This window comes from Vicia villosa, linkage group LG1 (genome assembly GCF_029867415.1).
Source record: "Vicia villosa cultivar HV-30 ecotype Madison, WI linkage group LG1, Vvil1.0, whole genome shotgun sequence".
NCBI classification, from domain to species: Eukaryota; Viridiplantae; Streptophyta; class Magnoliopsida; order Fabales; family Fabaceae; genus Vicia; species Vicia villosa.
Window position 1 is genome coordinate 233,383,612 of NC_081180.1, and position 72,089 is coordinate 233,455,700.

Sequence of the window (72,089 nt, forward strand, 5' to 3'; positions counted from 1 at the left end):
GCTTGACTTCGAAGGAATTGTGTTACAACCAAGCGATGTTGTGGTAAGAGCCTTTGACGGGTCAACCAGAACAGTATACGGAAAAGTGAATCTCCCAATCAGAGTGGGTTCTCAAATCTTTGATTCTATCTTTTACGTAATGGAAATTCACCCAGCCTACTCCTGTTTACTTGGACGCCCTTGGATACATGGGGCAAACGCTGTAACTTCTACCCTGCATCAGAAGTTAAAATATCCAGTAAAAGGAAAGATTGTCACAGTCTATGGCGAAGAGGAATATGTGGTTAGTCACCTAAGCAATTCCAAATATGTTGAGTTGGAGGACGAATTCATCGAAACTCCATACCAATCATTTGAGGTGGTCTCTCCAGATGTCTCTACCACCAAGCATATTCCTGCTACTCCAACTACAACTATGGCTTCTCTCAAAGATGCCAAAGCCATGATTGAACAGGGTGATTGCACAGTATGGGGACAGCTTCCCGATATACCCTACAAGTCTGACAAACTAGGTCTGGGCTATAATAGTGAAGATCAAAAGAATGATCAAAGTCCTCGTTCTGGAGGATTAATGTCACACTTCGTCAGCCAAGAAGTAAACGCTATTGAAGATGAAGGAGTGTTCTTGAACCATATCATTCAGCCATATCCAGGTGAGATTCCACCTATTTCCATGGGAATGTGGGATGCTGTGGGAGAACCAAACGGCGGGTATAATTATCAGTATGCCGAACCTCAGAATTCTTATATTGCTATGGAGGACCTTACCCCGACTGGATGGGGTGATGAAGTTGGAAATGATCAAATTTTCACAAATCCCGTCACTGAGCAATATCAAAATCCACCCAAAGAAGTATGGGACACGCTAGGAGAACCCAGCGGCAAATATGACTATATGGTGAAATATTCCGCTCCTCCGAGCTCACAAATTGCCATGGAGGACATTGTCCCAACTGGATGGGATGAACATTACGATGACAATTTCGCTCTTGAAAAAGCCAGGGAAATACCAAATAACGAGGGTTGCTTTCTGTCAGCATACACTCCTCACCAAGATGCACAAGTCTCTATTCAAGACATCATCCCGACTTCATGGGACGGCCTTATCGAGCATCTCGCTCAGCCGACAGAGATATCTCAGCCTGGGCTCTCGTATCCAGCAGAGTATATCCCTTATCCCGAAGGATCACCGGCTCATTTTCCCACTAATGAAATCAATGCTGTGGAAGATGAAAAAGACAACTGCAACTGGAACAGCTGGGTACCCCCTGCTCACAACAGTGGATTGAACAACTGGAAAGCTGAGGATGTGATCTCCTTTGACCAGGAGTAAATGCCATTTCCTGTTTTCTTTGTGTATAATGTGCAAAGATAAAAGTGGTTCCTGAACAATCGAACCATGAGCTTGAAAGCCGTGTGCCTTAGCACACTGGTCCTTCTATAAGGGCTTATCATATCATGATCATGTGCATTCAATAAAATCATGGGACGCTTGCATATTTAAATTTTGTGATCCTTTTTCCTTCTTTCTTCGCCTTCTAATAGCTATGTTTTTTCTTCACACACACTCACATAATTAACTTGCAGATTCACATACACTCTGGATCCAGTCAACAACGATTCTGCTATTGCCCGTCATGACTTTGAAAATCCGATCTACCAAACTGAGGACGAAAGTGAGGAAGATTGTGAAGTGCCAAGAGAACTTGCAAGGCTGCTAGAACAAGAAGACAAGGCCATACAGCCTCACGAGGAGCCAATTGAGGTCATCAACTTGGGCAGCAACGAAGAAAAGAAAGAAGTCAAAATAGGGGCTGATTTAGAACACAGCGTCAAGCAAAGACTGATTCAAATGCTGCGAGACTACGTCGAGATATTCGCCTGGTCCTATGAGGATATGCCAGGCCTTGACACGGACATCGTAGTTCATCGCCTACCAATCAAAGAAGGTAGCACTCCGGTCAAACAGAAACTACGAAGGAGTAGGCCTGATATGTCAAAAAAGATCAAAGACGAGGTTGAAAAACAGTTCAATGCCGGATTCCTAAAAGTTGTAAGTTATCCTCCTTGGATAGCTAACATCGTCCCTGTACCTAAAAAAGACGGGAAAGTCAGAATGTGCGTGGACTACAGAGATCTGAACCGGGCAAGTCCCAAAGATGATTTCCCTTTACCACACATCGATGTACTGGTTGACAATACCGCACAATGCAAGGTATTCTCCTTTATGGACGGATTCTCAGGGTACAATCAAATCAAGATGGCACCCGAAGACATGGAAAAAACAACCTTCACAACACCCTGGGGAACCTTTTGTTACAAAGTAATGCCCTTTGGTCTGAAAAACGCGGGAGCAACCTACCAACGTGCAATGGTAGCGCTATTTCATGATATGATTCATCAAGAAATAGAGGTGTATGTCGATGACATGATTGCAAAATCCAACACCGAGGAAGAACATTTGGGTCATTTACACAAGTTGTTTGACAGACTCAAGAAATACAAGTTGCGACTGAACCCAAATAAGTGTACCTTTGGAGTAAGATCCGGCAAACTCTTAGGTTTCATCGTCAGCAGCAAAGGTATTGAGGTTGATCCCGCCAAGGTTAAAGCCGTTCAAGAAATGCCTATACCTCGTACTGAGAAACAAGTCAGAGGATTCTTGGGACGTCTGAATTACATCGCCCGATTTATTGCCCACATGACTACTACTTGTGTGCCGATCTTCAAACTGTTGAAGAAAGATCAAGTGGAAAGGTGGAATGACAAATGCCAGTTAGCCTTTGACAAAATCAAAGAATATCTCCAAAAACCTCCAATCTTGTTGCCACCTGGGGAAGGCAGACCTCTGATAATGTACCTAACTGTGTTAGAAGACTCAATGGGGTGTGTGCTAGGACAACATGACGAATCCGGCCGAAAGGAGCACGCAATCTACTATCTTAGCAAAAAGTTTACCGATTGTGAAACAAGATACTCACTACTCGAAAAAACTTGTTGTGCCTTAGCTTGGGCAGCTCGCCGACTAAGACAGTACATGCTAAATCACACCACTTTCCTAATCTCCAAGATGGATCCCATCAAATACGTGTTCGAAAAACCTGCTCTCTCTGGAAGAATAGCGAGATGGCAAATGATCTTAACAGAATATGACATTCAATACACTTCACAAAAAGCAATCAAAGGAAGTGTGGTGGCTGATCATCTGGCTCATCAAGCAGTAGATGATTATCAAGCATTGAACTTTGACTTCCCGGACGAAGACATTATGCTAGTCAATGACTACAAACAACCAGGACCAGAAGAAGGACCCGGGCCAGGATCCCGGTGGACTATGGTTTTTGACGGAGCTTCTAATGCACTTGGAAATGGCATCGGAGCTGTGATCATTTCCCCCGCAGGAAGTTACACACCGTTCACTGCCAGGTTATGCTTCAATTGCACTAACAATATAGCCGAATACGAAGCATGTATTCTGGGTCTCAAAGCTGCAATCGATCTAAGAATCAAATTCCTGGAAGTCTACGGAGACTCGGCCTTGGTAATCTACCAAGTCAAAGGGGAATGGGACACGAAGCACCCGAATCTAATTCCTTACAAAGAATATGTGTTGAGTTTGATTCTTTACTTCGAAGAAATCACTTTCGAACACATCCCACGCGAGGAAAATCAACTAGCTGACGCTTTAGCTACCATGTCATCCATGTTCAAAGTCAGGTGGGACAACGAGGCGCCTATGATCACCATCTACAGGCAAGATGAACCATCCTATTGCAATGAGATCAATACCGAAGGAACCGAGGAAAAACCATGGTTCCAGGAGGTAAAAAGATATCTCGAAGCTCAGGAGTACCCTGAAGGGGCATCCATTAACGACAGAAAGTTTCTAAGGAGATTTGCTGCCAAATTCTTTCTAAGCAATGGAACCCTATACAAACGCAACCATGACTCGACTTTACTTCGCTGTGTAAACAAGAAGGAAGCAGAACAGATCATGGAAGAAATACACAATGGTACCTTCGGTACTCATTCCAGTGGACATACAATGGCTAAAAAGATCCTTAGAGCAGGTTATTACTGGTCTACCATGGAAACAGACTGCCATCATCACTCCCGAACATGTCACAAATGCCAGATATACGCTGACAAAGTACATGTACCTCCAGTTCCATTAAGCGTCCTGACGGCTCCTTGGCCTTTTGCAATGTGGGGTATTGATATGATTGGAGAAATCAAACCTACTGCCTCCAACGGACATCGCTTTATCTTGGTCGCTATTGACTACTTCACAAAGTGGGTAGAAGCAGCTTCATTTGCTTCTGTCACCAAAAATGTGGTAGCCCGGTTCATCAAATACAATCTCATTTGTCGGTATGGCATCCCTGAACGGATTATCACGGACAATGGCACAAATCTGAACAACAGAATGATTACTGAACTTTGCACACAGTTCAAGATCAAACATCATAATTCCTCTCCATATCGACCAAAGATGAACGGCGCGGTGGAAGCTGCCAACAAGAACATCAAGAAAATCATACAAAAAATGACAGTAACCTACAAAGACTTGCATGAGATGTTACCTTTTGCTCTTCATGGTTATCGCACATCTGCGCGTACTTCAACAGGGGCAACTCCATTCTCCTTAGTCTATGGTATGGAGGCAGTTCTTCCAATTGAAATTCAGATTCCTTCCCTAAGGATTATGAAAGAAGCCAATCTAGACGAAGACGATTGGATTCAAACACGGTTGGACCAGATAAACTTGATTGATGAGAAAAGGCTCGCAGCTATTTGTCATGGTCAGCTATACCAAAAACGCATGATCAAAGCCTTCAACAAAAAAGTCAAAAGTCAAGCATACCAAACTGGTGGCTTGGTTGTCAAACGCATCATCTTACCACAAGGTGATCCCAGAGGCAAATGGACTCCCACCTACGAGGGACCATTCATAATCAAGAAAATATTCTCCGGCGGCGCCATGTTGCTTACCACCATGGATGGCGAGGATTTCCCACACCCTGTGAATGCTGACATAGTCAAAAAATACTTCTCTTAAAAAGAAAAAAAAACAGCTCGCTAAGTTGAAAACCTGAAAGGGCAACTTAGGCAAAAATGAGCGTCTCGGTGGATTGAAAACCCGAAAGGGCGGTCCAGGCAAAAATTAGAGACTAAACAAATACTATCCCGGTAGGCTGAAAACCTGAAAGGGCGGCCTAGGCAAAAGTTAGGGAATGAAGCATACAACTGTGTTCCGTTCAGCTGCCTACTCACCATCAAGATTCAACACCTCAAAGACACCGATCAGTCTAATCACTTTCTTCCAATAAGTGAGGGATGAGATGCTCGAAGACAGATTGGCAATAGCAGAGTTGAAACTTGACTGGATCATTTTCACATAGCTATTTATCTTCATAAATATCTTTCAAAACTTTCTGACAGTTTCCTACTTCTAGGATTGTTGTCTCCCTGTGCTAACCCGCCTATCATGGCTCTTTTCAATGCAGCTCTTTCAAAAATCACTATTTTCATTTCTTCTGTTTAAATACGTAAGCATCCCAATGATAATTTTGAATGAACATATGCATTTGAATATGATTGATGTTTACCAGGAAAAACAGGAATGGCATTCAGGAAATGTCCCGATCATCTGGACATCATTCCATCAGAAGGAAATCACCAAGAGAAACGCATTTCTCAGCAAATTCCTCAAAAAGATTTTCTCTTCAAAAGAAGTCTTATTCCCCAGCAGGGTTGTTCCAGATTACTATCTTCAGAAGATGTGATCCCCGCACTCGGACTTGGTCAGATAGTGCATCGGAGGATTATGCATCTTCCTCATTCCCATTTGAAAGGGCATCAGAACTTCCAGTTACCTTTGGTTCCCCAAGCAGTAGTCAAAGATCCTTCAACGGGATACCCGGGTTCTCAAAGAATTTCCCCAGACGAGGGTACTCAAGCAAGACAAAAGATCATCAACGATCACAATACATTCATGTCCAGCTGACTAGTGGGAATTTATTTTTCCAATTAGAAGCTTGACATCACATTCATACATCATACATCATACATCATACATCATGCATCTTGCGCATATTCATACACAGCATAACATGCATATTTCTCCGGGAATATCTCACATTTACATGCATCATAAACATTGCATATCACTAACTTGATTTTTCAGGTAGGCAGATATCTTCAACAAAGATGTTCTCAATCACATGCCGTGTTCACCTGAATTCCATGAACGGTTCTCTCAGATATAATCAAGCCGAAGATTCATTCTGATCACTTACCAACTCAAAAACAAGCATCACAGATCAAAGTTGATACCTCAGACGGTTCCAGAACGATCTAGCATCACAGATCAAAGTTGATACCTCAGACGGTTCCAGAACGATCTAGCATCACAGATCAAAGTTGATACCTCAGACGGTTCCAGAACGATCTAACGTTGCAGATCTAAAGCGATACCTCAGGCGGTTCCAGAACGATCTAGCATCACAGATCAAAGTTGATACCTCAGACGGTTCCAGAACGATCTAGCATCACAGATCAAAGTTGATACCTCAGACGGTTCCAGAACGATCTAGCATCACAGATCAAAGTTGATACCTCAGGCGGTTCCAGAACGATCTAACGTTGCAGATCTAAAGCGATACCTCAGGCGGTTCCAGAACGATCTAACGTTGCAGATCTAAAGCGATACCTCAGACGGTTCCAAAACGATCTAACGTTGCAGATCTAAAGCGATACCTCAGGCGGTTCCAGAACGATCTAACGTTGCAGATCTAAAGCGATACCTCAGACGGTTCCAAAACGATCTAACATTGCAGATCTAAAGTGATACCTCAGACGGTTCCACAATGATCAACTTCCAAAATCTAAATCGGAAAAAAATTTGGACAAGTTCCGTAACGATTATCTTCCAAGACTTAAAGCGGTAACCTTGGACGGTTCCGAAATAGTCAACACAAAGACTTTCAAATCCTTCATCAAGATATAATCAATGAATTCATTCTGATGAACAAACCATCAACACATTCACCAGGTGGCATATGAAAGCCCATCTCAGGTAATGTTTCAATCTGCCAACAACATTTCGCAGACGACATTCAAATGCCACTTCCAACATCTCTTCTGATCAAGGTAAGTGCAAATTTTCAGGGCATCTAAATATTCAATCATCTTCTACCTTCAGATTTCATACAATCTCTTCAGGTTTAAGAAGATTGAATAGGGGCAACTGTTATACCCCAAAATTTGCCCACATATTTTTCAAGAAAACTCCAATCTGAAAATTAAGGGTCTCATATAATCATGGATTTTTATTTCAACAAATATCCTGACATATGAAATACTTAGTTTTTAGAATTTTTCTTATACAGTAATTTGGCTTGCAGTTGAATTTATTCTTACGCAAACACCAAATACTGTTTATTACTTCACACATGCTATTTATTTATTTACAGATAAATAGTACTGACACAATTGGTACATAGTTAAATCTTTTTGCAGGCGCAGAATCAGGAAACTCAGACTGTACTGGTAACAAGTAGATTATTATTATCTTTTGTTTCCCACTAATTTTTGTACTATATTCCATTATTTGCAAAATCTTTTCAAATCTCTTTTTCAAAAATCAAATCTCTCCTTTTTTCCAACACTATCATACACTTTCTTTCAAATCTTACTTCCACTCAAATTTTCCTTTTGTACGGAATCACATCATTCCCCAACGTCTCTATCCTTCTTTCCATTCTATAAATACCTCTCATTTTTTCCATAAAATCTCACATCAAATTCCAACTCATCTTTCAAATTCCTATCTCATATCTATTTTCTCTTCTTCCCTGACAAGAATGGCAAAGTGGATAGAGACACTGTCTCTTGCAGTCATCACCATTGCTACGGTGATCATGACTTTTTTCTGCCTGCATAGTCCTGAGGATTGTGGACCTGCAATGGTTATGCTCCCAATCATCTACATGTTATTGTTCATAGCATGGGTTATCAATCGTCATTCTTAAAATTTGCCGTATTTCTTATTTCTTAAATGTACCGTTTATTCGTCGTACTGTTCAATATAGTATGTAATATTTGTACTGTCAGTATTAAATATTGTACTATTTGTCATAATATTGCTTAATTACTAAGATAATATTTTGTGTGTTTTCTGCCAGTCAAATATTCCTATTTCTGTGCATTAAATGATTTTCAGGGTTATTATCGGTAATTTTGCCCGCATACAGTAAATATTAGTTATTTATTATGTCTATGTTTTTAACAAGTCATGTAAATAACTTTCATTTTTCACATAAAACAAAAACAACAAAAAAGAAAATTAACTTTGACTGTTGATTTTTCACTCTAACTGCTACGTCAATACCTGAACAGTCAGTTGATAGCCAAACTGCTGGCAGTACAATTCTCAGTGTTTTGTACCATCAATCAAATCAATCTTTCACAATTCAAAATTCCAAGATTTTTGTTCTAGAAGTCTTCTGAATATCACGCGATTAGCAGAGACTCAACACTGCACAAAAATCAGGTACGCTTAACTGTCTCCTACACAAACAGTCCCTAATCAGGGTTTTTCTTGTTTTTACAGGAGCAACAAGTTTTGAGAGCTCAAATGGATTTCATGCACATCCATATATCTCAAAGTACCATCATACAAATTTTCAAACTTCAATTCACTCAGGCGCACCGTCAGCAGCTCAAACAGTCAACAGACGACCCGTTTGACCAAAAAAGTCAACAGACAGTCAAAAATGAAATTTTTTGTCAAAGTCCATATTTTGTCAAAGGATTCATCATTTGATCATTGGATGATCATAATTCATCAAGGAAAGATCAAAAATCAACAAAACCCTAAGATTCAAAATTAGGGTTTTTGTCTGAAAAGTCAACTCAACTTTGACTGATCATAACTCTCTCATCCTTCATCCAAAAAATTCAAACCAAAGCTTGTTTTGAATGAAATTCAATTATCTTTCAAATGCCATTGATCCCATGGTCATTGGATTCACCATTTGAAAAATATGATCAAAGACATTACAGGTCATTTTCAAAGTCAACAAAAAGACACTTTTTTCAAAAGGACACACAAGGAGCTTCAAAAATCATTTTGACATGAGACCAAAGGCATTGGTTAGAGGACTCTTTGAGGTTTCCAAAAAGTGCAAGATCTCCTTCATATGACAAAAATTGAAGGATTTACACCTTGTTGAAGTTGGCTAAATTTTGGGAAAAGGCATGAAACCAACATTGCTCAAAAATGTATTTTTTCCAAATGGGGCCAAGTTTTCAGCATTCAAACATCATTTCCATGATGATATGGGCCTCCCACGACCAAGACTAAGCCCATACCTTTTTTATCCATTTTTTGCATGATTTTATCTTACTTTAAGATTAAAATTAAAAGGAAAATGCATGGATAAATGGTAGCTTACAATCTAAGCATGACTCACCCAAGGAACCTTCAATTTTCTGCAGAGGATTGGTGCACAAGGCAAGAGCATTGAATGGAGTCAAGACTTGGTCAAAAATTCAAGGTTTTTAATATTTAAAAACCAAGTTTTCAACAAAGGCAACTAGCTGCAAGTTAGCTTCAATTCTAAGCACACATAGCTTATAAATAAGCTATCTTAGTTCAGTAACAAATGGGACACGAATCAGAAACAAAGCCTTGCTCATATACACTTGTAATCACTTAAAAAAAATTCAAAGAAAATTCAAATTCGAGTTTTTAATTTCAGTCCATTTCAATACAAACTAAGCATTCAAACATCATCTCTGAGCTTCACTGAAACTATTCCAATCAATTGCAAGTCCTAAACATCACTGAATCGAGCTATATAGGCCACGGTTTGTTCAAACTAAAACCAACTTATATCTCATAACACACGCATATTTAACAAGATGTAGATGCATAATTGTGTTTGGTTTGAAGCTCTGGTCGTTTCTGGAGCTTCAATTGGATTTTAATGGATGTTTGTAGCATATACCATTTTAGGGTTTACTTAGCTCAAAATTAGGGTTCTTCATTAGGGCCAAAATTAAAACAAATTAAGGGCAGGGTTACATTCAGTGGAACAAGACGAATCCAATGGTACCATCGCGCCTGATTTCTATGCTTGTTTGACCCTATTCGTTATTTTGCAGATTTAGGGTTCACTTACAATAGCGCTTTTTTACAAAAGCGCTGTAAAAGGCCTTGTCTGAAGGTTGAAGACGATGAGGTGTCTCCCCCTCATTGGTCCAGAAGCGCGCGCGTGTTTTTAAATTTACCTCTGATTCTGTGCTTTGCAGGTGTACTGATCACCACGTGCCTCAATTTCTGGACCATCTGATCTCATTTAATGAATGATCCAACGCGCCAGATCACTCTTCCCCACCATGCTCCCTCACTGATTACCACACAGGATCAGTATCCTTTTATTTCTATTTTATTTTCTATTTTATTTTGATTTCTTTGTTAAATTAATTAAAAATAGTTTTAAAAATCCAAAAAATACACAAAAAATATTTTTAGACTTCTAAAATAATATATTATTTTCTGAAATAAAAATATTTTATTTTCTTCAAAATTTTAATATTTTGCATAATTAATTAGTATATATTTATATATTTACTTTTTTATTATTCTAACCAATCAAAAAATCCTAAAAAAATTGTTCTTTGTGATAAATATTGTTTATATATTATAAACTAATTTTGTACATATTTTGAATAATTTTCTTTTTTAAGTTTTAATTATTTGTATAATTATTTACATAATTATGTTTTAATTAACTTAAATCAATTTCAAAAATTCAAAAAAAATTAGTTTTGTTTTAAAATTAATTAACAAATATTTTGTACATATTTTAAACTTAATTTCTAGGTTTAAATCAATTTTCATCTTTTTTCTTCATTTTAATTTAATTAATCATGCATTAATTATAATTAAAACCAACCATAAAAAATCCAAAAACATGCCCTTTTATGTTTCTTGCAATTTAAAATTCCTAGATAAATGTATAGGATGTCAAATTCATGTAAATAGGCTAGTTTACATTTCATGCACAATTGATGTAATAGCGTAGATTTACTTTCCGCACTTTACATTTCCGCACTTTAAATTCCCGCACATATAAACTGCGTGTATGTCAAAGATAAAATTGAACCGTTAGATCACTAACTTCAAAGATAAAATATCTGAATCCAATCACAATCACACTTGCACCTCTTCAGGTAAATCCCTTATCATTCTTTTCAAAATCAAAGTCAAAATTCTACTATTTTGAGTACAAAATCGAACCTTGCTTTTATATCCGGTGAAAGGATAGATTTTTAAAGGAAATAGGATAAAGACCTTACAACTCAGGGTAGACCTCCTAGTTTGCTTGCTCAAATCAAAACAAACAAAATTCTCATACACTGTTGATTTTTCAAAACTTTCAAAAAAGACAATACTTTGTATACATCCAAACACGGGTTATTACAAAGTTAACGTTTTTTTCCAAAACATCTTTCGAAAGATAAACAAGCATTTTGTATACATCCACACACGGATCATTACAAAATTCAATTTACAAAGGTATTTGAAACCACATATGAGCAATTTCAGAGCAATTGAAAAGTGATCGAAAAACAAGTGAGCTAAGCAAACTTAAGAGCCCATGGATAACCATGGATACAAAGGGTGCTAACACCTTCCCTTTGTATAACCTACCCCCTTACCCAGAATTTCTTAAAGGTCTTTTTTCTGTTTCTTTTATAAACCTTTCTTTAATTGGATAAAATAAAAGGTCGGTGGCGACTCTGTGAATTTTCAAAAAAATGCGAAAGCATTAAGCGACAAAAAAGAGTCAGTTCACGTATCTCTACAGATCAGAGGTATGGCCCGGTATTATTAAAAAAAATCGGAGGTCCACAATAAGGAACAGGTCCAGGTAGACAAATGATCAAAGGAGCAATAGGAACCTTTGGCTTGTTGTAAGTAACTTCTATGCGCTCGGGCATGTTGAAATGAGGAACGATGACGTTAACTTTAGGCATTTCCGAGTTGATATCTGAGACTAAAAGCTCATGCGGATAACATCCTATCATGTTAACTTCATTTTCATCCCTATTTCTGTAGATCTGAATAGTACCATTATCCAACAGAACTTGGAGATCTCTTCTCACAATCGAACATCCATGAGGATCTACACAACATATGCTACAGGAACCATAGTGATGCTGGCGAAAACTCGGCCCTCGACAGAGAGTGGCGTGCATTTGTACCAAATCTGCTCTTGAGTAATTGATATTATAGACTCGGTATGGACCAGGACATCCATATACCATGTTTACAACATGCCCTCCATGATTGGGTAGCGGATTTGCTTGCACATTTGGATTCAAATTTCTGAAAGAGAGAAGATTAGATCTAACCAACCTCTGAACTTCATATTTCAAAGCTATGCAATGCTCAAGATCATGGCCAGGTGCTCCTTGATGATAAGGGCATGAGACCTCAGCTTTGTACCACCATGGAAGTTTCTCAGGTACTGGTGGTGGTGCTCTAGTTTGAACAAGACCTTTTTCAATCAAAGCAGGGTACAATTCTGTATAGGTCATTAGAATCGGATCGAACTGTGGAGCTCTTTGCACACGATTTTGATTGTTGTTAAACTGCTGAGCCTGTTGTCGAGGCTGTTGTTGTTGAAACTGCGGGGTAAATCCCGGATTTGGTGCTGTGTTAACGACTGGCGCGACAGCAGCAATCTGTTGTTGACGATTAACATTTCCTCTTGACTTTCCTTGGGACACCATGTCAACACTTTGTTCTTTCTTCTTTTGGAAACCACCTCCGAACTTTTTGGTTCCGCTTGAAGATCCACCTTCTTTAGTCAGACGTCCGGTTCGGACTCCTTCTTCTAGACGCATCCCCATGTTTACCATTTCGGTGAAATCACTTGGAGCACTAGCAATCATACGTTCATAATAAAAGGGACTGGGAGTATTCAAGAAGATCTTTGTCATCTCTTTCTCTTTTAACGGTGGATTAATCTGAGCAGCAGTTTCTCTCCATCGTTGGGCATATTCTTTGAAAGCTTCATGATCTTTCTGAGCCATGGATCGGAGTTGATCTCTGTCTGGAGCCATATCCGAGTTGTATTTGTATTGTCGGACAAAGGCCTCGCCTAGGTCGTTGAAAGTCCGAATATTGGTGCTATCCAAACCTGTATACCACTTCAGTGCGGCACCAGTCAAACTGTCTTGAAAGTAATGGATAAGCAACTGATGATTATCTGCATAAGTAGACATCTTTCTGGCATACATTACAAGATGGCTTTGTGGACAAGAACTACCTTTGTACTTCTCAAAGTCAGGGACCTTGAATTTGGCAGGTATCTGTACACTGGGAACCAAACATAGCTCCTGGGCATTCTTTCCAAACAAATCTTTGCCACGAATAGCTTTGACTTCCAGTTGAATCTTGTTGAACTGTTCTTGGAGATCTTCCACAAGATTACGCTGATTTGTGCTATCACCTTGATCATGATAAATCTCATTGCCATCATAAGGAACAGTGTGAACCGTAGGGGTCGGAACTGTCATAGTGGGTTGAGAAAGTGCCATAGTGATTTGGGAAAAAGTTACCCCTGAATGTGGAATAAATGCCGAACCTTGCGCAGCAGGCGCTTCAGTTGTAGCTGTTTGAACCCCAGAGAAATTATGGCGGAAACCTGTACCAAAGCTAAAAGGCGTGCCCCAACCTTCTGGCATGGAGAAAGATGGAATAGTGAATGCAACTGTAGAAACTGGAGTAGTGGTCTCAGATGTTACTGTTGCTTGACTGTTGGGTGGCGGCGGCTGATTCTGTGCGGCCATTAAGGAGTCAACCAGAGTAGTGAGACTTTCCAACTTTTCCTGAAGGGTGGTCACTGTACCACGGAGCTCAATATTCTCTTGTTCAGAGTGTTCCATTACTCTTCTTCTATTTGAACGAGTATTGTATCTGTGATCTGATTGCGAGCGCGGTCGAGAAACTTTGAGACGCGACAGCTTGACGATCTATTGGAGAAAGATCCAAAAGATGAGACTCGATACAACAGACTCGATATGCAAAATGATGTATGCAAAAAGAAATTTATGATTTTTCCAAACATTTTAAAGATTATTTCCTTGCAAACATTTGAACACAAACAATTCTTTTATTGAAATAATGGGAAATGTTACAACATTGGAGCGTAGCTCCTTACAGAATCAAATGATACATGAAAATCTAAACAAATCCTAAACATCTTCATCAGACGAAGAACCAAATGCATTGTGCAGCTTGAGCTTCATGATTTCTTTTCCATAGTAAGCTTTCAACTCGGCCTTTTCAGCTCTCAGCTTGTCAACCACATTCTTCCAATTGTCAGGTATCGGAGCGTTGCTTGTTGAGCCTTCAAGCTTTTTCTTGCTTTCTTTGATGTATCTTCTGATTGCGGCATCTTTCCGACGGATCTTCTCATCTTTGTTCATGAGCCATCCATCCTGATAATAGAGAGTTTCTTCGTGATCTTTCACCCTTTTCTTCAACTTTCTATTTTCCTCATCAGTTTTACGAAACTTTTCTTCCCAAGAGTCCTTTTCTAACCTTATCTTGGCTAAAATCTCCTGGTACTCTTCCACAGTGTTAATGGGAACATTGGGTAGTTGAGACATTACTGGGAACATGGGTTTTTCATAATCATAAGGCATTTGAAACTCCTTTGCTCTTTTCTTCACCCAGCAGGTGTAGGCGTCCGTAGCAATGCAGTTTCTTATCCCACCTTTTCCTTTCCATCGGACGTCGTACCAAGCTCTCACCATTCTTATTTTCAACCCTTGAGGATCCTCTCCTTCTTGGTAGAAGTAACTTTCCACTGCGAGACCAATTGGTTTAACCGAATTTGCATACCCGAGTTGTCGTCGGGCTAGGACTGGATTATAGTTAATTCCTCCATGTGTACCAATGAGGGGTACGTTGGCGAACTCTCCACAGCTATCAATGGTTTCTGTGCCGCAGCGAGCCAGAGTATACCAATGGATATCATTATTAGTAAGGGACATAAGTCTTCGAGGCCAATGCAAACCTTCTCGGTTTTCTGTGAAAATAGGAGACTTAGGTAAGTGTGAAACAATCCATTTGTACAAAAGAGGTGCACAACATACGATGATTCCACCACCTTGGCGATTTTTGTGATGAATAGAGAAATACATGTCACCAAGCAAAGTCGGAACAGGATTTCCAATCAGAAAGATCTTTATGGCGTTGATATCAACAAAGTCGTTGATGTTGGGAAACAGAACCAACCCATAGATGAGCAAGGCTAATACAGCTTCAAATGCTATCATGCTACCAGTTTCAATGAAATCAAAGGCTTTCTTTATTAGAAACTGTGAAGTCAAACCCGGAAGGTTTCCTTTGCTAGTCCAATTACTTTCTATTTCAGATTTCTTCAAGTGGATACCCGCTGCAATGGCTGGTGACTTAGGAATGGCTTCCAAACCATTGAAAGGTATTTTGTCAGACACAGGAATACCCAAAAGATTGGCATATTCTTCCAAGGTTGGTACCAACTGATAGTCTGGAAAGGTGAAACACCGATAGACGGGATCATAGAACTGAACCAGAGTTTTGAGAAGTCCTTCATCAACATGAGTGTTCAAAATAGGCAAAAGCTTTCCATGGCTTTTCCTAAAATCGGAAGGATCTTGTACAAAAGATGCTAATTCTTTCAGTCTTTCCACATTAGGCGCTTTCAAACCGTACTTCTTGGTATGTCTTTTTACCCACTCCATAATTTAATCCTATAATGTTTGCAAGGAAAATTTCTCTAATTTTTTTTTGGAAAAATCATGTTTTTATGGAAAAAGATGGATTTTTTAATGAATGTATGAATGCGTGGATGCATGGATGCCACATATTCAAACATGGTAAAGCAAACATGGTGCGACAAACATGGTAGCGCAAACATGGTAATTCAAACATAACTCTACAAACATGGTAACACAAACATGGTACACACAAGTTCAACGGTCCAGCGTCACGAGCATGAGGTCAGAGAACCAAACATGGGATAGTACTAGGGTTTATCACCTGCAAAACATGTTCTACTGATACGTCAGAGTCCACATTTTTCTTTCGGATATTACCGGCTTGCACAACTGAACTTGTGAGCCAGCAATATTCTCAAGAAAAACTCGTCTGAGTGTGGTTCTCCGCATGACAACTAATCCAAGTCTACACCCGAATAGTTTCTGCACCACAACCTAATAAGGCCAGAATGGGTTGGGGTTCTACAGCCAACTCAGCTTCTACAGTTCAATGAAAGCAATAATGTCTTCGCAACTGAACTTGCTAAACATATATTACCAACAAGGAACCTCCACTGAGCGAAAGGATTCTCATGCTGACTTTTTAAGGACTGAACTCCTTGTATGCCATACATGACTATACCCTCCACCTAATTCTTATGTGTACTTAATCCGGGTTAGGATTTGTCCATAATGTATCACTTGTAACAGAATCACACAAGTAACAGAACCAAGGAACCACACATGTAACAAGAATAAAAAGAACAAAATAAATAGAAATAACCCTTTCTTTGGAAACAATAAAAAGTTTCGTCCCCAGTGGAGTCGCCATTTTTCTGTCGCGGGGAAAAATCGTATCTTTTTTCGGGATGAGACACCTGATGCCTTCTTTGGGCTCGAGTGCTCAAAAAAATGATTTTTCTTTTGTACCGACCAAACTTTTTATTGTTTCCAAAGGAGGAAAAGGAAAAAAGCTGCAATAACCTAAAAACAGATGCAAAGCCCGAAACTTAAAGCAATGCATAAGTGGGGGAGAGATTCCAGGTAAGAGGGTTGGTTATACGAAGGGAAGGTATTAGCACCCAACGTATCTATAGTACTCTATAGGTTTCTTTATTTTGTTTTTCATCCTTTGTGGTGGAGGTTCTTGTGAAATAGGAGGGACCTAAGGTGTTTGTTTGATTATGCTCGCAAAGATCATCGCGATCCTCTGCATACATATCCCTTAGAGGGAATCAGAGCATCTGTAGCTCGGGGTCTACGGGTGCTAAGGTTTGAATGGTTTTTTTTTGTTTTGTTTTGCTCGCCAAGGATACGACCTTGTGCCTACGTATTCTCAAAGGGATGTTGAGAAAGTCAGAGCAATCGTAGTTCCCACTTATGCTAGTGGAAGCAAAGGAAAAGAGACAAATGTCATCTAAATGTTCGATGTATCTAATCTATATCATCACATACATCTGTTTGATTTGTTTGAAAATCTTTTCATTATAAGCCCTGGGCCATGCCACTTATGGCGCTTAGAATGATAAAGATGTTTTTGTTTGTTTAACCAGCCTTGTGGCAAAAACTTTCAATGAAGTCAGCCTTGTGACAAAAAGTTTTGATTAATCAGCCAGCCTTGTGGCAAAAGTTTCAATGAAGTCAGCCTTGTGACAAAAACTTTGATTAATCAGCCAGTATGGTGGCAAAACGGTTTGATTGATTAGCCAGCCTTGTGGCAAAAAGAAGTTTGATTGATTAGCCAGACTTGTGGCAAAAAAGTTTGATTGATTGATTGTTTGTGATGATATAGAAGAGATACTCCTATCATAGAGATGAAAAATGTCTAATCTCCTAGGGTATTTGTTTTGGATATTGGGGATGCTTATAAGAAGCCCGTGGGTCCTTGTACGAAGCCCAAGAGGAGGCTATCCGAGGGTCCTTGCATTTTAAGCCCAAGAGGAGGCTATGGGAGGGACAATCGAGGGTCCTTGCATTGTAAGCCCAAGAGGAGGCTATGGGAGGGACACTCGTTTGTACAAAGCCCAAGAGGAGGCGTGGTATAGTTGGTTTGAGCTCTTAGAGCGATTTCACCGGGAAACCATACTCTATGTCCTAACCTAAACTAGGGAGATTCTTTGCACGAAGCCCAATAGGAGGCTATGGGGAACCTAGTGTTGTACTAAGTTGAATGAGCATATATAACACAATCACAAGTATGAACAAGTACGAACAAGTATGAACAAGTACATGAACAGATATAAACAGTTATACATATATGACAAAATGTGTGTATATAATGGAGTTTATGAAGGAAATATACCTGTAAGCATGACCCATTTGTATACACGGGGCTCGGGACTCATACTCGGGGAGAGGCCCATTGAGTTTATTCAAAGCTATGTAAATAGGTATTTACAAGAGGCTCGGGACTTATACCTACATGGAGGCCCATGGTATTTTTGGGAAGATTTAAAGAAAACCTTCATTTTTGATTAGTTATTCAAAGTTAAAAAACAAACTGATCGAAGTATGTACAAAAAAGTGTATGTACAAAAAGGTGTACAATGAAGTACCTAACTTCATGTACGGGAATGGGACTTATACCTATGTGGAGGCCCATGTTTTATTTTATAAAACATGGTTGATTGTTTTGTAAAAAGATGCGTTGTTTGAAAAAAACTGTTGTTTGAAAGTTTATTTTGAAAGAAGTTTTATGTACAAAGAAAAACTGTATAAAGAAAAGGAAAGGGACTTATACTCTCTAATATTCGAGAGGCCCCACATCGTTTTGAAAATCAATTGATCAATTAAAAAGATTTAATCAATAGTTTCAAAAAGAAATGGTTTATTGTCTTTGAAAAGAATCGCGATCGCTTGTTTAAAACAATTTGAATCTGACAAAAGTCAACTTAATTAAGTTTAAATCAAATTTTAATGCTTAATTAAGACCTAAGTGATTTAGGGTTTGATCACAAAAATATTTACAAGTGATTAGGTTTGAAATTTAAATGAAAAATAATATTTTTGAAATATTAGAACACTTAAAAATACATCATTTTAAACCTAATTAAAAACATATTAAATAAATCTTTTTTTGTGATTTTTTTGATATTGTCAAAATATATATATTGAATAAGAGGTGTGTAAAAAAAAATGAAATTAAAATGAGTTAAATTGAATGGTTAATTAATTAGATGAAGTTTGTTAAAAAATGAAAGAAAATAGGTTGCAAAAAAAATGGTTTTGTCTCCACTAGGGCTTGAACCCACGCCCTCTCTCTCACAACTCAAAAACTTAACCAACTGGACCACGAGCGTGGTCGGATTATTATTTGCAACGAATCAGTTATATTTTGAATCAAGTTTCTAATTTCAGTTTCAAAATTTGGCGCCAAGAACACAACCCCCAAATTAAATTTGAAAATTCTGTAAACTGAATTGTTTGGATCAAGTGGATAGCCTAACTTGCTCGATTTTTCATAAGGAACACGATGGTACCATTTAATTCCATTTATTTTCACTCTAGGGCCATTGATTCTCTGATGAGCACGAAGAACCCTAATTCTATGATTCATTCTGAAATTGTGTATAGCTGATGAATTATGAAATTGATTGAGGGCTATTGATCAGTGATAGTGCAGAAACAAAATGGTAAACCAGTTTTTCATTTATGATGCATGTATGTATGAGTTTGAAGTTGATAGCACTTACCTTCAAAAACGGCACACCTGAGAATCGAATTCTTGCTTGGAGGTGTTACAGAAGTTGTTTGATGATCTGGATAGCTTCAATGGACCTTATGGAAGGTGTCTAGATGCTTGGAACCATCTGAATTCATCTGGGCATGGCCATGGTACCCGATCTGCATAAGCTTCAAGAGTGAATCGAATTTGATGATCCTGAGGTTATTGGCTATATGTGATGGATTGGATAGTTCATATGTGATATATGGATGATGTTAGAAGTGATAGTTTGGACAGAATTGAGCCTGAATGAAAATTGGCATGATAAGTCTCATGTTATTCATATTTGGAAAGTGAGGTAGTGATTTTGAGTTTTAGGTGTTTTTGGGGTGTATGGATGGATCAAACACACCATATATGATGTTTAGAAGTTGTGAGAAGCATCATTTTGCTCAGAACTTGCAAGGGATGGAACTTGCACTTTCTCCTCTTTGAAACTCATGAAACTTGCAATTCAAGAAAGAAGAGAGAAAACCTATAATTGTGAGGTTTTGGTGTGAATTGAAGAGTGGAAATGACCTCTATTTATAGGCCATAAGTTCTGAATGCAGAGCTTTGCAACTTGCTTCTTCTTTGGTGATTTGGCATTTGGAGATAAAGTGGAATCTTTACATTTAATGCAAATGGTTAAAGTAACTAAACCATGGTTATTTTTGCCAAGCTTCTTATCCTCTTCCATTCTGATCTCAAATCAGAAAATATCTACCAATTATTGCATCTATGCATCATTACTTGGATCATTTAGTAGAATAGTGCATAACTTTGGTAAAAATGGCTTATAATTTCATGCATAAGGACCTCTAATGACAAAATTCAAAACCATAGCTATGCTCCATGTTTTTTCATGCTCTTGGACATTTTGGAAAGCTCATATTACACACTTCAAAACCCTAGTTGAAAGTTTCTTCAAGACCTTTAAGGAAGTGGGTGAAAAAGATCCATGAACTTTGAAGAAAATGAGATTTTAAGTGAAATTTTCATAAAGTTCCAACTTTGAAGCTCCACATCTCTTAAATGGTTGATCTTATGGAAAAAAATTATATGTGTCAAAGTTGTTTATCGGATCAAAATCTACAACTTTCATGTTGGAAGTTTTTTTCAGTTTGTAGGTGAAATTTTGAGTTATTCCCTTCCAAAGTTTGGAAAAAACCATTGAAAAACACTTAGAAAATTTTTCTAAGTATAAAAGTCAAACTTTGACTTTTTGATTCTTGATTGATTTTCTTGATTTTTCTTGATCAAATGACTTCATATATCATATATTGATGATTCAAAACTTCAAAAGTCATGGTTGACCAAAATTCCCCAAAAGTCAATGGTGATCTTGTACAGTTGACTTTTTCAGACGAATCGCGTTTCTGGAGATTTCAAATGAAACAGGCTATCCTCACCAAATGAATGGTATGAATGGATCACATTGAAGCATCAGAGGATATTGAGCCATGGTTTGAGTTGTGGCACCATATCCTAATTAAAAAGTCAGTGGTTCAGTGAATTAGGTCAAAAACCCTAACTGTCGACCAGATGAAATTGATGACTGTAGGTCTTGAATTGAGATACAATTTCCATTGTATGTTGTCATAGGGATTATTTGAAGATGATTGAAACCTTTGATTGACTTCCTGGGGATTTTTAGGGTTTCCCAAATGTGATCCCTGATTTCAGTCCCTAATAGTTCAAAACCCTAATCTGATGATTTGAAATTTCATTGTTGATCAATCCTTGTGTAGGAGATGTCTTGAGCCAATGGATTAGGTCAAAATGATGTACTTGGGATCTTGATATCATCTCCCAAATCATTAGGTCAAATCCTGAGCAAAAGTCAGGAGTATGCTATCTTTAGTCAAAACCCTAATCTGGTTGATTCAAAGTCTTTGAGCTTGTTGAAATGAATCTCTGAGGACCAAATGTTGATTGTTGATGAAGATGATTCATTTGAAATGAAGGGGGAACAAAACCCTAATTGATTGTTGCTTGTACTGATGAGTGATTTCTTGATCAAATCCTGCTGAGTCACAAGTAGCAAACACAAGCTATGCAATTTGTTAGAGATACAAATGATGCATATGCAAATGATATGAGGTGGTATCTTAGGTCAAAAATTGGGGTATGACATCTTGAACGGTTACCAGCCGCTACCTTCTGCATATTCCCTAATCTAAGGGATTTCCATCAGCGTGTCGTAACATATATCTCGCAAGAATTTCAATAGGGTCTAATGTCGCCTCTAAGGCTATCCCTAGGATTACATGTCACCCGTTTGCATTGCATACAAGGAGTTATGATACGAGGAGTCTTTCGCATTTTCATGCATTCATTCATACATTTACGTTTGCGTCTTCGCCCGCATCCATACTTTCCGTGCTAGCCGATTTCCCGAGACTAATGGAGAAAAATCAAAGGATCATAAACTACAGAGAAAGGAGGACAAAATATCAAGAATGACATGGGTCTTACTAAAAAAAAGGATGCATGTCGCCATGCCAATCGCATGTCCATGCCTTGTCGTAACGGGATTGTAAATACAACTGAGGTCATCGCCGAGCAAGGATTAGTTCAACAAAAGAGTTCCCTCATAGATACACACAAGGGGTGTCTAGTCATAAGGGGGTTCATCTATGAACATAGCAAAACTTACGTGGACGCTTTACGATAACCTGGGGGCAAGGTTCAGTCCAACTGAGGCAATACCCTGAATAAAGATGCCTATTTACAATGGAGGGAAGACGACATGTGTTAACTCCACACCAAGGGGCAAAAGGGTCATAGGCTATCTTTATCAATCTACAAACCCTGAAGGTTGCAATGGTGTGATACTATCCTTAGGAAAAGCAAAAGAGGTTTAGTCAAAGGAAACTCATGAAGTTCCGATACGAAGAAAACCCACCGCTAGCAATTTATTCCCGACAGGTTTGACGTGAAAATTCAAGGTTACCCTTACTTCTACAAGTCCATGAACTAAGGAGTAAAACAAGGTCAACGGATTTACAAAGGATATTACCCCTAGGATCAATAGGTTTTGCCATGCTCAGAATTTCAATCCCTACAATCGCTAAGTGTTACTCAAGATAAAAGTGGTACCTTCAGATTAGAAATTCTAATGGGATGACTACACAGGTTTTGGAATCGATTCACTCACACGCTTCTATTCTATTCTATTTCAAATTTAGGGCTATTAACAAACTTAAGGGAGAATGACGAATACAAATAACTAAGTCTCGCTAAACATATGCTTTCAAGGTAAGACCGAATCGACGATGTACAAGCATTGTTTCAATTCCCAAACAGTGGAGATATAAGGATGTTAATCCCAGGTCACCCCCTCGAGCCAGGAGTTGGAGTTTGTTTCTACTTTTTCCAATAAACCTTGATTTCAACCAGGGGCAGGGTAGATTTCGACTTAATTCAATGGTGTATTTTGGTTGTCAAGAGAATCAGTCAATCCAAGCAAGGATTCAAGCATAAGGATCAAGCAAAGGTTCAAGCATATCTTCTTCCTCGCGTTCATCCAAGATTGAGGAAGCAAACGAGATAACACTCACAACATCTTCTTCCCCAATACATCATCAAGATCGAGGAAGTATCAAAGTCGAAGCTTACAAATCAAAATTAGCATGGCAGTCACAACATTCAATATCCAAAGATCAAAATCTCAAAAGGAGCATTCAAAAGAAAAAAAAGGAAAGCGCCCACTAAGTCAAAACAGAAGATTCCATAAAAGAAAACAAAAACGACTTAGGCAAAAATCAGGGCATCCCGATGAACCAAATTCTAAGGGATTGGTTCATGCAAAAATAAGGGATAAAAACAAAACAAAGGCGAAATACAAAGGATAATCTTGTGACTGCTAAACCATCAAAGCTTCACATCAATGCTTGGATCTTCATAACATTTTTGTTATTAGTGCATGGATCTATACTAAGGCTTATGCTCAATATCAAAACTGAAATGATTCTCTTGCAAACAAAGCACAATCATTGGATTAGGCGAATTCTTAGGATTTGGAGAACATCAAGGAGAAAGGGGTTGGGTTAAATAAATTTTGAGCCTTATATCCATTGTTTCTTAAAACATGAACCAGGCCAAGTTACAACATTCAAAAGTCCTAATTGAGGCAAGGTTAACTACGAAAGCATATTAAGCAGGATTCTGTTATTACTGACTCCTAAAGTTTGTTAAAACTATTTCTGACCACTACGTTTCTTCAAACGTTCATTTCTAAATCATCCAGTCCTAATTCATAACGGACTTCAACTTCAAAACTTGCATACGCATCGTATTGGAGTTACTTCTCAAAGGGTACAACATTACCTACGAATATATACTTAGCATCAAGGAGATCTCGAAATTGGTTAATCAAGGGAGATCACTTCTGATAAAGACTCTGGAATGGGGGAACCACTGAAGGATAGAAAAACACTTAGAAAGGGGGGATTGAATAAGTGTGACTTTAAATCTTGGACGATAAAAATAAATGCACAAACATTTTTATCCTGGTTCGCTGTTAACGAAGCTACTCCAGTCCACCCCCGCAGTGATGATTTACCTCAACTGAGGATTTAATCCACTAATCGCACGGATTACAATGGTTTTCCACTTAGCCGCAACTAAGTCTTCCAGAGTCTTCTGATCACAACCTGATCACTCCAGGAACAACTGCTTAGTTCACTCCTAAGACTTTTTCTAGAGTCTACTGATCAACACGATCACTCTAGGCTTAGTTCACTCCTAAGACTTTTTCTAGAGTCTACTGATCAACACGATCACTCTAGGCTTAGTTCACTCCTAAGACTTTCTGCTCAGCCAACTGCCAAGACTTCCTGCTCAGCCAACTGCTAAGACTTCCTAGAGTATACTGATCAACTGATCACTCTAGTTCCTTACAACTTAATGTAATCTATTCAAGAGTTTACAAATGCTTCTTAAAAGCGATAATCACAACTGTGATATTTCTCTTACAGTTTAAGCTTAATCTCACTAAGATATTACAACAGCAATGTAGTGAGCTTTGATGAAGATGAAGATTCTGAGTTTAGATTTGAACAGCGTTTCAGCAAGTTTGATATAAGTTGATTTTGTGCAGAATCGTTAACCTTGCTTCTCATCAGAACTTCATATTTATAGGCGTTGAGAAGATGACCGTTGAATGCATTTAATGCTTTGCGTGTTCCGTACAGCTTTGCATTTAATGTTATACGCTTTTGTCAACTACCTCGAGCCTTGTTCACGCTGTGTCTACTGACGTAGCCTTTAGTAGCTTTAACGTTCCTTTTGTCAGTCAGCGTAGTCTGCCACGTGTACTTCCTTCTGATCTGATGTTTGTGAATACGACGTTTGAATATCATCAGAGTCAAACAGCTTGGTGCACAGCATCTTCTGATCTTCTGACCTTGAAGTGCTTCTGAGCGTGATACCATCTTCTGATTTTCAGTGCTTCTGATCTCATGTTCTTCTGATGCTTCCATAGACCCATGTTCTGATTCTGCTTCGACCATCTTCTGATGTCTTGCCAGACCATGTTCTGATGTTGCATGCTGAACCATTCGAGACACATCTTCTGAGCGCTGAATTATGCGTACTCTTTATATATTTCCTGAAAGGGAAATTGCATTGGATTAGAGTACCATATTATCTTAAGCAAAATTCATATTATTGTTATCATCAAAACTAAGATAATTGATAAGAACAAATCTTGTTCTAACAATCTCCCCCTTTTTGATGATGACAAAAACATATATAAATGATATGAATTTGCGATCAGAAAGAGTAGACGGCAAAAGACAAATTACACAGCTATAGCATAAGCATATGAATATGTCTCCCCCTGAGATTAACAATCTCCCCCTGAGATAAATAATCTCCCCCTGAAATAAATACTCGAAGAACTTTGATAAAAGACTTCCCTGATTATTTCGGTAGAGACGATCATATAAGCTTCTGCCTTCAGAGAATTCATAGCTTCTGACTTCTGCTTCCATTGGACAGCTTCAGAACTTGAATTTCTTTGATCTTCAGAACATTCACAGCTTCTGACTTATGCTTCCATTCAGGACAGCTTCAGAACTTGAATTACTGGATCTTTTAGAACATTCACATCTTCTGATTTCTGCTTCCCTCGGATAGCTTCAGAACTTTGAATGTCTACCAACATCACTTCATGCTAGATTTGTATCAGAACATTGTTGAATGTACCAGAGCATCATCTGAGCATCTCTACATCCTGAAATGTTACAGAACAAAAACTAAACGACAAAAGTCAGCATGAACGAGTTAGAACATAAAATGTATATTCAAATACATGATATGTATCAGAGCCAAATGTATCAGAGCATTTAGGCTAAAAACATGTATCAGAGCAAATAATGTATCAGAGCCATAACATTATATGTATCAGGGCAAATAGAATTTTGTCATAACAGGATAGACAATGATATTCAAATTCTATTATCAGTGCTTCTGATTCATTCTTCTTTCTTGCTTCTGATCTCTGAAGCTTGACAGCACTCAGCTTGCTTCAGTTTCCATGGTTTTGCTTCTAGTGTTTGCTTTGAAGATTCACTTCACTTCTCTGTACCTGCAAAACACTTAAACCATATAGAACTTGCAGTTCTTGTTAGTGAATGTGTGGGAGCCTTTACCCAGCAACTGATGGATTTAATCAAATCATTTATCATTTATCTTTCTCCCCCTTTTTGTCATAACATCAAAAAGAATATAAAAAAAAAGATTCAGATGTATAAAACGACAAAAGAAAACATTTACTGGAATGTAAAACACAAAGAAACTTTTTCATTGATCATCAAAAGATATTACAAGAAGTTCCTATGTTTAACAAGATGAAAAACATTCCTAGCAAATACAAAAAAGGATTTCCAAAAAGGAAATCACTACAAAAAAAATAAAAACAGAACCCTAGCTAGACACGCTCTGTGTCAACCCATCAAGAATCCCGGAGGACTTCTTGTCTTCCAGACTGAAACCTCCACTGTAGGAGAGATCCCAGAACCAAGGAGGAAGTGAGGGACAGTTCACAGACAGAGAGCTAATGTTGCAAACGGGGCTTTCCCTTAACATAGAAGTTAAGAATATCATTCTTAACCTCCTCCCATAACTCAAGAAAGTCTTCTGTCTTTGGGTGAAAGTTGATAACAACATCAAAGAAGAGTCTGACTTGAGCGGTATTAGAAGAGCCATCCCGAGATGCACAGAGATCTGTCGCCTTTGAGTCATGGAGCTTCAACAGGCTTAGGGTGAACGCTAGGTTTTGAGAGAAGAAATGAAAACCGAGAGAGAGAGAGAGAGAGAGAGAAAACTTTAAGAGGAAAACAAAAAGATAGGAAACCAAAAAAAACCATTTTGAAGGGTATTTAAAAGAAAATAAAGTGAAACGAATGATGACTAGCATTTAATGTTACGTGACGAGAGGAGAGATAATAAAGACAAATGAAGTGACTGGCACAGTTACCTATGGTCGGCGTCCCTTCAACTGCACGCGCGCTTATCCATGAATAGTAACGACAGGTTTACCATCCCGAGATAAAACGTAACAGCTGTTTTGCTTTAAAAGAGGTTCTGAATCAACTTAGACAATGAAACGTTAGTAATAACCGAATCATAATTTCTAAAAGATTTCAATCAGAACTTCTGAAAAAAAAAAAAATTGTTCCACATTCATTTCAGAAGATACTCATACATGAGAACTTCTCATCTTCTCATTCTGGGCATAAATCCATACTGATGTTCTTCAGAATGAACTTAAACCTATCTTCAGCCAGGGGTTTTGTAAAGATATCAGCCCATTGATGGTCTGTATCAACAAAGTTTAAAGAAATAACACCCTTCTGAACATAGTCCCTTATGAAATGATGTTTTATCTCAATATGTTTAGCTTTTGAATGAAGAATAGGATTCTTAGATAAACATATAGCAGAAGTATTATCACAGAATATAGGAATGTTACTCTCAAATATCTGATAATCTTCTAACTGACTCTTCATCCAGAGCATCTGTGTACTACAACCAGCAGCTGCGACATATTCTGCTTCTGTGGTTGATAGAGCAATGGTTGCTTGCTTCTTGCTGTACCAGGAGATTAAGTGACTTCCAAGAAATTGGCAACTTCCTGAAGTACTTTTTCTTTCAATTCTGTCTCCAGCATAATCAGCATCGCAGAATCCTACTAAGTTGTATTCTTTAGATTTTCTGTAAACTAAACCAACATTAGTAGTACCTTTCAGATATCTTAGAATTCTCTTAACAGCAGTTAAATGAGATTCTCTAGGATCTGATTGGAATCTAGCACACAAACAAACACTGAACAGAATGTCAGGTCTAGAAGCAGTCAGATATAGAAGAGATCCAATCATACCTCTGTATAACTTCTGATCTACCTTCTTACTTACCTCATCCTTACCTAGGATGCATGTTGGATGCATAGGAGTTTTGGCTTCTTTGCAGTCTAGAAGATTAAACTTCTTCAGAAGTTCCTTCACATACTTGGTTTGGTGAACATACGTTCCTTCTGATGTTTGATTTATTTGTATTCCAAGGAAATACTTGAGTTCTCCCATCATGCTCATTTCAAACTCAGCCTGCATAGACTTAGCAAACTCCTTTCCAAGTGTAGCATTAGATGTTCCAAAAATAATATCATCTACATATATTTGACAAATTAAAATATCCTTTTCAAAGGTTTTACAAAAGAGAGTAGTGTCCACTTTTCCTCTAGTGAAACCATTATCCAGAAGGAAAGAACTTAAGCGTTCGTACCAAGCTCTGGGAGCCTGTTTCAATCCATACAATGATTTCTTAAGTTTAAAAACATGATTAGGAGACATAGAGTCTTCAAAACCAGGAGGTTGATGGACATAAACTTCTTTATCTATATAACCATTTAAGAAGGCACTCTTAACATCCATCTGATAGAGAGTGATGTTATGTTGAGTGGCAAAAGAAATTAATAGACGAATAGATTCTAACCTGGCCACTGGTGCAAAGGTTTCTGTGTAGTCAATCCCTTCTTGCTGACTATAACCCTGAGCCACCAGTCTGGCTTTGTTCCTTACCACTTCGCCTTTCTCACTGAGCTTGTTTCTGAAGACCCATTTTGTACCGATTATATTGAATCCATCTGGTCTAGGAACAAGATCCCAAACATCATTCCTTGTAAACTGATTTAGTTCTTCTTGCATAGCAATTATCCAGTCTGGATCTTCTAGAGCATGATCAACAGAAGTTGGCTCGATCAAAGATACAAGACCTAATTGACAGTCTGCATTGTTTCTAAGGAATGCTCTTGTTCTGATTGGATCATCCTTCTTTCCAAGAATGACATCTTCTGAATGACCAGAGATGAGTCTGGATGATCTTCTGACAGATGGTTCTTCAGAAATACTTAGATCCTCCAGAGAAGCTGATACTTGATCTTCAGACTCTTTGCTTCTGAGAAGCTCTGCTTCTGATGCGTTGCTTCTTGGCTCAACAACTTCTGATATGTCAATATCACAACCTGCAAAATTATCAACTTGCTTTGGTTTTTCAGAACCAAGCTTATCATCAAACCTGATATTGATTGATTCTTCTACAACCAATGTTTCAGTATTGTATACTCTGTAGCCTTTTGAGCGTTCAGAATATCCAAGAAGGAAACACTTTTGAGCTTTGGAATCAAACTTACCAAGATGATCTTTAGTGTTCAGAATAAAGCACACACATCCAAAAGGATGGAAATATGAAATGTTGGGCTTTTTATTCTTCCACAATTCATAGGGAGTCTTATTAAGAATAGGTCTGATAGAGATTCTATTCTGAATATAACATGCAGTGTTTATTGCTTCTGCCCAGAAATGCTTAGCCATATTGGTTTCATTGATCATGGTTCTGGCCATTTCTTGCAGAGTCCTATTCTTTCGTTCTACAACCCCATTTTGCTGTGGAGTTCTAGGACAAGAGAAATCATGGGCAATACCATTTTCTTTGAAGAATTCTTCAAAGGATCTGTTCTCAAATTCACCACCATGATCACTTCTGACCTTTATGATTTTACACTCTTTTTCAGATTGAATCTGAATGCAGAAATCAAAGAACACTGAATGAGTCTCATCCTTGTGTTTCAAGAATTTTACCCATGTCCAGCGGCTATAATCATCTACAATGACTAATCCATATTTCTTTCCTCTGACAGATGCTGTTTTGACTGGGCCAAACAGATCAATGTGCAAGAGTTCTAATGGCCTTGAGGTAGAGACAACATTCTTAGACTTGAATGCAGGTTTGGAGAACTTGCCCTTCTGACATGCTTCACAAAGAGCATCTGATTGGAATTTCAAATTAGGGAGTCCTCTGACAAGATTCAGTTTGTTAATTTGAGAGATCTTTCTCAAACTAGCATGACCTAATCTCCTGTGCCAGACCCACTGCTCTTCAGAAACAGACATAAGACAAGTCACCTTCTGACTCATAAGATCTTGCAGATCTGTCTTATAAATGTTGTTCTTCCTCTTGCCTGTAAATAGGATTGAGCCATCCTTCTGATTTACAGCCTTGCAAGACTCTTGATTAAAGATTATATCATAACCATTGTCACTTAATTGACTGATAGATAAAAGGTTATGTGTTAATCCTTCTACAAGAAGTACATTAGAAATGGAAGGAGAGTTACCAGACTTTATAGTTCCAGAGCCAATTATCTTGCCCTTCTGATCTCCTCCGAACTTGACTTCTCCTCCAGACTTAAGCACCAGGTCTTGGAACATAGACCTTCTTCCTGTCATGTGTCGCGAGCATCCAGAGTCCAGGTACCATGACATGTTGTGCTTTGTCCTTCTTGCAGCCAAGGATATCTGCAATAGGAATAATCTTATCCTTAGGTACCCACATCTTTTTGGGTCCTTTCTTGTTAGATTTTCTCAAGTTCTGATTGAACTTGGGTTTAACATTGTAAGCAATAGGAGGAACAGCATGATAATTCTTAATGTGAGTTTCATGATATTTCCTAGGTTGTGTCACATGCTTCTTAGTGTGTGTTATGTGAAAACTTTGTGCATGTGAGGTGTGCCTAATATCATGAGAGTGGCCATACTTGAACTGATCATACAATGGTTTGTATGTAATTTTCATTTCATCAACAGGTTCAAGTTTGTATGGGGTTTCACCCTCATAACCAATGCCAACTCTTTTGTTTCCAGACACAGCATATATCATAGAAGCTAGCTGACTTCTGCCAATACTTCTAGATAAGAACTTTCTGAAACTTAAATCATATTCTTTCAGAATATGGTTCAGACTAGGAGTGGATTTTTCTGAATCAGAAGGAGATCCAACATTATTGGATAATTTTAAAAGTTTTTCTTTTAATTCAGAATTCTCCAACTCAAGCTTCTTTGTTTCAAATTCAAATTGCTTTTTCAGCTTTTTGAATTTGAGACTAATCTGAGACTTGAGTTCCAGAAGTTCAGTTAGACCGGAAACTAACTCATCTCTAGTATGTTCAGAAAATACCTCTTCAGAATCTGATTCTGATGTAGATTCTGATCCGTCATCTTCTGTCGCCATCAGCGCACAGTTGGCCTGCTCATCTTCTGAATCATCTTCTGACTCATCCCAGGTTGCCATAAGACCTTTCTTCTTATGAAACTTTTTCTTGGGACTTTCCTTTTGAAGATTTGGACATTCATTCTTGTAGTGTCCAGGCTCATTGCATTCATAGCACATGACCTTCTTCTTGTCAAATCTTCTTTCATCAGAAGATTCTCCACGTTCAAATTTCCTTGAACTTCTGAAGCCTCTGAACTTCCTTTGCTTGGTCTTCCAGAGTTGATTTAGCCTTCTGGAAATCATGGACAGTTCATCTTCTTCTTCAGATTCTGATTCTTCAGGATCTTCTTCTCTGGCCTGAAAAGCGTTAGTGCATTTCTTGATATTTGATTTTAATGCAATAGACTTACCTTTCTTTTGAGGCTCATTTGCGTCCAGCTCTATTTCATGACTTCTCAAGGCGCTGATAAGCTCTTCCAGAGAAACTTCATTCAGATTCTTTGCAATCTTGAATGCAGTCACCATAGGACCCCATCTTCTGGGTAAGCTTCTGATGATTTTCTTCACATGATCAGCCTTGGTGTATCCTTTGTCAAGAACTCTCAATCCAGCAGTAAGAGTTTGAAATCTCGAAAACATCTTTTCAATGTCTTCATCATCCTCCATCTTGAAGGCTTCATACTTCTGGATTAAGGCAAGAGCTTTTGTCTCCTTGACTTGAGCATTTCCTTCATGAGTCATTTTCAAGGACTCATATATGTCATAGGCCGTTTCCCTGTTAGATATCTTCTCATACTCAGCATGAGAGATAGCATTCAGCAAAACAGTTCTACATTTATGATGATTCCTGAAAAGCTTTTTTTGATCATCATTCATTTCTTGCCTTGACAGCTTTACGCCTCTGGCATTTACAGGATGTTTGTAACCATCCATCAGAAGATCCCATAGATCACCATCTAGACCCAGAAAGTAACTTTCCAGTTTATCTTTCCAGTATTCAAAGTTTTCACCATCAAATACCGGCGGTCTAGTATAACCATTGTTACCGTTGTATTGCTCAGCAGAGCCAGATGTAGATGCAGGTGTAGGTATAGTCCTTTCACTTTCATCAACCATCTTTTAAATGAAGCGTTTTTCTCTTCCTGAATCTTTTCTAAACACGGTTAAGTGCTTGCACCTTAGAACCGGCGCTCTGATGCCAATTGAAGGATAGAAAAACACTTAGAAAGGGGGGATTGAATAAGTGTGACTTTAAATCTTGGACGATAAAAATAAATGCACAAACATTTTTATCCTGGTTCGCTGTTAACGAAGCTACTCCAGTCCACCCCCGCAGAGATGATTTACCTCAACTGAGGATTTAATCCACTAATCGCACGGATTACAATGGTTTTCCACTTAGCCGCAACTAAGTCTTCCAGAGTCTTCTGATCACAACCTGATCACTCCAGGAACAACTGCTTAGTTCACTCCTAAGACTTTTTCTAGAGTCTACTGATCAACACGATCACTCTAGGCTTAGTTCACTCCTAAGACTTTTTCTAGAGTCTACTGATCAACACGATCACTCTAGGCTTAGTTCACTCCTAAGACTTTCTGCTCAGCCAACTGCCAAGACTTCCTGCTCAGCCAACTGCTAAGACTTCCTAGAGTATACTGATCAACTGATCACTCTAGTTCCTTACAACTTAATGTAATCTATTCAAGAGTTTACAAATGCTTCTTAAAAGCGATAATCACAACTGTGATATTTCTCTTACAGTTTAAGCTTAATCTCACTAAGATATTACAACAGCAATGTAGTGAGCTTTGATGAAGATGAAGATTCTGAGTTTAGATTTGAACAGCGTTTCAGCAAGTTTGATATAAGTTGATTTTGTGCAGAATCGTTAACCTTGCTTCTCATCAGAACTTCATATTTATAGGCGTTGAGAAGATGACCGTTGAATGCATTTAATGCTTTGCGTGTTCCGTACAGCTTTGCATTTAATGTTATACGCTTTTGTCAACTACCTCGAGCCTTGTTCACGCTGTGTCTACTGACGTAGCCTTTAGTAGCTTTAACGTTCCTTTTGTCAGTCAGCGTAGTCTGCCACGTGTACTTCCTTCTGATCTGATGTTTGTGAATACGACGTTTGAATATCATCAGAGTCAAACAGCTTGGTGCACAGCATCTTCTGATCTTCTGACCTTGAAGTGCTTCTGAGCGTGATACCATCTTCTGATTTTCAGTGCTTCTGATCTCATGTTCTTCTGATGCTTCCATAGACCCATGTTCTGATTCTGCTTCGACCATCTTCTGATGTCTTGCCAGACCATGTTCTGATGTTGCATGCTGAACCATTCGAGACACATCTTCTGAGCGCTGAATTATGCGTACTCTTTATATATTTCCTGAAAGGGAAATTGCATTGGATTAGAGTACCATATTATCTTAAGCAAAATTCATATTATTGTTATCATCAAAACTAAGATAATTGATAAGAACAAATCTTGTTCTAACAACCACATCTAGGGGGTTCTCCTAAACAGGGGGAAAATTTCAAGGATCACATGGGCATGCAATCAAACATCCTATTAACTAGGGGCATTCATCCTAAGGTTCAATCGACTCGGGTCACACCTCGAAGCAACAGGGGCATGTCAAACATGGGAGGAATTCAAATTCAAAAGGATAGAACACTATAGATAGTCCTCCATATCCTGGAGATCAAGGGAACACCCTTTAATCTAAACGTCGAAGCATCTAACAAGGATATTTCTCGGGGTACACCCTTCATGGCTCGGAGATCATAGGCATCCTTTTTCACTAAACAGTAGGGCATTGGATAGCAAATCCATAAGATGCAGACAAAAGGAAGAGACATCTTCATACTTTACAACCTTGAACAAATATTTCTCCTAACTACGATCTTCAAAATTCAAAACAAACGGGTATTGGGAAGTCGCGCTAGCATTACACCCCACCTTATCAAACAAACCTACAACTCCAGCGAACTATATACGCTTTGGTTACCAACAATCTATCGTTGGAGCATCATGCAAATCATGCATTATATACATTGGTTGATACATTACACCACACCTTTTTAAGTAGTCTTCTTTAAGACAAATTTCTATCCATTCTAGGAACCTTTTTAGGTAGTCTTCTTTAAGACAAATCTTACGATCCTTTTCAAGAACCTTTTCAGGTAATCTTCTTTAAGACAAATCTTACGATCCTTTTCAAGAACATTTTCAGGTATTCTTCTTTAAGATAAATCTCACGATCTTTTCTAGGAACCTCTTCAGGTAGTCTTCTTCAAGACGTTCTCTTTCTAAGAACCTTTCTAGGTAGTCTTCTTTAAGAAAATCATCATCATTTCCAAGAACCTTTTTAGGTAGTCTTCTGTAAGACATTCTTTTGCCAACAACCTTTTCAGGTGGTCTTCTTTTAAGACATTCTAAGAACGTTTTTAGGTAGTCTTTTTTAAGACAAATCATCGTCCTTCTCAAGAACCTTTTTAGGTAGCCTTTTTTAAGACATCTTTCAGCCTTTGTAGGTAGTCTTTTTAAGACATCTTTCAGCCTCTCCAGGTGGTCTTCTTTAAGACAAATTTCTATCCTTTCTAAGAACCTTTTTAGGTAGTCTTTTTCAAGACATTCTTTTCTACGAACCTTTTCTAAGTAGTCTTCTCTAAGACAATCATCGTTATTTCCAAGAACCTTTTTAGGTAGTCTTCTTTAGGACATTATTTTTCTAAGTACCTTTTTAGGTAGCCTTCTTTAAAACAATTTGTCATCCTTTTTAGGAACCTCTTCAGGTGGTCTTCTTTAAGACATTCTACGAACCTTTCTGGATGGTCTTTTCTAAGACATTCACTGTCCTCTCCAAGAACCTTTTTAGGTAGTCTCTGTAAGACATTTTCTAAGAGCCTTTCCAAGTGGTCTTCTTTAAGACAAATTTATACCCTTTCTAAGAAACTTTTCTGGTAGTCTTCTTCAAGACAAACATTCACATCCGATCCAGAAACCTTCTCAGGTAGTCTTATAGAAGACATTACTTTGTTCCACTCGTTACATCAGCCATCATATACATGAGCATAAGCATTATCCATATACATAAATATTACCAAGCCGGCATAAGCATAGTCATGGTATAGGTGCAAGCATGGAGTAAACAAATTCAATGGGTTTAAGGGGATAAAATCTTGGGATCAACATCAACATCAGCATACATACGCATTAGCACATACATATCATCAAGTGCATTCACATACTACAAAAGTCCAGTTTCCGACCCACGTATCGTGAGTTTCCAACCCTCGTGTTGTAATAGGTGTATTTTCCGACCCACGTGTCGTGAGTTTCCAACCCTCGTGTTGTGATAGGTGTATGTTCCGACCCTCGAGTCGTGAGTTTCTAAACATATCGTTTCCTTTCTGACCCTCGAGTCGTGAGTCTCCAAACAGGTGAATCTTTTTCATGCAGGTAAGTTTGCTAGAACTATAGCAAATGATTACTCTTATGCAGGTACGCTTGTCAGAACCATGGCAGGTAATTCCTTTGGTGCAGGTGAAATTTGTCCGAACCAGGGCAAATGATCCAAATGGTGTAGGTGAAATTTGTCCGAACCAGGGCAAATAATCTAAATGGTGTAGGTGAAATTTGTCCGAACCAGGGCAAATGATCCAAATGGTGTAGGTGAAATTTGTCCGAACCAGGGCAAATGATCCTATTGGTGCAGGTGAGTTTGCTATAACCCTAGCAAAGGATCCTATTGGTGCAGGTGAGTTTGCTATAACCCTAGCAAATAATCCTAATGGTGCAGGTAAATTTGAGATAACCCTCGCAAATGAGCCTATCGGTGTAGGTGAGTTTGCGATAACCCTCGCAAATGATCCTAATGGTGCAGGTGAGTTTGCTATAACCCTAGCAAATTATCCTAATGATGCAGGTGAGTTTGCTATAACCATAGCAAATGATCCTATTGGTGTAGGTGAGTTTGCAATAACCATCGCAAATGATCCTATTGGTGCAGGTGAGTTTGCTATAACCCTAGCAAATTATCCTAATGGTGCAGGTGAGCTTGTTAGAATCATAACAAGTGATCCCTCTTACAAGTCCTCGCTATGTAAGACCCAGGCTTTAGCAGGACGGTTCTTTTCTCTCACGCTCGAGCACAAGGTTTTACAAAAGGTTTCTTCAATTGGGTTTATCACGTGAGTCCCTCGGCAGTGATATTCTCCAAAACATCATCAATAACAAACAAAGGTTTTATTTTTTCTTTTTCAGAATTACTAACATACTTCAACTAACAATCATGCATCATTCAACTAACATACCTCATTCATACATTATGCATATACATACATGGCTCTCATTTATTTTGAGAAGCTCACTGCATCAGGCATCGCATGCATCATAACATTGCATAAAATTCAGGTTGCCTTTTTAGGCCGCACTACAATCAAAGTACGTGGTTCCTTTTGAAAGCATCTGCTTCACATCCTGAGAAATGGTATTTACCTTGGGTGGCATCTGTAAGCCCAACTCCCACAGAACTTTTCCCGACAAATGCAAATTTCAGAGCATTTCAGTGTCTAATCATCTTCTACCTTCAGATTTTGATAGGCAGACGTGCCTATCTGACTCTTCAGGTTTAAGAAGATTGAACAGGGGCAGCTGTCATACCCCAAAATTTGCCCGTCTTATTTCATCTTCAAGGGTTCAAGGCTCAATGGTTAAACTCAAGTCACTCTCTCCTACTCAAAGGTTCAGATCAGGGTTTTTTAACTAAAAAGTCAACTCAACTTTGACTGGTCATAACTCTCACATGGTTTGTCAAAAATTGTCCAACCAAAGCCTATTCTCAAGGAAATTTCATTATCTACAACTTTGATGTTGGGCCCAAGGTCAAGAAATGCACCATTTGGGAGATATGGTCAAAGAGATTATAGGTCCTCCAAAAAGTCAACAAAAACACCTTTCGGGTCAAAGCTCATAACTTGAGCATGGAAGATTCAATTAAGATGAAACCAATAAAGGTCATTTAAAGGACTCTTTGGGCTTTCCAAAAAGTCATAGAACACCCTCATATAACAAAAATTGAAAGAGTTATGACTTGTTGAAATCAGCAAATTTTGAAGGAATGCACAAGGGTTATATTGAATAAACTTGAATCTTTCACTAAATGGGCCTAGGTTTTTGTTTCTAAACATTCTTGTGACAATATTTAGGGCCCATAAATCTACCTCTCCACCTCCCATGATTTTATTCATTTTTATCTTGAATTTAATTCAATTTAAAATAGTTAAATCATAAAATATTTTTAAGAGATGCATGACCATGATTTGTTAGGAGATTGATATCACAAAACAAATCATTAAATCACTCAGATTTCGTGGAAATTGAGATTGGAAAAGGAAGGGGAAAACTGGCTAAATTTAGAAATATTTAAAGCTAATATTCAATCAAATTGCAATCAAGAAAATCATGGGGATTTAAGGCAATATGGTTGACCTAATATAGCCCATATAAATAGGTAAAGAACATCAGATGGAGGGAGGACGAAAAAAAGAGGCTAGGGATTAGGGTTCTCAAAGTCATAAAATCTCAAATATTAGGGCAACTCGGATTCTTGTATGCAGCCACATTCAAACAATTCTAACGACTGAATCTTCTTCCTGAAACCTCCAGGAACCATCTCCAGCCATTATACAAGCGTGGAACTGCCAAGAACCCGGTGGTTCGCCCTTGCCAGAGGTAAGAAGTTTCCAATTTCGAGTCGTTGTATTCTCACGTTAAAGCTTCGTTTTCTGCGCAGGATCTCGTTCATGGAGATATATGATGCCGTTTGGATGCATCACATGGGAGTTTAAGGGTTCGGACCGCTACTTGCCATTGTTAGGGCAAGAAGCACCTTTGATGTCATACTCATATTTCCGGGCCTTTTCAGTCGAAACTGACACTGCCATTGAAATCGCAACATCAAGTTTAGGGGGTCTGGGTATTGTTTTTTCGTTTTTGGTCACTTTTCGCAGGTGAAGGAAGGTGCATCGCCGGAGAAGACGAAGAAGCGGCTGTCGGCGCCGGTTAGACGTTTGCAAGGGGTGGTCGCAGCAGGCTTGGTCCGTTGGCGCCTCGTGATTTGATAGTCAACAACACTCCATTCTCTCTCTGTCTATCATTGGTCCATTCGTATCACGTGGGCCCCAGGTTTAAACTCCGTTTGACTTTTCTGTTTTTTATTTGTTTTATATATTAACATCCTTTGGTAATAATTTAACAAAAATGCATCATAGCGCAGTGTCATACCCCAATTTTTGACCTAAGATACCACCTCATATCATTGCATATACATCATTTGCATCTCTAACAAATTGCATAGCTTGTGTTTGTTACTTATGACTCAGCAGGATTTAATCAGGAAATTACTCATCAGTACAAGTAACAATCAATTAGGGTTTTGTTCTCCTTTCATCTCAAAAGAATCATCTTCATCAATAATCAATATTTGGTCCTCAGAGATTCATTTCAACAAGCTCAGAGGCTCTGAATCAATCAGATTAGGGTTTTGACTGAAGATAGCATATTCCTGACTTTTGCTCAGGATTTGACCTAATGATTTGGGACATGACCTCAAGACCCCAAGTGCATCATTTTGACCTAATCCATTGACTCAAGACATCTCCTACACAAGGATTGATCAACAGTGAAATTTCAAATCATTAGATTAGGGTTTTGAACTATCAGGGACTAAAATCAGGGATCACATTTGGGAAACCCTAAAAAAACCCCAGGAAGTCAATCAAAGGTTTCAATCATCTTCAAATAATCCCTATGACAACATCCAATGGAAATTGCATCTCAATTCAAGATCCACAGTCATCAATTTCATCAGGTCGACAATTAGGGTTTTTGACCTAATTCACTGAACCACTGACTTTTTAATCAGGACATGATGCCACAACTTAAACCATGGCTAAATATCCTCTAATGCTTCAATATGATCCATTCATACCATTCATTTGATAAGGATAGCCTAGTTCATTTGAAATCTCCAGAAACGCGGTTCGTCTGAAAAAGTCAACTGTACAAGATCACCATTGACTTTTGGGAAATTTTGGTCAACCATGACTTTTGAAGTTTTGAATCATCAATATATGATATATGAAGTCATTTGATCAAGAAAAATCAAGAAAATCAATCAAGAATCAAAAAGTCAAAAGTTTGACTTTTCATACTTAGAAAAATTTCTAAGTGTTTTTCATGGTTTTTTCCAAACTTTGGAAGGGAATTTCTCAAAATTTCACCTACAAACTGAAAAAAACTTCCAACATGAAAGTTGTAGATTTTGATCCAATAAACAACTTTGACACATATAATTGTTTTCCATAAGATCAACCATTTAAGAGATATGGAGCTTCAAAGTTGGTACTTTTTGAAAACTTCACTTAAAATCTCATTTTCTTCAAAGTTCATGAATCTTTTTCACCCACTTCCTTAAAGATCTTGAAGAAACTTTCAACTAGGGTTTTGAAGTGTGTAATATGAGCTTTCCAAAATGTCCAAGAGCATGGAAAAATATGGAGTGTAGCCATGGTTTTGAATTTTGACATTAGTGAACTTTTCACTTAGAATTTCATGCCATTTTCACAAAGTTATGCACTATTCTACCAAATGATCCAATTGATGACACATAGAGGCAATAATTGAAAGATATTTCTGGTTTGAGATCAGAATGGAAAGAGATAAGAAGCTTAGAGAAATAACCATGGTTTAGTTACTTTTAACCATATGCATTAAATGTGAAAGATTCCTTTCTATCCTTTAAGCCAAATCATCAAATTTTGAAGCAAGTTGCAAAGCTCTGAGTTCAGACTCTTTGGCCTATAAATAGAGATCATTTCCACTCTTCAAATCACACCAAAACCTCACAATTATAGGTTTTCTCTCTTCTTTCTTGAATTGCAAGTTTCATGAGTTTCAAAGAGGAGAAAGTGCAAGTTCCATCCCTTGCAAGTTCTGAGCAAAATGATGCTTCCCACAACTCATAAACATCATATATGGTGTGTTTGATCTATCCATACACCCCAAAAACACCTAAAACTCAAAATCACTACCTCACTTTCCAAATATGCATAACATGAGACTTATCATGCCAATTTTTATTCAAGCTCATATCTGTCCAAACTATCACTTCTAACACCATCCATATACCATATATGAACTATCCCAGCCATCATCCATGATCTGAAACACCTCCATCTTCAAATTCGATTCATACTTGAAGCAACTGCAGTTCGGGTGCCATGGCCATGCTCAGATGAATTCAGCTTGTTCCAGACATCCAGACACCTTCCATAATCATCATTGAAGCTATCCAGATCGATACAAAGCATCTGTAACACTTATATTGAAGAATCAAATCTCCAGTTTTGTCGTTTTTGAGGTAAGAACCCTTGAACTTCAAACTCTATGAATCATGCATCATAAATGAAATATTGCTTTGCCATCTTGTTTCTGCACTATCACTGATCATTAGCCCTCAATCAATTTCATAATTCATCAATCATACACGATTTCACATTGAATTTCAGTTCTAGGGTTCTTAGTGTTCATCACAAAATTGATCACCTTAGAGCAAAAATAAATGAATTATGAGATCATCATCATGTTCCTCGTCCAAAATCGAGCAAGATAGGCTATTCACTTGATCAAAACAACACAGTTTTAGAGATTTTCAAATTTCAGTTGGGATTGTGTTCTTGGCGCGTTTTTTGGTTCAGAAATTTCAAATATCAATTTCAAAATATAATTAAATGGAAGCGTATATGTTACAAGCCACAAGCGTGGCTCAGTTGGCAAGTGTTTTGGTTAGTGAGAGAGAGGTCGTGGGTTCAAACCCTTGTGGAGACAAAACCATTTTTTTAGTACCTATTTTCTTTCATTTTCTTCACAACTTCAATTATTTATTTAACTAACCAAATCAATTCATTTTTGCTTCATTTTTTAAACACTATTCATTTAATATATGTATTTTATGAATACCAAAAAAAAATCATCAAAAAATATTTATTTGGTACATTTTTAATTAGGTTTAAAATGACTTGTTTTTAAGTACTTTTAATACTTTTAAATATTATTTTTCATTTGATTTTCAAACTTAATCACATGTAAATATTTTTTGAGCAAACCCTAATCATCTAAGTGTTAATTGAGGACAATCTTTTGTTTATCTTGATTAATTTGACTCCTTTCAAAATTCAAACCATTTTTAAACAAACGGTCGCGATTCTTTTCAAAAACGATAAACCATTTCCTTTTGATTTTCAAAGAAAACTATTAATTAAATCTTTTTAATTGATCAATTGATTTTCAAAGCGATGTGGGCCTCTCGAATATTAGAGAGTATAAGTCCCTTTCCTCTTTCTTTTGACAGTTTTTCTTTGTACAGAAAACTCTTTCAAAACAATAACTTTCAAACAGTTTTTCAAACCTCGCGTCTGTAAATAAAACAATCAACCATGTTTTATAAAATAAAACATGGGCCTCCACATAGGTATAAGTCCCATTCCCGTACATGAAGTTAGGTACTTCATTGTACACCTTTTTGTACATACACTTTTTTGTACATACTTCGATCAGTTTGTTTTTTAACTTTGAATAACTAATCAAAAATGAAGGTTTTCTTTAAATCTTCCCAAAAATACCATGGGCCTCCATGTAGGTATAAGTCCCAAGCCTTTGTAAATACCTGTTTACACAGCTTTTGAATAAATTCAAGTGGGCCTCTCCCCGAGTATGAGTCCCGAGCCCCCGTGTATACAAATGGATCATGCTTACAGGTATATTTCCTTCATAAACTCCATTATATACACACATTTTATCTGTTCATATAACTGTTCATATTTGTTCATGTACTTGTTCATATTTGTTCGTACTTGTCCATGTTTGTGATTGTGTTATATATGCTTGTTCAACTTAGTACAACACTAGGTTCCCCATAGCCTCCTATTGGGCTTCGTGCAAAGAATCTCCCTAGTTTAGGTTAGGACATAGAGTATGGTTTCCCGGTGAAATTGCTCTAAGAGCTCAAACCAACTATACCATGCCTCCCCTTGGGCTTTGTACAAACGAGTGACCCTCCCATAGCCTCCTCTTGGGCTTACAATGCAAGGACCCCGGATTGTCCCTCCCATAGCCTCCTCTTGGGCTTACAATGCAAGGACCCTCTGATAGCCTCCTCTTGGGCTTCGTACAAGGACCCACGGGCTTCTTATAAGCATCCCCAATATCCAAATCAAATACCCTAGGAGATTAGACATTTATCATCTCTATGATAGGAGTATCTCTTCTATATCATCACAAACAATCAATAAATCAAAACTTTTTTGCCACAAGGCTGGCTAATCAATCAAACTTCTTTTTGCCACAAGGCTGGCTAATCAATCAAACCGTTTTGCCACCATACTGGCTGATTAATCAAAGTTTTTGTCACAAGGCTGACTTCATTGAAACTTTTGCCACAAGGCTGGCTGATTAATCAAAACTTTTTGTCACAAGGCTGACTTCATTGAAAGTTTTTGCCACAAGGCTGGTTAAACAACAAAGACATCTTTATCATTCTAAGCGCCATAAGTGGCACAGCCCAGGGCTTATAATGAAAAGATTTTCAAACAAAAAACAAACAGATGTATGTGATGATATAGATTAGATACATCGAACATTGAGATGACATTTGTCTCTTTTCCTTTGCTTCCACTAGCATAAGTGGGAACTACGATTGCTCTGACTTTCTCAACATCCCTTTGAGAATACGTAGGCACAAGGTCGTATCCTTGGCGAGCAAAACAAAACAAAAAACCATTCAAACCTTAGCACCCGTAGACCCCGAGCTACAGATGCTCTGATTCCCTCTAAGGGATATGTATGCAGAGGATTGCGATGATCTTTGCGAGCATAATCAAACAAACACCTTAGGTCCCACCTATTTCATAAGAACCTCCACCGTAACAAGAATGGAATAAACAAAATAAAGAAACCTATAGAGTACTATAGATACGTTGGGTGCTAATACCTTCCCTTCGTATAACCAACCCTCTTACCTGGAATCTCTCCCCCACTTATGCATTGCTTTTAGTTTCGGGCTTTGCATCTGTTTTTAGGTTATTGCAACTTTTTTCCTTTTCCTCCTTTGGAAACAATAAAAAGTTTGGTCCGTACAAAAGAAAAATCATTTTTTTGAGCGCTCGAGCCCAAAGAAGGCATCAGGTGTCTCATCCAGAAAAAAGATACGATTTTTCCCCGCGACAGAAAAATGGCGACTTCACTGGGGACGAAACTTTTTATTGTTTCCAAAGAAAGGGTTATTTCTATTTATTTTGTTCTTTTTATTCTTGTTACATGTGTGGTTCCTTGGTTCTTTTACTTGTGTGATTCTGTTACAAGTGATGCATTATGGACAAATCCTAACCCGGATTAAGTACACATAAGAATTAGGTGGAGGGTATAGTCATGTATGGCATACAAGGAGTTCAGTCCTTAAAAAGTCAGCATGAGAATCCTTCCGCTCAGTGGAGGTTCCTTGTTGGTAGTATATGTTTAGCAAGTTCAGTTGCGAAGACATTATTGCTTTCATTGAACTGTAGAAGCTGAGTTGGCTGTAGAACCCCAACCCATCCTGGCCTTATTAGGTTGTGGTGCAGAAACTATTCAGGTGTAGACTTGGATTAGTTGTCATGCGGAGAACCACACTCAGACGAGTTTTTCTTGAGAATATTGCTGGCTCACAAGTTCAGTTGTGCAAGCCGGTAATATCCGAAAGAAAAATGTGGACTCTGACGTATCAGTAGAACATGTTTTGCAGGTGATAAACCCTAGTACTATCCCATGTTTGGTTCTCTGACCTCATGCTCGTGACGCTGGACCTTTGAACCTATGTGTACCATGTTTGTGTTACCATGTTTGTAATACCATGTTTGCGTTACCATGTTTGAACTACCATGTTTGCTTTACCATGTTTGAATATGTGGCATCCACGCATCCATGCATTCATACATTCATTAAAAAACCATCTTTTTCCAAAAAAAATTTTAGAGAAATTTTCCTTGCAAACATTATAGGATTAAGTTATGGAGTGGGTAAAAAGGCATACCAAGAAGTACGGTTTCAAAGCGCCTAATGTGGAAAGACTGAAAGAGTTGGCATCTTTTGTACAAGATCCTTCCGATTTTAGGAAAAGCCATGGAAAGCTTTTGCCTATCTTGAACACTCATGTTGATGAAGGACTTCTCAAAACTCTGGTTCAGTTCTATGATCCCGTCTACCGGTGTTTCACCTTTCCAGACTATCAGTTGGTACCAACCTTGGAAGAGTATGCCAATCTTTTGGGTATTCCTGTGTCTGACAAAATACCTTTCAATGGTTTGGAAGCCATTCCTAAGTCACCAGCCATTGCAGCAAGTATCCACTTGAAAAAGTCTGAAGTAGAAAGCAATTGGACTACCAAAGCAACGCTCCGATGCCTGACAATTGGAAGAATGTTGTTGACAAACTGAGGACCGAAAAGGCCGAATTGAAAGCTTATTATGGGAAAGAAATCATGAAGCTCAAACTGCATAATGCATTTGGTTCTTCGTCTGATGAAGATGCTTAGGATTTGTTTAGATTTTCATTTATCATTTGCTTCTGTAAGGAGCTACGCTCCAATGTTGTAACATTTCCCATTATTTCAATAAAAGAATTGTTTGTGTTCAAATGTTTGCAAGGAAATAATCTTTAAAATGTTTGGAAAAATCATAAATTTCTTTTTGCATACATCATTTTGCATATCGAGTCTGTTGTATCGAGTCTCATCTTTTGGATCTTTCTCCAATAGATCGTCAAGCTGTCGCGTCTCAAAGTTTCTCGACCGCGCTCGCAATCAGATCACAGATACAATACTCGTTCAAATAGAAGAAGAGTAATGGAACACTCTGAACAAGAGAATATTGAGCTCCGTGGTACAGTGACCACCCTTCAGGAAAAGTTGGAAAGTCTCACTACTCTGGTTGACTCCTTAATGGCCGCACAGAATCAGCCGCCGCCACCCAACAGTCAAGCAACAGTAACATCTGAGACCACTACTCCAGTTTCTACAGTTGCATTCACTATTCCATCTTTCTCCATGCCAGAAGGTTGGGGCCCGCCTTTCAGTTTTGGTACAGGTTTCCGCCATAATATCTCTGGGGTTCAAACAGCTACAACTGAAGCACCTGCTGCACAAGGTTCAGCGTTTATTCCACATTCAGGGGTAACTTTTTCCCAGATTACTATGGCACTTTCTCAACCCACTATGACAGTTCCGACCCCTACGGTTCACACAGTTCCTTATGATGGCAATGAGATTTATCATGATCAAGGTGATAGCACAAATCAGCGTAACCTTGTGGAAGATCTCCAAGAACAGTTCAACAAGATTCAACTGGAAGTCAAAGCTATTCGTGGCAAAGATTTGTTTGGAAAGAATGCCCAGGAGCTATGTTTGGTTCCCAGTGTACAAATACCAGCTAAATTCAAGGTCCCTGACTTTGAGAAGTACAAAGGTAGTTCTTGTCCACAAAGTCATCTCGTGATGTGTGCCAGAAAGATGTCTACTTATGCAGATAATCATCAGTTGCTTATCCATTACTTTCAAGACAGTTTGATTGGTGCCGCACTGAAGTGGTACACAGGTTTGGATAGCACCAATAATCGAACATTCAATGACCTAGGTGAGGCCTTTGTCCGACAATACAAATACAACTCGGATATGGCTCCAGACAGAGATCAGCTTCGATCCATGGCTCAGAAAGACCATGAAGCTTTCAAAGAATATGCCCAACGATGGAGAGAAACTGCTGCTCAGATTAATCCACCGTTAAAAGAAAAAGAGATGACAAAGATCTTCTTGAATACTCTCAGTCCCTTTTATTATGAACGCATGATTGCTAGTGCTCCAAGTGATTTCACCGAAATGGTAAACATGGGGATGCGTCTAGAAGAAGGGGTCCGAACCGGACGTCTAACTAAAGAAGGTGGATCTTCAAGCGGAACCAAAAAGTTCGGAGGTGGTTTCCAAAAGGAGAAAGAACAAAGTGTTGACAAGGTGTCCCAAGGAAAGTCAAGAGGAAATGTTAATCGTCAACAACAGATTGCTGCTGTCGCGCCAGTCGTTAACACAGCACCGAATCCGGGATTTACCCCGCAGTTTCAACAACAACAGCCTCGACAACAGGCTCAACAACTTAACAACAATCAGAATCGTGTGCAAAGAGCTCCACAGTTTGATCCGATTCCAATGACCTACACAGAGTTGTACCCTGCTTTGATTGAAAAAGGTCTCGTTCAAACTAGAACACCACCACCAGTACCTGAGAAACTTCCATGGTGGTACAAAGCTGAGGTTTCATGCCCTTATCATCAAGGAGCACCTGGCCATGATCTTGAGCATTGCATAGCTTTGAAATATGAAGTTCAGAGGTTGGTTAGATCTAATCTTCTCTCTTTCAGAAATTTGAATCCAAATGTGCAAGCAAATCCGCTGCCCAATCATGGAGGGCATGTTGTAAACATGGTGTACGGATGTCCTGGTCCATACCGAGTCTATAATATCTGTAGCAACCTGCCTAAAAATTTATGCTTTTAGAGTCGCCACCTATTCTACCAAGGCGAATAGGAAACCTTACGTAGTTGAGAGATCGGGGTAAGATACTATATTCAGGTCGAGGGAAGGTGTTAGGCACCCTCAACCCTTTCCTAAAGGCTAATAATTCAAAGATCAGGGTTTCATGGCAGGGTTCATAAAGAAATGTGGCAAACAGAATTATAATGACATGATTAGAATTTTGAAGAGGGGGACTCGCCTTGTTGCCAAGTGCCTACGTACCTCCTTAGGGAGGATCAGAGTCTACGTAGTTCGGGCACAGGATTGTACGCCTTAGAATTGAATTGATTGTATTTGAATTTGATTTGAAATGCAAAGTTCGAAGGTATTTTGAATTACCTTATCGTAGTAGTGAACATCGCAGTGTTGAAACACCGTAGTATTGTGGTTTAGTGTGTTTTAAGTGTTTTGGGCGTACAACCCTGATTTTAATATGGCACTATTAACCGCAATGATCAATAGGTTTGATCACCATAGTTAACAGATTAGTAAAGGATTGCTGGCAATTTTAATCGATTGATTCGATTATCACTTTCAGCAAATTGATGTATTTTAATTATTAATTTATCGTTACCCCTCATAATCGATAGATTCGATTACAAATAATAACGAATTGATAAGGGGAAATATACTAATCATCATAACCAATAGATTTGGTTACAACCATTTAGCAAAATAATTATTATTTTAATTTATAGGATTTGATTAAATAATTAATCGATTATTAACCATCGCGACCAATAAATTTAGTCGGAACGAATAATAATTTAAATCCTAATATCTTTGCTAATGGGATCGGGCGAACCCTAATCCTAACCTATTTACATAGGGTTTTTATGGTTTTATAATTAAATATCAATTGAATAAGTTAACTCGAAAAATCGAGAAAAAGTAATCGGAAGAATAGTCGGGATATATTGTAGTCCTAGCCTAATCCTAATTTAATAGTATTTCTAATTTTAATTTAAATAAATCAATTAAAAACTAAACTTAATATTTAATCTAAATAAAAGTAAAATAGAAATTAACATTTAAATAATAAAAATAAAATGGAAGAACCTGGGCTGAGATTCGGTGTGTTGCACCTATGAAACTCTATGATACACCTCCAATATTGCATGCGTTAGATGGGGATTGTAGGAGATCTTAGGGCCTGGATGTGAGGACGTATGGTGGCCCCTCGTAAGACGTACGCATGGGATATGTAGCTCGTAAGTAAGTAAAAATACTTTGTCTTAGTTGGGGATCGAACCCCCATCTATACTCTTACCAGCGCCTCTCCTTTCCATTCTTGCTGCATGTTTCATATGTAAATTATATTGCTTGAGAACAAAAAATAAGTAATAAAGAGACACACGTGAAATTCAAACCAGCAGTCAACGTGGGGCCCAGTATATGGAGAGGGGGTCCAATCATGTGTGGGAACCGTGCGCCAGCATGTTGACTGACTAATGGCAGTCGCACGCGTGTGGGAGAGATTTCCCATGGACTTGACTGGCCAATAGCTGGTCACGATACAGCCAAGCATGCAATCCAAAAGGCCTCCTCTACTGTTCATCATCCTCGACCTAATTACCTGCGAATTTAGACTCGGATTCTGCTGCTGAAACACCTGCGGATAAACCTTCGGTTTTATGCAAAATCAAAAACTCATAGAAAAACGCGATATACAAATGCAAGCTTCGCCCAGATCAAACAATTAAGGCCTCCTGAACACGATGGCGCTACTGGTTTTGACTGAAGATGGCCGTAGCTATGGAAACGAAAGGGTTGAAGCTCACGACCTCAACAATGGTGTTCATGGATTCGTGCATCCCTGGTTCCATGTAGTCGTCCAGATCTCCTTTAAATGACTCAAGGAATGTATTAGTGCATTCAAATCACTTTAAAACACAATAAATCATGCAATACGAAAATCAAAAGGGACAAGTGAAGTTGTTACATGTAGTACGTGTAATCCATGTGTGGTTAACCTTCAAACATTACCTGGACTTACCTCCTGATGCCTCAAAAGTGGAATGGGATACTTATTTGCAACTGATCCGCCCTCCCACCAATGCTGCGAGTTTGCCCTAGTTATTGACTTTTTTTGGAAATTTTGAGTAGGGTTTTGGGACCAGATTTTCGTCCCCCTCTCCTTTGGACTTTGTTAGAATATATATGGTTTGAAATTAGGGTTGAGAATTGAAGAAAGATCAATCAAATGAATGACATGGAAAATAAAAAAAGATTTTGAATACAATCTTTCTTAATTCGGTCACAACACTATTTTATGCATATTTCCCATTAATTCTTAACCCTTGGATCATGTTGGTGAAAAAGAAAATATTAGAACAATAATCACATATTTATTTCATGATTTTATTGGATTTTATTTGAATTTAAATGGTTAAAATCAAATTTAAATAGAATAATAAAAAAAAATCATAAGATATATAAGAATTGGCTTTATGGGACTCTTTTATGCTTGTAATCATGCCCATAACTCAAAGTCCTCAATTTCATCAATTAGGGCTTCGTGTATTTCTCAAAAATCGACCAATTTGTGCGCATCGTATCTCTCTCAATTTTAATCAGATGAATGCATTCTAGGACTTTTTAGAAAGCCCAAAGAGTCCTCTAAAAGACCTTTTTGGTTTCATCTCAATTGAATCTTCCATGCTCAAGTTATGAGCTTTGACCCAAAAGGTATTTTACGTTGACTTTTCGGAGGACCTGTAATGTTTTTGCCTATATCTCCCAAATGGTGCATTTCTTGACTTTTGGGCCCAACATGAAAGTTGTAGAGGATGAAATTTCCTTGAGAATAGGCTTTGGTTGGAGAATTTCTGACAAACCATGCGAGAGTTACGACCGGTCAAAGTTGCGTTGACTTTCTCCTTTAAAAAAAACCCTAATTCAAACCTTTGATTAGAAGAGAGTGACTTGAGTTTAACCATTGAGCCTCGACCCCTGAGGATGAAATGAGACGGCAAATTTTGGGGTATGACAGCTGCCCCTGTTCAATCTTCTTAAACCTGAAGAGTCAGATAGGCACGTCTGCCTATCGTGATCTAAAGGTAGAAGATGATTGGACACTGAAATGCCCTGAAATTTGCCTTTGTTGGGAAAGAATTCCGTGGGAGATGGGCTTAGAGATGCCACCCAAAGTGAGTACCATTTTTTCCGAGAGGTGAAGCAGATGCTTTCAGAAGGAACCACTTGCTCTGATTGTAGTACGGCCTAAAAGGCAACCTGAGTTTTATGCAATGTCATGATGCATGCGATGTGTGATGTAGTGAGCTTCTCAAAATAAATGAGAGCGATGTATGTATATGCAATATGTATGAATGAGGTATGTAAGTTGAAATGATGCATGATTGTTAGTTACGTTAATCGAAGTATGTTAGTAATTCTGAAAAGAAAGATAGCACCTTTGATTGTTTGTTGATGATGTTTTGGAAGATATCACTGCCGAGGGACTAACGTGATAAACCCAATTGAAGAACGGTTTAAAAATCTTGTGTGCCTGAAAAAGCTCCTAGAAAGGATGGAATACGCCTTAAAGAAGACTTCCTGGAAAGGTTCCTGAAAAGGAATAGCGAGGACCTTCTGTTGGTTGTGTAATTGGCTTGCTATGGTCAGCAAGCTTCCGCAGTTTGTGAACCCCTACTTACTATAGTTCTAGTAAGTTTCCGCAGTTTATGAACCCCTACTTACTATAGTGCTAGTAAGCTTTCGCAGTTTTGAACCCCTACTTACTATAGTGCTAGTAAGCTTTCGCAGTTTGTGAACCCCTACTTACTATAGTGCTAGTAAGTCTTCGTAGTTTGTGAACCCCTACTTACTATAGTGCTAGTAAGCTTTCGCAGTTTGTGAACCCCTACTTACTATAGTTCTAGTAAGTTTTCGTAGTTTGTGGACCCCAATAGGATTGCTTGCTATAGTTCTAGCAAGTTCACCTTCACCAGCAGGGTTATCTGCGATTATTATCGCAGAATTTACCTGTACCAATAGGATCATCTGTCCTAGTTCGGACAATTCACCTGCACCAAAGGAATTACCTGCCATAGTTCTGACAAGCGTACCTGCATAAGAGTAATCGTTTGCTATAGTTCTAGCAAACATACCTGCATGAAAGAGATTCACCTGTTCGGAGACTCACGACTCGAGGGTCGGAGATTGGGCTTTTGTAGCGTGATCTGGATTTTGATGTAATAGTCAGACGGGAACTGACTACTAAACTAGAATTGGATTTGATGATTTTCCAGAACGAGAGCTGGACTTTGAAATGTTTTGGATTGCCAATAAAAATTGGGCTTTTGTGATATGTATATGCTAATGCTAATGCGTATGCATGTATGCTAATGCTGATGCAATCCCATGGTTTTATCTCCTCAAACCCATTGAACTTGTTTATTCCATGCTTGCACTTATACCCTGACTATGCTTATGCTGGCTTTGTAATGTTTATGTATGCTTATGCTTATGCGTATGTTTGGTTGATGTAATGAATGGAACGAAGTAATGTTTTCTGTAAGACTACCTGAAAAGGCTCTTAGCAAGGGTTGAAATTTGTCTTAAAGAAGACCGCCTAGAAAGGTTCGTAGAATATCTTAAAGAAGACTGCCTATAAAGGTTCGTAGAATATCTTAAAGAAGACCGCCTATAAAGGTTCGTAGAATATCTTAAAGAAGACCGCCTAGAAAGGTTCGTAGAATATCTTAAAGAAGACTGCCTAGAAAGGTTCGTAGAATATCTTAAAGAAGACTGCCTATAAAGGTTCGTAAAATATCTTAAAGAAGACCGCCTAGAAAGGTTCATAGAATATCTTAAAGAAGACCGCCTATAAAGGTTCGTAGAATATCTTAAAGAAGACCGCCTAGAAAGGTTCGTAGAATATCTTAAAGAAGACTGCCTATAAAGGTTCGTAGAATATCTTAAAGAAGACCGCCTAGAAAGGTTCGTAGAATATCTTAAAGAAGACCGCCTAGAAAGGTTCGTAGAATATCTTAAAGAAGACTGCCTATAAAGGTTCGTAGAATATCTTAAAGAAGACCGCCTAGAAAGGTTCGTAGAATATCTTAAAGAAGACCGCCTAGAAAGGTTCGTAGAATATCTTAAAGAAGACCGCCTAGAAAGGTTCGTAGAATATCTTAAAGAAGACCGCCTAGAAAGGTTCGTAGAATATCTTAAAGAAGACCGCCTAGAAAGGTTCGTAGAATATCTTAAAGAAGACTGCCTATAAAGGTTCGTAGAATATCTTAAAGAAGACCGCCTAGAAAGGTTCGTAGAATATCTTAAAGAAGACTGCCTAGAAAGGTTCGTAGAAATATAATGTCTTACAGAAGACTAACTAAAAAGTTACGGTGTAATGTATCAACCAATGTATGTAATGCGTGATTTGTATGTATTTGTGTGATGCTCCAATGGTAGGTTATTAATAACCAAAGCGTATATAGTTCGCTGGAGTTGCAGGTCTGTTTGCTAGGATGGGGTGTGATGCTAGCGCGATTTCCCAATACCTGTTTTGTTTGAGCTCGGAAGATCGTAGTTAGGAGAAAGATTTGTTCGATGTTGTAAAGTGCGGGAACGCCTTTTTCCTTTTGTTGTGTGCCTTGCGGATTTGATATCCATTGCCCCAGTATTTTCATGGAGAAAGATGCTTATGAAGGAAGTGCCCCAGGGAATAGCCTTGTCATATGCTTCGATGTTTAGATTGAAGGGTGTTCCCCTGATCTCCAGGTCATGGAAGGTTATCCATAGTATTCTATCCTCTTGAATTTGAATTCTTCCCATGTTTGACATGCCCCTGTTTGTTATTGCTTCGAGGTGCCCCAAGTCGATTGATAGGATGTTTGATTGTATGCCCCTGTGATCCTTGAAATTTTTGCCCCTTGTTTAGGAGAACCCTCTAGATGTGGTTCCCCCGACTCCAATGTTTTTTTATTAAAAATAATCACCTTTAGTTAGACCCATTTTGAGATCGCCTTAAGTGTATACTTGTGGACGACGTTGTACCCTTCGAGAAGTAAACTCCAATGCGACGCGTATGCAAGTTTTGAAATCGAAGTCCGTTATGAATTAGGACAGGATGGTTTTGAAAAGAATGCTTGAAGAAGCATAGTGATTAGAAGTAGTTTTAACAAACATAGGAGTCAGTATAACAAATCCTGCTTAATATGCTTTCGTAGTTAACCTTGCCTCAATTAGGACTTTTAAATGTTGTAACTTGGCCTGGTTCATGTTTTAAGAAACAATGGGTATAAGGCTCAAAATTTTATTTATCCCACCCCTTTCTCCTTGATGTTCTCCAGATCCTAAAAATTCTCCTAATCCAATGGATGTGCTTTGTTTGTAAGAGAATCAGTTTTGATGTTGAGCATAAATCACAGTAGAAATCCAAGTATTGATGAAAGTGTTGTGAAGATCCAAGCATTGGTGCGAAGCTTTGATGATTCAGCAGTCACCAGATTATCCATTGTATTTAGCCTTTATTTTTATCCCTTATTTTTGCATGAACCAACTCCTTTGAGTTTGGTCCATCGGGATGCCCTAATTTTTGCCTAAGTCGTTTTTGTTTTCTTTTATGAAATTTACCATTTTGACTTAGCGGGCGTTTTTCTCCTTTTTCTTTTGAATGCTCCTTTTGAGATTTGATCCTTGGATATTGAATGGTGACTGCTATGTTGATTTTGATTTGTAAGCTTCACCTTTGATACCTCCTCGATCTTGAATGATGTAATGAGGAAGAAGATGTTGTGAATATTATCTCCATTGCTTCCTCAATCTTAGATGAATGCGAGGAAGAAGATATGCTTGAACCTTTGCTTTGCTCGATCCTTATGCTTGAACCCTTGCTTGGCTTGATTGATTCTCTTGACAACCAAAATACACCATTGAATTAATTGAAATCTACCCTGCCCCTGGTTAAAATCAAGGTTTTTTTTTTGAAAAGTAGAAACAAAACTCCAACTCCTGGCTCGAGGGGGTAACAAGGGATTAACATCCTTATATCTCCACTGTTTGGGAAATGAAACAATGCCTGTACATCCTCGGCTCGGTCTTACTTTTAAAGCATATGTTTAGCTGGACTTAGTTATTTGTATTCGTCATTCTCCCTCAAGTTTGTTAATACTCTTAGATTTGAAATTGAAAATAGAATAGAAGCGTACGAGTGGAAAGTCGTAGTAATGCAAGAGCGGAGCGAAAGAATTGATTTCAAAACATGCATGATTATTGTATTGAATTACTATTCGAAAAGTACAACGTTTTACATCAAATAGCGTTTTGTGATCGTAGGAAATACAACTAGAAAGATACACCTATTAATCCTAAGGGCAATCTCCTTTATGAATCCGTCGACTTTGTTTTACTCCTTAGTTCGTGGACTTCTAGAAGTAGAAGGTGACCTCGAATTCCCCTTGGGCACGTCAAACCTATCGGGAACAAATTGCTTGTTAGCGGTGGGTTTTCGTCATATAGGAACTTCATGAGTTTCTTTTGACTGAAGCTCTTTTGCTTTTTTTTTTAGGATAGTATCACACCATTGCAACCTTCGAAGTTTGTAGATTGATAGAGAGAACGCCTATGACTCTTTTGCCCCTTGGTGCGGAGTTAACATATGTCGGCTTCCCTCCATCGTAGTTAGCATCTTTGTTCAGGGTCTTGCCCCAGTTGGACAAATCCTTGCCCCCGGGTTATCGTAGAGCGCCCTTGAAAGTTTGATATGTTCTAAGATGGACCCCTTTATGATTAGATACATCTTGAGTGTATCTATGAGGGAACTCTTTGTTGAACTAATCTTTGTTCGATGAAAACCTTTATTGTATTTGTAATCTTGTTATGACAAGGCATGGACACGTGGTTGGCATAGCGGAAGACATCCTCTTTTTTTTAGTAAGACCAAGATCTTTTATTCTCCTTTCTCCATAGTTTTTTTTTTATTTTTTTTTTGGAGTTTCGGGAAACCGGCTAGCACGGTTGGTATGGATGCGGGCGAAGATAGAAATGCAAATGCGAATGTATGAGTGCATGAAAATGCAAATGCACGCGTAAGCGATAGACTCCTTATATTGTAACTCCATGTATGCAATGCAGACGTGTAACATATGATCCTAGGGATAGCCTTAGAGGCGACATTAGACCCCCTCGGAATCTTTGCGGGATAAATGTTATGACACGCTAAGGGAAACCCCTTGGATTCGAGAGTATGCAGAAGATAGCGGCTAGTGACCGTTCAATACAGTCACTAAATCTCATGGCCGTCGAGAGGCCAATCAACATGTACCAATGAATTTGTCCCTCGTGGGAAGGTTCTCTATGCGGGACACAACCTATCTAAGGACGATATGGACGAAGAAAAATCCCTACAGGCTAGGGAGTGCGTAGGCGGTGATATCCTTCGTGGGAAAGACGTGGTCTTGGAAATTAGAGCCCTTACAGGCTAGGGACTACGTATGGGTACCTGCAAAATTGAAACGCATAGATATTTGCAAACATATAATGAGCACAGAAGCACAAAAGTCCTAAGTTCATAGGTCCGACGTAGCGGCCCTTGGGAGCCAACCTTTTATAGGGGGGTTCTAGAAGGTCTCATGGGGTCGTTCGTAGCCTCCGAGACTTTTTTGTCTCTTCGGATTTTAGAACAACTCATTTTATCCATGAGGTTCGAATTTTTGGGGTAGGTTCTCGGAGAGATCAGCCAAGTATCCAGTCCTGCCCTCAACAAAGTCAAGCCTCGTTTTGGACATTTCCGAATACTCAACCCACTCCGAGTGGAATTATCAATGAGACTCGTAGGAGATTCATACTCCCCTATTGGTCTCAAAGTTAACTCCCACACTTAGGGTTTAACACAACATAAAAAAAAACCAGCAAATATAATAGGAATAAATATTCACTTAAATAAATATTTAATTAAATTGCAGTAATGAAATTGAAAAGGAAAATAAATAAATAAATAAAATTTAAATATTTAAAACTAACCTTGAACTCCAGCCGCTTGCGATTTAAAAAAAATACAATACGCAGCAAATATTTAAATAAACATATACTTTTTTTTTTAAAATAAACAGGTATTTATTTAATTGATGTAAAAGATGAAATTATAAATAAATAAATAAATAAAGTAAAAACTTTAAATATTTAAATATAAATAAAATCTAATTTTGGCAAATTAGCCAAACCCTAGAAGAAGTCTGCCAAAAACCTAAACCGTTTGCCACAAACCTAAACCTAAACCCTCTCAAGCCTTAGGAGCATAGTAATTCACCGTTAAGTGTATCCCCAGCAGAGTCGCCAGCTGTAGCAACCTGCCTAAAAATTTATGCTTTTAGAGTCGCCACCTATTCTACCAAGGCGAATAGGAAACCTTACGTAGTTGAGAGATCGGGGTAAGATACTATATTCAGGTCGAGGGAAGGTGTTAGGCACCCTCAACCCTTTCCTAAAGGCTAATAATTCAAAGATCAGGGTTTCATGGCAGGGTTCATAAAGAAATGTGGCAAACAGAATTATAATGACATGATTAGAATTTTGAAGAGGGGGACTCGCCTTGTTGCCAAGTGCCTACGTACCTCCTTAGGGAGGATCAGAGTCTACGTAGTTCGGGCACAGGATTGTACGCCTTAGAATTGAATTGATTGTATTTGAATTTGATTTAAAATGCGAAGTTCGAAGGTATTTTGAATTACCTTATCGTAGTAGTGAACATCGCAGTGTTGAAACACCGTAGTATTGTGGTTTAGTGTGTTTTAAGTGTTTTGGGCGTACAACCCTGATTTTAATATGGCACTATTAACCGCAATGATCAATAGGTTTGATCACCATAGTTAACAGATTAGTAAAGGATTGCTGGCAATTTTAATCGATTGATTCGATTATCACTTTCAGCAAATTGATGTATTTTAATTATTAATTTATCGTTACCCCTCATAATCGATAGATTCGATTACAAATAATAACGAATTGATAAGGGGAAATATACTAATCATCATAACCAATAGATTTGGTTACAACCATTTAGCAAAATAATTATTATTTTAATTTATAGGATTTGATTAAATAATTAATCGATTATTAACCATCGCGACCAATAAATTTAGTCGGAACGAATAATAATTTAAATCCTAATATCTTTGCTAATGGGATCGGGCGAACCCTAATCCTAACCTATTTACATAGGGTTTTTATGGTTTTATAATTAAATATCAATTGAATAAGTTAACTCGAAAAATCGAGAAAAAGTAATCGGAAGAATAGTCGGGATATATTGTAGTCCTAGCCTAATCCTAATTTAATAGTATTTCTAATTTTAATTTAAATAAATCAATTAAAAACTAAACTTAATATTTAATCTAAATAAAAGTAAAATAGAAATTAACATTTAAATAATAAAAATAAAATGGAAGAACCTGGGCTGAGATTCGGTGTGTTGCACCTATGAAACTCTATGATACACCTCCAATATTGCATGCGTTAGATGGGGATTGTAGGAGATCTTAGGGTCTGGATGTGAGGACGTATGGTGGCCCCTCGTAAGACGTACGCATGGGATCTGTAGCTCGTAAGTAAGTAAAAATACTTTGTCTTAGTTGGGGATCGAACCCCCATCTATACTCTTACCAGCGCCTCTCCTTTCCATTCTTGCTGCACGTTTCATCTGTAAATTATATTGCTTGAGAACAAAAAATAAGTAATAAAGAGACACACGTGAAATTCAAACCAGCAGTCAACGTGGGGCCCAGTATATGGAGAGGGGGTCCAATCATGTGTGGGAACCGTGCGCCAGCATGTTGACTGACTAATGGCAGTCGCACGCGTGTGGGAGAGATTTCCCATGGACTTGACTGGCCAATAGCTGGTCACGATACAGCCAAGCATGCAATCCAAAAGGCCTCCTCTACTGTTCATCATCCTCGACCTAATTACCTGCGAATTTAGACTCGGATTCTGCTGCTGAAACACCTGCGGATAAACCTTCGGTTTTATGCAAAATCAAAAACTCATAGAAAAACGCGATATACAAATGCAAGCTTCGCCCAGATCAAACAATTAAGGCCTCCTGAACACGATGGCGCTACTGGTTTTGACTGAAGATGGCCGTAGCTATGGAAACGAAAGGGTTGAAGCTCACGACCTCAACAATGGTGTTCATGGATTCGTGCATCCCTGGTTCCATGTAGTCGTCCAGATCTCCTTTAAATGACTCAAGGAATGTATTAGTGCATTCAAATCACTTTAAAACACAATAAATCATGCAATACGAAAATCAAAAGGGACAAGTGAAGTTGTTACATGTAGTACGTGTAATCCATGTGTGGTTAACCTTCAAACATTACCTGGACTTACCTCCTGATGCCTCAAAAGTGGAATGGGATACTTATTTGCAACTGATCCGCCCTCCCACCAATGCTGCGAGTTTGCCCTAGTTATTGACTTTTTTTGGAAATTTTGAGTAGGGTTTTGGGACCAGATTTTCGTCCCCCTCTCCTTTGGACTTTGTTAGAATATATATGGTTTGAAATTAGGGTTGAGAATTGAAGAAAGATCAATCAAATGAATGACATGGAAAATAAAAAAAGATTTTGAATACAATCTTTCTTAATTCGGTCACAACACTATTTTATGCATATTTCCCATTAATTCTTAACCCTTGGATCATGTTGGTGAAAAAGAAAATATTAGAACAATAATCACATATTTATTTCATGATTTTATTGGATTTTATTTGAATTTAAATGGTTAAAATCAAATTTAAATAGAATAATAAAAAAAAATCATAAGATATATAAGAATTGGCTTTATGGGACTCTTTTATGCTTGTAATCATGCCCATAACTCAAAGTCCTCAATTTCATCAATTAGGGCTTCGTGTATTTCTAAAAAATCGACCAATTTGTGCGCATCGTATCTCTCTCAATTTTAATCAGATGAATGCATTCTAGGACTTTTTAGAAAGCCCAAAGAGTCCTCTAAAAGACCTTTTTGGTTTCATCTCAATTGAATCTTCCATGCTCAAGTTATCAGCTTTGACCCAAAAGGTATTTTACGTTGACTTTTCGGAGGACCTGTAATGTTTTTGCCTATATCTCCCAAATGGTGCATTTCTTGACTTTTGGGCCCAACATGAAAGTTGTAGAGGATGAAATTTCCTTGAGAATAGGCTTTGGTTGGAGAATTTCTGACAAACCATGCGAGAGTTACGACCGGTCAAAGTTGCGTTGACTTTCTCCTTTAAAAAAAACCCTAATTCGAACCTTTGATTAGAAGAGAGTGACTTGAGTTTAACCATTGAGCCTCGACCCTTGAGGATGAAATGAGACGGCAAATTTTGGGGTATGACAATATCAATTACTCAAGAGCCGATTTGGTACAAATGCACGCCACTCTTTGTCGGGGGCAGAATTTTCGCCAGCATCAATACGGTTCCTGTAGAATATGTTGTGTGGATCCTCACGGATGTTCGATTGTGAGAAGAGATCTCCAAGTTTTGCTAGATAATGGTACTATTGAGATCTACAGAAATAGGGATGAAAATGAAGTTAACATGATAGGATGTTATCCGCATGAGCTTTTAGTCTCAGATATCAACTCGGAAATGCCTACAGTTAACGTCATCGTTCCTCATTTCAACATGCCTGAGCGCATGGAAGTTACTTACAACAAGCCGAAGGTTCCTATTGCTCCTTTAATCATTTGTCTACCTGGACCTGTTCCTTATGACTCTGACAAGGCAGTTCCATACAACTACAATGCAATAATGATAAAGAATGGACAAGAAGTTCCTTTACCTACTCTCTCATCCGTTGTAAACATTGCTGATGTAAGTCGTGTAACAAGAAGTGGACGTGTGTATACTCCACTACTTCCAAAGCAGCCTGTTACTCCTGCAACCGGGCAAAATCTTGTCAATACACCAGTGGGGAATCCTGAGGAAACTCCTGTCAGTAATACAAACACTGATGTTGGTCAATCCAGTGGAACCAATGTCAATCCTGATTTTGATGAAATTTTGAAGCTTATTAAAAGAAGTGAATACAAGATTGTGGATCAGCTTATGCAGACTCCTTCAAAGATCTCAATACTTTCATTGCTTTTAAACTCTGAAGCCCACAGGGAAGCCCTGATGAAGGTCTTGGATCAAGCTTTTGTAGATTATGATGTGACTGTTGATCACTTTGATGGGATAATAGCCAACATAACAGCTTGCAACAATTTAAGCTTCTATGATGAAGAACTCCCTGAGGAGGGCAAAAATCACAACCTTGCTTTGCACATTTCTATGAACTGTCAGTCAGACTCTTTGTCCAATGTGTTGGTAGACACCGGATCTTCCTTGAATGTGATGCCAAAGACGACTCTTTCTCGCTTGTCTTATCAAGGAATGCCTATGAAGTTCAGTGGTGTAGTTGTCAAAGCATTTGATGGATCGCAAAAATCTGTTATCGGCGAAGTCAATCTTCCCATGACAATTGGTCCACATACATTTCAAATCACCTTCCAGGTCATGGACATTCAACCTGCTTATAGCTGTCTATTAGGACGACCATGGATTCATGAAGCAGGGGCAGTAACTTCTACGCTCCATCAAAAGTTTAAATTTGTAACAAATGGAAAATTGGTAACAATAAGTGGAGAGCAAGCCTTGATGGTGAGCCATTTGTCCAATTTCTCTTTCATTAGTGCTGATGATGTGGAAGGAACTCAGTCCCAAGGTCTCTCTTTAGAAGACGAATCTTCCAAGAAGAAAGCATCAATCTCTTCTTACAAAGAGGCAGTAAAGGTAGTAAAAGATGGAACTACCACTGGCTGGGGGCAAGTTGTGATCCCTACCAAGAATGAAACCAGAGCAGGTCTCGGATGTTCACCAACATTCTCAAACTGCACCAAGAATGATGAAACCCTTCGTCCGATCAAAGAAACATTCATTAGTGGAGGATTCCTTAACCCAATTCCTCAAGAGGTTAATGTCCTTATCGAAGAATGCATCGAAGAAGGTCTCTCTGATACTGAAGGAGAATGGAAATGTTATCTCAATGACTCGGGATACATATCTCAGGAAGAACCATATCCTCCTTCAGAGAAATCTAAAGGTCAAAGAAGCTGAGCCTGTTCCTGCAGAGATCTGGGACACCTTGGGACAACCAAGTGGAAAATTTGATTATATGGTGAAATATACTGCACCTGAAAGTTCGAAGATTGCGATTGAAAATATCCAACCAACTGGATGGGGGGATTCCTGTGAATATAATAGTCAACCAGAAGAGGCTTATCAACCCTGTCAATTTTCTCAGCAGCCTGAAGTTACTGAAGATTTCGGCTTCAATGCATCTGCCAAGGTTTATAATCCTGAAGATTGTTATTATCACATAAACGCCATTTTTGAAGATGAAGGGGAAGATGGTCCCTCAATTTACTCGGAAAGTGTCGCTGACAATGAGTCTCTTCATCCTGAAGACTGGGAAATACATCCTGAAAATTCTGAAGATTGTGACTCATCTTATGCTCTTCAAGAGGTGGAAGAAGACCGTTTCAATTCTACAAAGAACAAGGTTGACAAACCAGGACCTTCAAATCCTGCTCGACCAGCGGTCAATGTCAATACTGAAGATCACTCTGGGGAGAATTTTCCTGAATACATAATACACAGAGGAGTTCGTTGCTACTGGAAAGCTGTCGACGTTCCGAATGTTGTTCGCCGCTCAAAGTAATCACCTCGCTGTTATTTTGACCTCCTGCCTTGCCCAAAGCAGAGAGATGTTTTATAGGGCTTTGCTTTTAAATGTTCCGCCCAAATAACTTTGTGTATAGGGCTTTGTTTTAAAAAGTTTCCCTCTTTGTCCTGCCCAAGACAAATGAGTTTGTGTTTAGGGCTTTGTTTCAAAAATGAATCATAAATAAAGCGTCATTTTGAATTCCCTACATTATATGTTTTATTTTTGCTTTTTCTGGAAATGGTAATCCTAAAAAAAACCAAAATAAAAAAAAAACCTTTTCAAAAAAAATCTGCATACACTCCTGCATTCATAAATTTTCTGAAATAAATATAAATCACATGTGCAGATTAACTATTGATAAACCCATTGAATGCAATAACCCTATGCCCTCTCCCAACTTTGAGTTTCCTGTGTTCGAAGCCGAAGAAGAGGAAGAAGAGGAGATCCCGGACGAGATCTCTCGATTACTTAAGCACGAGGAAAGAGCCATTCTGCCTCACAAAGAGCCTTTAGAAAAGATTAACTTGGGTTCTGAAGAAGACAAAAAAGAAGTGACTATTGGATCGCTGCTTGATGCTGATACCAAGAGTAAGTTGACAGACCTTCTCAAAGAATATGTTGACGTGTTTGCCTGGTCCTACCAAGACATGCCTGGGTTGGATACCAACATTGTTCAGCATTACTTGCCATTGAAGCCAGAATGTCCGCCAGTTAAGCAGAAATTGCGAAGGACTCACCCTGATATGGCTAACAAGATCAAAGTGGAAGTTCAAAAGCAACTCGACGCAGGTTTTCTTGTCACCTCTGAGTATCCTCAATGGTTGGCCAACATAGTGCCAGTTCCGAAGAAAGATGGCAAAGTCAGAATGTGTGTTGACTACCGTGACTTGAACAAAGCCAGTCCAAAAGATGACTTTCCATTACCACATATCGACATGCTGGTTGATAACACTGCCAAGTTCCACGTCTTTTCCTTCATGGACGGGTTCTCCGGTTATAATCAGATTAAGATGGCTCCTAAAGACATGGAGAAGACATCTTTCATCACCCCATGGGGTACCTTTTGCTACAAAGTGATGCCGTTTGGATTGAAGAATGCAGGCGCAACTTACCAAAGGGCAATGACTACTCTCTTTCATTACATGATGCATAAAGAAATTGAAGTTTATGTGGACGACATGATAGCCAAGTCCAGCACAGAAGAAGAACATATTGAACACCTTTTGAAGTTGTTTCAACGACTAAGGAAATATCAGCTTCGCTTGAATCCTAACAAATGTACTTTTGGGGTTAGATCTGGAAAACTCTTGGGTTTCATTGTCAGCCAAAGAGGTATTGAAATAGATCCCGACAAAGTCAGAGCTATTCAAGAAATGCCTGCACCAAAGACTGATAAGCAAGTAAGAGAATTTCTCGGACGATTGAACTATATCTCCCGGTTTATCTCTCAAATGACTGCTACTTGTGGGCCAATTTTCAAGCTTCTCCGCAAAGATCAAGGGGTTGTATGGACTGAAGATTGCCAGAAAGCGTTCGACAGTATCAAAGAATACCTGTTAGAACCACCAATATTGATTCCTCCAGTTGAAGGAAGACCACTAATCATGTACCTTATTGTGTTGGAAGAATCCATGGGTTGTATGCTTGGACAGCACGATGAAACCGGTAAGAAGGAGCGTGCCATCTATTACCTGAGTAAGAAATTCACAGACTGTGAGTCTCGTTACTCCATGCTCGAAAAAACATGTTGTGCTTTGGCTTGGGCTTCAAAACGTCTCCGCCAATACATGATCAACAATACTACTTGGTTAATCTCCAAAATGGATCCGATCAAGTATGTCTTTGAAAAGCCCGCCTTAACAGGAAGGATTGCCCGATGGCAAATGTTGTTATCCGAATATGACATTGAATACCGTGCTCAAAAAGCGGTCAAAGGAAGCATTCTCGCCGATCACTTGGCACATCAACCAATTAATGAATATCAATCTCTCAAGTTTGACTTTCCTGATGAAGATGTCTTGTACTTGAAAATGAAAGATTGTGACGAACCATTACCTGAAGAAGGTCCTGATCCTGGATCAAGATGGGGCCTAATTTTTGATGGAGCAGTAAACGCTTTTGGCAATGGAATTGGGGCAATCATCATCACTCCAAAGGGTACTCATATCCCATTCTCCGCCAGATTGCTATTTGATTGTACCAACAACATCGCAGAATATGAAGCTTGTATCATGCGTCTCGAAGAAGCCATTGACTTAAGGATCAAAATCCTAGACATATATGGAGATTCAGCCCTCGTGATCAACCAAATCAAAGACAAATGGGAAACTTACCACCCTGGCTTGATTCCTTACAGAGATTATGCAAGACGTCTGTTGACCTTCTTCAACAAGGTTGAGTTGCATCATATACCTAGAGATCAGAATCGAATGGCAGACGCCTTGGCTACTCTATCTTCCATGTTCAAAGTCAATCATTGGAATGATATGCCAAAAGTCAGAATTACACGCCTTGAAAGGCCCGCTTATGTATTTGCAACTGAAGCAGTCATCGATGATAAGCCGTGGTTCCACGACATCAAACGCTTCCTTCAAACTCAAGAGTACCCGCTTGGGGCATCAAACAAAGATAAGAAAACTCTAAGGAGACTTTCTGGCAGTTTCTTCCTGAATGAAGATGTGCTATACAAAAGAAACTTCGACATGGTTTTGCTCAGATGCGTGGAGAGACACGAAGTAGACATGTTAATGCATGAAATGCATGAGGGGTCCTTTGGAACTCATTCAAACGGGCATGCAATGTCCAAGAAAATCTTAAGGGCAGGATACTATTGGTTGACAATGGAATCTGACTGTTATAAACACGTGAAGAGATGTCACAAGTGCCAGATCTACGCAGATAAGATCCATGTGCCACCGAATCTACTCAACGTCCTCTCATCTCCGTGGCCTTTCTCCATGTGGGGTATCGACATGATCGGAATGATCGAACCAAAAGCTTCAAACGGTCATCGTTTCATCTTGGTAGCAATTGATTACTTCACCAAATGGGTCGAAGCAGCATCTTACGCCAATGTTACAAGACAAGTGGTTGTGAGGTTTATCAAGAATAATATCATTTGCCGATATGGTATTCCCAGCAAGATCATTACTGACAATGGTTCAAACTTGAACAACAAGATGATGAAAGAATTATGTGAGGAATTCAAGATTGAGCATCATAACTCTTCTCCTTACAGACCAAAAATGAACGGCGCCGTCGAAGCTGCTAACAAGAACATTAAGAAGATCGTCCAGAAAATGGTCGTCACTTACAAAGACTGGCATGAAATGCTGCCATTTGCTTTACATGGGTACTGTACTTCAGTGCGTAGTTCAACAGGGGCAACTCCCTTTTCTCTAGTATACGGCATGGAAGCTGTGCTCCCCGTGGAAGTTGAAATCCCATCAATGAGAGTCCTCATGGAAACTAAGTTATCAGAGGCTGAATGGTGTCAAAGCATATATGATCAGTTGAATTTAATCGAAGAAAAACGTATGACTGCTCTATGCCTTGGACAGTTATACCAAGCAAGGATGAAACAAGCTTTCAACAAAAAGGTTCGACCTCGTGAATTTCAAGAAGGCGACCTCGTGCTTAAGAAGATCTTGTCTTTTCAACCAGACTCTAGGGGCAAATGGTCTCCTAATTACGAAGGCCCGTATGTTGTTAAAAGAACATTTTCTGGCGGCGCCATGACTCTTGCAACCATGGATGGTGATGAACTCCCACATCCTGTCAATGCTGATGCAGTCAAGAAATACTTTGTCTAAAAAAGAACAAAAGAACAGCTCGGTAAGTCGAAAACCCGCAAAGGGCGACTTAGGCAAAAATGAGCGTCTCGGTGGACTGAAAACCCGAAAGGGCGGTCCAGGCAAAAATTAGAGACAATAAACAGAAAAATTCATCCTGGTAGATTGAAAACCTGAAAGGGCAATCTAGGCAAAAATTAGGGATTTATGACAAAGTAACTGCATCAGTCCGTACTTCGTCACCTGAGGAGTCTTTCATCAAAGGATCTTCAATCAAATCATCGCCAATCTGAAGCGACAAGCACAGTTGGAACTCAAAGTTGTTAGGAGGAATAGTGGTTATTGCTCTCAATGTAGCCTTTTCCGCATAATTACCATTTCCAACTTTTGTAAATACTCCATGGAATCACGCCTTTAGCTGAGTTCCATCCTATTAAATAAATTTGAGCCTTGTGCCCATTTGTTGGCAATCTCTAATTTCTTTTAGCTTGCAAAGTGACGCTTTAATTGTGTTATTCACTTTTGAAAAAAAAAAGAGAAAAAAAAGTTTTAAATGAATTTACTTCACTTTTTCAAAATAAAAGCGAAATTTTCCTTTGAGTTGTGAACAACAGAAGGAACATCAACAGTTATCTCCATAGGATGAATCAAAGATTATGATAGGAAAAGTTCTTCTATTCCCAGTGAAGAAGATCTGTTATCCCCAGTGAAGAAGATCTTTCATCTCCAGTGAAAAGGTTTTTCCATCTCAATAAGAAAAGATGCTTGTCTTCCCCAGAGAAGTTTAAAACATGCAGCACATTCATCACCCGTGTTATCTACACCGTGTTGAAGAACATTTGCCAAGTATCTGGTTGTATTGCGACGTCGGTCCTTCTCCAGCATATACTTCTTTGTCTGTCAGTATCGTCAGCATGCATGCTACATTCATGACATTCATCATTCATACATATTTGCATCATTTATGCATTCTTGCATTTTTCAATGTTTGCTTCATATTCACTTGCTCAGGATATATCTATCCCAAAAAAAAAAGAAAAGAAAAAAGAAAAAAAGAAAAAAAAGAAAAAAAAGAAGAAAAGAAGCAGGTATGGGCGTGTCATCTCTCCAGTAGGTTGTCACCCATAAGCAGAAATAATATCTTCTTTCTCCAGTTCCCCACTGAGATCATTCCTCGTGGAAGAAGGTTGCTTTAGTTTCTTCTCTCAAAACAAAGGAGAAAATCCCAGTTGAGTTCATTCCTCGCGGGTACCAAAGTCTTGTTTGACTGTCTCTTTCCAATTCATTCATGGATAGAACCTTGTCTTTACCAAAAGATTCAAATTCCGATTCCTCAAACAGAGTCGTGAAAAACAGACAATAAGCAATAGCCTCATCATCTGAGCGGCTTATTTCTCTTTCAAAAGATTTTTTCTCTCAAGGAAATCAATCATGAAGACCATTTGACAGATCAGGGCCTTATTACTGTTCACAAGGCTGAATAACCAGTAATTTCCCTAACAAAGTCTCCAGGATCATTTTTATCACTCGGCTGATAATTGATCATGTCTTCAAAACCACTATCACGAGGCTGGTAGTCGGTAACCTTTTGTTCTGGTTATATTATTTAACATGTCTATGTTTTTACCTTGTCAAGTCTATCACCATGCTGATAGTCGGTAATACAGTTTCATACCTTTCACCTTCGCATTATTAACAAGTCTATCCCCGTGCTGATAGTCGGTAATGTCGATAGGTAAGCTTTTCTTACAAAGCTATCATTCCCCGGTGAAGCATACACTTGCTTTCCCGAAAAGAAAAGAAACGGATTCTCTTCCTAAAACGGATTGAGACATCCTTCCCGATCCCTTCTCCCCAGTGGAGTCAGTTCTTGATATCCCTCGGTAAAGATATCCTTGCATCATTCGCAATTTTGGTATCTTAGGTCCAAAATTCGCGTCTTCTGATATTTAAGTCTCTTCCACCCTATCAAAACGAAGATTTTCAATCTTCATGTCTCAGGTTGAAGAAACTTAAATAGGGGCATCTGTCATACCCCAATTTTTGACCTAAGATACCACCTCATATCATTGCATATACATCATTTGCATCTCTAACAAATTGCATAGCTTGTGTTTGTTACTTGTGACTCAGCAGGATTTAATCAGGAAATTACTCATCAGTACAAGTAACAATCAATTAGGGTTTTGTTCTCCTTTCATCTCAAAAGAATCATCTTCATCAATAATCAATATTTGGTCCTCAGAGATTCATTTCAACAAGCTCAGAGGCTCTGAATCAATCAGATTAGGGTTTTGACTGAAGATAGCATATTCCTGACTTTTGCTCAGGATTTGACCTAATGATTTGGGACATGACCTCAAGACCCCAAGTGCATCATTTTGACCTAATCCATTGACTCAAGACATCTCCTACACAAGGATTGATCAACAGTGAGATTTCAAATCATCAGATTAGGGTTTTGAACTATCAGGGACTAAAATCAGGGATCACATTTGGGAAACCCTAAAAAAACCCCAGGAAGTCAATCAAAGGTTTCAATCATCTTCAAATAATCCCTATGACAACATCCAATGGAAATTTCATCTCAATTCAAGATCCACAGTCATCAATTTCATCAGGTCGACAATTAGGGTTTTTGACCTAATTCACTGAACCACTGACTTTTTAATCAGGACATGATGCCACAACTTAAACCATGGCTAAATATCCTCTAATGCTTCAATATGATCCATTCATACCATTCATTTGATAAGGATAGCCTAGTTCATTTGAAATCTCCAGAAACGCGGTTCGTCTGAAAAAGTCAACTGTACAAGATCACCATTGACTTTTGGGAAATTTTGGTCAACCATGACTTTTGAAGTTTTGAATCATCAATATATGATATATGAAGTCATTTGATCAAGAAAAATCAAGAAAATCAATCAAGAATCAAAAAGTCAAAAGTTTGACTTTTCATACTTAGAAAAATTTCTAAGTGTTTTTCATGGTTTTTTCCAAACTTTGGAAGGGAATTTCTCAAAATTTCACCTACAAACTGAAAAAAACTTCCAACATGAAAGTTGTAGATTTTGATCCAATAAACAACTTTGACACATATAATTTTTTTCCATAAGATCAACCATTTAAGAGATATGGAGCTTCAAAGTTGGTACTTTTTGAAAACTTCACTTAAAATCTCATTTTCTTCAAAGTTCATGAATCTTTTTCACCCACTTCCTTAAAGATCTTGAAGAAACTTTCAACTAGGGTTTTGAAGTGTGTAATATGAGCTTTCCAAAATGTCCAAGAGCATGGAAAAATATGGAGTGTAGCCATGGTTTTGAATTTTGACATTAGTGAACTTTTCACTTAGAATTTCATGCCATTTTCACAAAGTTATGCACTATTCTACCAAATGATCCAATTGATGACACATAGAGGCAATAATTGAAAGATATTTCTGGTTTGAGATCAGAATGGAAAGAGATAAGAAGCTTAGAGAAATAACCATGGTTTAGTTACTTTTAACCATATGCATTAAATGTGAAAGATTCCTTTCTATCCTTTAAGCCAAATCATCAAATTTTGAAGCAAGTTGCAAAGCTCTGAGTTCAGACTCTTTGGCCTATAAATAGAGATCATTTCCACTCTTCAAATCACACCAAAACCTCACAATTATAGGTTTTCTCTCTTCTTTCTTGAATTGCAAGTTTCATGAGTTTCAAAGAGGAGAAAGTGCAAGTTCCATCCCTTGCAAGTTCTGAGCAAAATGATGCTTCCCACAACTCATAAACATCATATATGGTGTGTTTGATCTATCCATACACCCCAAAAACACCTAAAACTCAAAATCACTACCTCACTTTCCAAATATGCATAACATGAGACTTATCATGCCAATTTTTATTCAAGCGCATATCTGTCCAAACTATCACTTCTAACACCATCCATATACCATATATGAACTATCCCAGCCATCATCCATGATCTGAAACACCTCCATCTTCAAATTCGATTCATACTTGAAGCAACTGCAGTTCGGGTGCCATGGCCATGCTCAGATGAATTCAGCTTGTTCCAGACATCCAGACACCTTCCATAATCATCATTGAAGCTATCCAGATCGATACAAAGCATCTGTAACACTTATATTGAAGAGTCAAATCTCCAGTTTTGTCGTTTTTGAGGTAAGAACACTTGAACTTCAAACTCTATGAATCATGCATCATAAATGAAATATTGCTTTGCCATCTTGTTTCTGCACTATCACTGATCATTAGCCCTCAATCAATTTCATAATTCATCAATCATACACGATTTCACATTGAATTTCAGTTCTAGGGTTCTTAGTGTTCATCACAAAATTGATCACCTTAGAGCAAAAATAAATGAATTATGAGATCATCATCATGTTCCTCGTCCAAAATCGAGCAAGATAGGCTATTCACTTGATCAAAACAACACAGTTTTAGAGATTTTCAAATTTCAGTTGGGATTGTGTTCTTGGCGCGTTTTTTGGTTCAGAAATTTCAAATATCAATTTCAAAATATAATTAAATGGAAGCGTATATGTTACAAGCCACAAGTGTGGCTCAGTTGGCAAGTGTTTTGGTTAGTGAGAGAGAGGTCGTGGGTTCAAACCCTTGTGGAGACAAAACCATTTTTTTAGTACCTATTTTCTTTCATTTTCTTCACAACTTCAATTATTTATTTAACTAACCAAATCAATTCATTTTTGCTTCATTTTTTAAACACTATTCATTTAATATATGTATTTTATGAATACCAAAAAAAATCATCAAAAAATATTTATTTGGTACATTTTTAATTAGGTTTAAAATGACTTGTTTTTAAGTACTTTTAATACTTTTAAATATTATTTTTCATTTGATTTTCAAACTTAATCACATGTAAATATTTTTTGAGCAAACCCTAATCATCTAAGTGTTAATTGAGGACAATCTTTTGTTTATCTTGATTAATTTGACTCCTTTCAAAATTCAAACCATTTTTAAACAAACGGTCGCGATTCTTTTCAAAAACGATAAACCATTTCCTTTTGATTTTCAAAGAAAACTATTAATTAAATCTTTTTAATTGATCAATTGATTTTCAAAGCGATGTGGGCCTCTGGAATATTAGAGAGTATAAGTCCCTTTCCTCTTTCTTTTGACAGTTTTTCTTTGTACAGAAAACTCTTTCAAAACAATAACTTTCAAACAGTTTTTCAAACCTCGCGTCTGTAAATAAAACAATCAACCATGTTTTATAAAATAAAACATGGGCCTCCACATAGGTATAAGTCCCATTCCCGTACATGAAGTTAGGTACTTCATTGTACACCTTTTTGTACATACACTTTTTTGTACATACTTCGATCAGTTTGTTTTTTAACTTTGAATAACTAATCAAAAATGAAGGTTTTCTTTAAATCTTCCCAAAAATACCATGGGCCTCCATGTAGGTATAAGTCCCAAGCCTTTGTAAATACCTGTTTACACAGCTTTTGAATAAATTCAAGTGGGCCTCTCCCCGAGTATGAGTCCCGAGCCCCCGTGTATACAAATGGATCATGCTTACAGGTATATTTCCTTCATAAACTCCATTATATACACACATTTTATCTTTTCATATAACTGTTCATATTTGTTCATGTACTTGTTCATATTTGTTCGTACTTGTCCATGTTTGTGATTGTGTTATATATGCTTGTTCAACTTAGTACAACACTAGGTTCCCCATAGCCTCCTATTGGGCTTCGTGCAAAGAATCTCCCTAGTTTAGGTTAGGACATAGAGTATGGTTTCCCGGTGAAATCGCTCTAAGAGCTCAAACAAACTATACCATGCCTCCCCTTGGGCTTTGTACAAACGAGTGACCCTCCCATAGCCTCCTCTTGGGCTTACAATGCAAGGACCCCGGATTGTCCCTCCCATAGCCTCCTCTTGGGCTTACAATGCAAGGACCCTCTGATAGCCTCCTCTTGGGCTTCGTACAAGGACCCACGGGCTTCTTATAAGCATCCCCATTATCCAAATCAAATACCCTAGGAGATTAGACATTTATCATCTCTATGATAGGAGTATCTCTTCTATATCATCACAAACAATCAATAAATCAAAACGTTTTTGCCACAAGGCTGGCTAATCAATCAAACTTCTTTTTGCCACAAGGCTGGCTAATCAATCAAACCGTTTTGCCACCATACTGGCTGATTAATCAAAGTTTTTGTCACAAGGCTGACTTTATTGAAACTTTTGCCACAAGGCTGGCTGATTAATCAAAACTTTTTGTCACAAGGCTGACTTCATTGAAAGTTTTTGCCACAAGGCTGGTTAAACAACAAAGACATCTTTATCATTCTAAGCGCCATAAGTGGCACAGCCCAGGGCTTATAATGAAAAGATTTTCAAACAAAAAACAAACAGATGTATGTGATGATATAGATTAGATACATCGAACATTGAGATGACATTTGTCTCTTTTCCTTTGCTTCCACTAGCATAAGTGGGAACTACGATTGCTCTGACTTTCTCAACATCCCTTTGAGAATACGTAGGCACAAGGTCGTATCCTTGGCGAGCAAAACAAAACAAAAAACCATTCAAACCTTAGCACCCGTAGACCCCGAGCTACAGATGCTCTAATTCCCTCTAAGGGATATGTATGCAGAGGATCGCGATGATCTTTGCGAGCATAATCAAACAAACACCTTAGGTCCCACCTATTTCACAAGAACCTCCACCGTAACAAGAATGGAATAAACAAAATAAAGAAACCTATAGAGTACTATAGATACGTTGGGTGCTAATACCTTCCCTTCGTATAACCAACCCTCTTACCTGGAATCTCTCCCCCACTTA